The sequence below is a fragment of the Cibotium barometz genome, chromosome 57 (genome assembly GCF_041138505.1).
Source record: "Cibotium barometz isolate CiBa-2024 chromosome 57, ASM4113850v1, whole genome shotgun sequence".
Lineage (NCBI taxonomy): Eukaryota > Viridiplantae > Streptophyta > Polypodiopsida > Cyatheales > Cibotiaceae > Cibotium > Cibotium barometz.
In genome coordinates this window covers 15,540,984-15,607,500 of record NC_141102.1, presented here as the reverse complement: position 1 = coordinate 15,607,500, position 66,517 = coordinate 15,540,984, and the positions used below count along the sequence as shown (strand labels likewise).

Sequence of the window (66,517 nt, the reverse complement as noted above, 5' to 3'; positions counted from 1 at the left end):
ATTACCCTAGAGGAGTATGAGATTCTAAGATGCATGATTACCTATTAATTGCCAAGCCAACATCACTTGATGAACATTGTAAACTTGCCCATCGATTTGGAGGACGCCATGTTGGAAATGCCCCTCTGTATTATTCCTCTTCTATAATATCGGTTGCTTCTTTGCAGTCTTTGAGCTAGTGCATAGCAACTTAGATAATACTAGAAAATAGTATTAAAAATTGAGTTTCGATGAGCTTAGCATCGCAATTAGGCACATATAATCGGACGTCCTTCCTACCTTGTGGCCCATCTGGTACCCATTCCTTTCACCGATCACACCCATTGGTCTAAACCACGCCTTATCAAGGCACTCGGACATCGAATCCCATTCTTGCAGGTAACATCCATGCCCCATTCTAACACTTTGCATGCTCGCCTTCAATCCCGTTGTCTTGTCTTTTCTTCTTTGTTGAGTCTCATTCTTGCTCAGTCTAGCCCTCTTTCTATCCCGTTGTCTTGTCTTTTCTTCTTTGTTGAGTCTCATTCTTGCTTAGTCTAGCCCTCTTTCTATCCATGAATCACAATTTCAGCATTCGCACACTCACAAGGGGTATTAGTCTTCCATATATGCACATGGCATGTTGGATTCATAAAGATGCGATCAAAGAATCCTCCATCTTGCCCAATCAAATGACCATCCCCATGGAGTTGATGGATCCATGTACCCAATCAAAGATCTTCACATAGCTGTGATTCAATCAACCATGCTTTGCATCTCCCTCCAAGGCACAAAACTTGCCTACATCCATGCTCACCAAGTGGGGTAGAGATGCTTAAAAGGTCAAAGCAATGCCACATACCCAAGGATGGCATTGTCTGGTAATTCAAAACTTCACTCCCAAGCCACCATTGGTGAAAGTTCTGTAATGATTCGCTTATTTCTACCGACATCACTACGCTTCAAGAAAGCGGGCCAAAGAGCCACCAACACTTCAAAAACAAGGCTCAAGAACCACCTGGATCCATTCGGCCATCTTTGCGAAGCCACCCATAGGTTGTACCCAAAATTGCTTCCAGCACATGCTCAAGCATGCCTTCCTCATTCACTAGAGAAAGATCACTTGTGAGTATCAAACTCGCATCTTTGCATAGAAATTTGTAATCCATCTTTGCTATGTGTGCTCCCACTATCAACCAAAACATGTGCCACCCATTCCATTTATGCATGCCTTCAATCCTTAATATACTTGCATCTTTGCACAACCGAAATAGGCATCACTTGAGATATTGCATAAGGGAGGCATAAGCTAGCCATATTATCCTTGTAATGATGAACACACATAGGAAACTTCACTCTTCTTTGATCCACCTGTATCAAAAGGGAATCCACTACCATTCATTACATATTCAACTTCATTGTTGGCATCTTCAAAGCAATCATCATAATCTTCAAAGCAATCATCATAATCTTCCTCTTTTGTGTCTTCATGGTGGCAAGGTTTAGTGAGAATTATGCTTAAGGACATCTTCTTGGCTTTACAAACCTTCCACCAATGATCCTTGTTCCATTTTTCACCACATTTGAAACACAAGCCTTTATCCTTCAAGTCATTGATGTGGTCTTCACCAATAACCTTGCTCTTGTTAGATGCTTTGTCTCATCAACTTGCTTCCCATCAACACTTGAAGGTCTAAAAGAGAGTTGCCACCTCTTCCACAAACGGTTGGAAATCTAGGAAGACCAGTATGAGATGCAACATCATTTCAAGTCTTGCCCATAGTTGAAGTGCCAAAATCAGCCTTAAACCCATACCTTGCTATGCTTCCATATGCATACTTTTCCTCATAGATCTTTGTAGAAGCATGGCCTCCTTGATGGTTTTGGGTCTTTGAGTATCTAAATCAATCTTAATGTTGTTTTGGATCTTTGTAGAAGCATGGCCTCCTTGATGGTTTTGGGTCTTTGAGTATCTAAATCAATCTTAATGTTGTTTTGTAGCCCTTTGATGAACTTTCTCAATTTGTACTTCTCACTCAAGTATTCCACATGAAGTGAGAACTTCATGAACTTGTGCACATAATCCTTAACATTTCCCATTTGAGTCATCCCATTTCTCCACCATCCTTGATCTATTAACTAAGAGCTGAGACAAAGGTTCTCCTTATCTCCCCCCAAGTAGTGATTAAATAGCTATGAGCATTCAAGTGCCACCACCAATCATGGGCCTAATCTTCTAGATACAAAGTAGCAAACAACACCTTGGCCCTATCACTACTACGAGGGCTAAGCTCAAAGTAAAGCTCCATTTTATTAATCCATTCTTCGAACTCCTCAACCTTCCCCTTTGAACTTAGTAAATGTTATCGTTTCCTTCACTCCCTTAAACTCATCTTCATCACCACCTCGATGATGATCTTGCGGTCTATTTTCAAATGGTCTAACATGGTTGTCCCCAAACTGATTGAAGTGATGTGGTCTACCATGACTGGATTTCATCGCATTGGAATGATGACCCATCTCATTGAAGTGATGACCTCCCATCTCATTGAAGTGATGACCCATCTCATTGAAGTGATGACCTCCCATCTCATTGAAGTGAGGACCTCCCATCTCATTGAAGTGAGAACCACTCATTTGTGAAGGATTCCAATTTCCATCCACCCTTGGTTCTTCCAAAACTATGCCTTTGTCTTTGTCCAAACTCCTCCCTTGCATTGAGGAGACTCCATTCATAGGACCATGCATAGGCATTCCTGGCATACTTGTTCCACCTTGATGCATCAATGGACGGAGGCAAGTTATCCCTTCCAGAAATAGACCCATGACTTCTATCACCATGGTGCATACTAGCTTGAGGAGATGCGATGAATTTGCATGTGAAGATCCCACAAAAGATCCATAAGCTTGTGGCCCATTGGTTGAAAGGTGTTTGGTGCATATGGATGCAACATAGGCCCACCGTAAGCTTCTTTGCCTTTATCTGCATCTTGCCTCAAACTTGCGAGTCCATCATGCAACTCCTTGCTCATAGAATCAAACTTTCCACCTGAACTAAAATATTTGGTCCATTCTATCAAGCATGCTTTGTATGAAGTACATCATGTTGTTCATGTTCATGTCCCCTCCATCTTTAGGCATTTGTGAAAAATTTGTCTCTTGATGCATCCCTTCATTGACATTGCCATTTATTTCTTCTTGCATAGCTCCTTGGGCATATTGCCTTGCTTCTTGCATCTAATGTGCCCACTTCGTGGTCAAGGGCTTCCTTGTAGTTTCCTTTCGTGGCTTTTGGCTCACACGACAGTTGCAATTCACCAGGTAATCTCTTGTTGGATGGTGTTTCAAAAGAAGTTAGGGTGAGCCACAACATTTTTGGCGTTGTTGCCGGGAAGCCATCCCTTGGCTTTTTTCATCGTTTTGTCTCTAATCTACGCATTACCCATTGCCGATTGTTTTGATTAATGTTTTCCCATGAAAAAGATGTGGATTTAATGAAGATTTGTGTGTGGCTTTGTGTAAAATAGCTCTTTTTTTTGTTTTGTTTTGTAAAGAATTCTTTTTTGCTTATTTTTTAGCTTAATTTATTGTTTTGGTTGTTAATGTGGTTTTTAATGTTCTTAGGGCTTGGACATAGAGTGTATTAGGCTTAGTTTGCATCCATTGCATCAAACAATGCAATAGAATGCAATTTTTAGTGAATGTTAACTCTCTTTAGTGTTAAACATAGAACTAAAATCCTTAATTTTAGCTTAATTTGTGTGTTTTTGTTGGAATTATATGCAGTAGAGTGTTAGAAACCATTAGGAGTAGCTTAAACCTTCCAAAAATTTCTCAAAAGCATTAAAAAACTCTTGAAAATGACTAATTTCTCTTAATTGATTGGTTTTTATCATTAAGGCTGATTAATCCACTTTAAGAGATAAAAAAATAGAAAATGGGTTATTTAGAGTCCAAATTGATCCTATAAGTAGTTAAAATTTGTGTTTTTGAGTGTTTTGAGAGAATCTACATGCTTCAAAATACCTAATTACATCAATTTGACTCTTTTTTTTTGCTTAATTTTGTCTTAAAAGAAGAGACTAAAATTAAGAGTCTGATTAATCTTTAATTATATATTAATTTACACATTAGTTGATGCACATAGCTTAGAAATTCTTTGCTCTATCCAATGATGTGCTCAATTGTGTGAATTAATTAGTAATTAAGGGTTAATTAGAGCCCTTAATTAGTGTAAAAGAGGGAAAGATTAGTGAAAGGATTGAGCATTGAATGAGTAGATGCTCATGAGTTGTCAAATTGTCCATTTTGGGGGTGTCATAAAAAGGTTGACTATTTTTTTTATTCCCACTTGCCTTTTTGGGATAATGCCCATATCTCCTTAATTTAAAATTCAAAAAATATCCCCCCCAAACAAGGAAATTTGAATTTCCCCTAGCTTATAAAAAAAAAGTTTACACATGAACCATTTTCTACACTCACGCCGTAGGGGTTTGTGCCTAAATAATAATAATAATTTCAAAAAAAGGTTCACGCGTGAACCATTTTCTGTTCTCTCACGCCTTAGGGTCTTACGTCCCGCGTCCAAAAAAAATGGTTCACGCGTGAACCATTTTCTGTACTCTCATGCCTTAGGGTCTTACATCCTAGGGGTCCGCGTCCAAAAAAAAAGGTTCACAGGTGAACTATTTTCTGCACTTACGCCTTAAGGTCTAAGGCCCTAGGGACCCGTGCCCATTTTTTTTTAAAAATGGTTCATGCGTGAACCATTTTCTACACTCATTCCTTAAGGTCTCACGTCCTAGGGGTCCGTGCGTAAATAAAATAATAATAATAAATAAATAAATAATCGATTCACATCCTAAGCGATTCACTATGTGAACCCTTAAGTGTTTCGTGACGTGAAATGGTCCCCCCGCAAAAAAAAATCAATCAAATTTAATTTTTCCGTGAAGTCCAGTTCACAGCGTGAAACTCTAAGCATTTCACGGCGTGAAACACTATCTCACAGCGTGAAACAGTCCAAATAAAATTCAAATTTAATAAAATCCGTGAAGCGAGACACTTCAAGCCATGAACTGCACCCTGCTAGTTTACGATGTTAGGGGGTTTGTCAGCAAAAGAAAAACACCGTTGTTTGGAGGCTTGTATCTCCTAAACTATGAATTCGATGAAAGCACTCTAGTGCTCATCGAAAAGCCGACATCGAGCTCTTCAAATTTGGTCTTGATTGTTCGAAGTCAAAATCGATCGTATTGGCCTCCGACCAGCAGCCTCAAAATTCGACCAATTTTATTGAGGCAAAAAATGGTCCTTAAGGCACTAAAAACCGCCCAAAACAACGCGAAAACGATTGTGGACCATATACGGGCTACTTTTTGAGGGTATGAATGACAAAATCACGAACGACTCAGAGAGACAAAGTTGTAGTACTCCAAAAATACAACTCTCTCATACAGAGTTTTTCCAAATTCCTTTTGGCAAAAACAGGCTGCGAAATAGGGAAAAAATTCCCAGAAAAGAATTTCATCTTAAGACAGTGATGGAAAATAGGTTTTAGGACCTCCTCTTTCATTTGAGAAGTTACTATTATGCACTTTTTTCGAAAAAAATATGCCTGTTGTTTACGTGCGTGTAGCGTCTAAGCTAATTAGGACAAACAGACACTTGTTTGACCCAACGAAGAGTACGACAGGTTTCCTGAGGCTGTAATAATAACGGCTTGTGAGAAAATCTAAAAAGAAAAAAAAACATGTGTGCTTGCTCATTAAAGAGCAAGCACACATTTGACAACGTCAGACATGGCTTGCTCATTAAAGAGCAATTGACAATGTCAGACATGGCAACGATAGAGGGACTACGTGGATCGACACTCTCACTAAACCCAATGGCTGACAGCTTCGAGCCATTGAGATCCATGCCACAAATGCACCTTCCAATCCCAATTCGCCATGCGAACAATAAGAGTATCATTGGGTTTTGCACCCCCTCTCACTTCAATACCACCGGGCTTTGGTTCTTTACCTAACATTTCCACAAATCCTACCAACCCCTGAAAGTCCAGACCTTGGACATACTGACTAGTCTAAGAAAGGGGGTTGCCCAAGGACTCAGTGAGTCCTTACCCACAAGAGCACTCACATACGGCCTGAGTGACTCATACAAAACTACGACCGTACAGATCTCCAAAATTATGGGCAAATACGATGAAATAGCTGATCCTGTTCAATTCATTCAAATGTTTGAAAAGAGATGCGAAGCTTTTAGAAATCCCAACTGTCACTCCAAGGTACATGCGTTGAACCTATGCTTAGTGGAAAAGGCTAGTTGATGGTTCATCACATTGATGCCGGTGATCAAGACCAACTTTAGAACCTTGAAAACAGTCTTTATCCATGGCTTTTCAAGACAAGGTGATCGGTGGAGTGTAGCAAAAGAACTCTATTAAATTGATCATAAACCAAACGAAACAATTAGAGACTTTATCATTCAGATAAAGCTCTTGGACTCACGATGTGAGTCATAGGAAAAATTAAATGATTCTCAATTGAAGAGATGTTTCATGATTGGCTTAAATAATAATAGCTTACACGACTTGATCATTATATCCAATCCACAAACATTTAATCAATGTTATAAAGAAGCAATACGTTTAGATGATAACATGATGGAAGGTGATCATGTTACGAGATGTTCCTCATCTAAACCAAGTGAAGCAATGACTAAGAACGATCGATCTCGAAATTGTCATTTCTTGAATTCTATGCAGCCTTGCTTAAAAGCTTTCAATCAACATCTCTAAGAGAGGATGAAATCCTTCAAAGCCAAACATCTCTAAGAGAGGATGAAATCCTTCAAAGCCAAACATCCTTAATGCCTCTACGAGCAAAATGCCTTGTGTTTAGTGCAATCACTACGACCATCCCAATCCCCATTGTGCATACAAAGCACTTGTTTTTCTATACTGCATATATTGTAAATTCTTTGTTCATGATACTACAAAGTGTCCCAATTCATCTACAAATAACTTAAAACCTCCATCTTCTGTGTAGCAAATAGAAACAGTCCAAAGGATAGAAACTGCTCAAGAAGCAATTAATTGAACACTTCAGTGTTTCTATTGTCGTGGATCTCACAAAGTGGCAGACTGCACAGTTTGGAATACTTCCATGCCCATAGTCACTGACACTTTGCAACCCATGTGTGAACGATATGGCATTGATCGCATGTTCCAAGATTTTCCTAGACAAGTTGCTTCAATGCAACTTGTCTCACAAAATACAACTCTTAACATCTTAAGTGTACAAAACGGGCAATTGTCCATGGTACCCTTGAATGTGCTTACGCGATTGCAAGACAAGGTATGAGAAATGGTAAAAAAGAACGTAAAAGACAATACTTCAAAATGGGTAGAAGAACATGCCTTAAAGAAGAAACAACAAGAGAAAACAAAACCTTCTAATCCCAAGAAAAACAAGGGGCAACAAACTATCCAAACCAAAGTTAAAATAAAGGACATGGATAAAGAATCTATGGAGGACATAACCCCAAAAGAGCCAAAAGCTACACATGATGCAGAAGCATCCACCTCAAGGGCTACCACACAAACCACAAAACCCGTATGTGCAACATAGGATACAAACACCCAAAAGAAAAATTTATCTCATTACATGGGAAAACATAATGAAAACCTGACGATCCAAAGATGAAACAAGTTCTAGTACGTCACCACTTAGTGAGGATGAAACAAGTTTTGATTTGACACTCACTACAATGCATAGACCAATCGAGAAACTAGAACCCACCCAACCACCCCAAATTGAAAATCATGATCATATGACATGCGAAATGCAAAAAGCAAGCTCAGAAGAGCATGCTTAGCATGGTTGAGTGTCTTACATGATAACCAGTTGTGATTGAACCTAATAATGCCAATCCTAAAAAAAGCAACCAAAATGCAAAACCCAGAGGAGTACTGCTTCCCCTTTCAAGAGGAAGACATACTCTCTACATAGAGAAGAGACATTAGAGACAGATTACCCAAATTATGCGGTTGAGAAAGCACGTTATGTGAAGATTTTTGAAAACCCCAAACTCAACTTGTACATGTGTACATGAGTGATAATTGTATTGTGGTAAAGTCATGGGAGCACCCATTGACTCAGCGTGGGCGTCATGGATGAGTGGTTGTATGCGACAATCAAACTTTAGGCTTTGATGGAAGTGTATGTGCAAGGAAAATGATGAGATCTTGGAAGCACAGGCTTGTCCAGAGCGTGGTCTCTACTGGTAATGGTGTCAGTCATTCGGTTGCTCCGTATGTGTGCGTGTCCCAAAAAAAATAAAATGGGCAGTTGTAGGTTGTATTCGAAAGTGTGCAAGACATGTGGGCAATTAATTATTGGGGATGCCAATTTAGTGTGTGCATGAGATGGTTCTGGAAGGGGAAACATATGGAAGGTGATGGATGTGTACGTGGCAGGAGAGAGGTGGTGCAGGAGAGGGGAAATTCGATGAAAAGAGAAGATGCCGAATTGGGCCTTGGGTGGCGGATTCTTCTAGAACAACGGGGTCATCTGCAGGAGAGGAGTTGCTCCAGGGAATGAGCGTGAGCGACTGTGGGCTGGAACGAAGGGCGCCTGTCTCTCCAGAGGGGGGAAATACTGTGAGCTGGGAATATAGAGGGAAGAGCCGTCTCGTAAAGAGGTGGCGGCGACTACAGCGAAGTGAATGAGAGAGAGGGAGTCGTCAAGGGAAAGCGCAGTGAAGCCGTAAAGAGGAAGAGGATGCCGACTGCTGTAAGCAAAGAGAGAAGGCTTCCACTGCAGCAAAAAGCAAAGAGAAGACGTTGGCATTGACTGCAGCAATGAAGCAGTGAAGGAGAGAGAGTGTTGACAGTAGAGAAGGCTAGTGGTGGTGTCGCGAGTGCAGCGAAAGAGAGAGAAAGCACATCGACTCCAGGAAGAAGGGTGGTGGTGTCCACTACAGAGAAGAAGAGAGTATGTGGACTGCAGGCAAATAGCAAACAGCAGAGGAAAGAGGTGGCGGTGATTAAAGACGTGAAACAGGAAGGTCCACTATGGGCTGGCGACTCGTTGGGAAACCGCCTTTGGTAGCAATAGGGAGTTTTGGAGGTGTTGTTGTGTTTGACGCAGCTGCTGACAGAGATGCAGCAGATGTTCATAGCAGAGGAACATCTTGGAAGTAATGTGGGAAAAGGGCAAATAGAGTGCTGATGTTGATGATAGCCCGCCAGGTGGTGATGTGCAGCCAACAGGTGATACAGAGGGCTACACACATGGATAGAGTGTAGATGATGCGAGCTGAGGCATGGGCTTCTTCTCATGGTAGGGTCGAATGCAAGATGGTGACAAGTAGGTGATGCTTGATGGTGCCGACCACCACAGAGATGCAGCAGAGAGCAAGTTTCTTGTTGAAGGAGAAGCCAGGAAGAGAAGTGGCCTATTTTATTGTGATTCGGAGCTGGAGTGGGCTGATTGTGAATGGGTGCTAGATGAAGATGGTTCTGAGGATATAATGGATATCCAACTTTGTAGAGACGAAGACTTGTTCTGAAATAAAGCTTTGTTTATGCTCTTGGGTCTGGTGTTCTGGGTGTGTTTGTGTCAGTGTGTGGAAGTGTGACACTCTATAAAGGCATATACAGCTATACCGCTTCCATGTCATCACTTTTTGGTGCCTCCATAGAGGAAGAAATTTCCTTCGATTTGTGAAAGAAGATAGGGGTTTGTGTGAAGATAGGGGTTTGTGTGAAGAAAGATTGGGGATATGGCTCAAGATTTTCCAGAGTATTGGGGATTGCCACACATAGGAGAGTGCAATCAGGTTTCTGGAAAAGATGGAATTTACAGCTTTGATGAAAGATAGGGCAACCCCGGAGATCCTCTCTCAGATTTTGACTTATTGCTTACAGGGTGATGCAAAAGCATGGCTACAGATGTTTGTGACTACACACAGGAATACTCATCAACAGGATCCTGAGTACCTGTAGCTAGAGCTGCATTTTTGGCACAGTTTGTCCATGCGAGGAGTCCGAATGAAGTATGGAAGGAGTTGTGCAAAATTCAGCAAGAGGATGGTTAGGATGTGGATCAGTATCTGATAGAGTTTGGTAGACTGTGGAGTCTATGGTGTGAGGCTTTGATTCCTGAAGTACCCCCGCAGATGATTAAGGGAGACCTGTTTGTGGCTGGGGTCTGGAGCCAACCCTCCATCTGAAGGTGGAGCTGAAGAATCTGGATAGCTTTGAGGAGGCTGTCAGAGTTGCTCGAGAGAAGGAGTGGAAGGTGGAGCTGAAGAATCTGGATAGCTTTGAGGAGGCTGTCAGAGTTGCTCGAGAGAAGGAGTGGAAGGTGAAGCGTTTGAGGCAGTTGGGAATACAAGAAAAACCGAAGAAGTTTGTGAAGATGCCAGAGACTGAGAGTATGCATCCTGAAAGAGAAGCTGCTGTTGTTCCTAAACAGGAGGATTCATTGAAGAAAGAGGTTCATGAAGTAGTGGAGCTCATGAAGTCTTTAAGTCTGAATTGGATAGAGTCTGCAGGAAGAGGAAGAGGCATAGGTGTTATGGGAAGGAAGACTGATGCATCACCTGGTTCTGAAGGAAGTTCAACAGATATTGGAAGAGGGAGAGAGTATTCAAGTGATGTGCAATGCCGAAATTGTGGTGAGTGGGGTCATATCAGTCTCCGCAATGTGAGAAACCAGCCAACGCTAATGGTGGTATGTATAAACTGTCTATGGGAATGAATGATAGGGTGATTGACTCTAGTATGCAGATGAAGGATGAAATTCAGCCCAATGTTCATGAAGTCCATAAGGTCACATTTGTAGAGCAAGATATGGGACAGATTAACCTGTTGGAAATGGAGAAGGGTGAGGTTTTTGGAATCAGCCCTGAAGAGTTTTCAGAAGATGAGGAGGAGGAGGATGGAATTATTGATGATGTTGTGGATTGTGAGAGTGATGCTAATGCTGAGGAACCTGATGTGTTTGAGTATGGATATGACTTGGATGATCTCTTTGATTTAGAAATGAGTAATGACTTGCATGTGCCTATACTTCAGCCAGTAAGGGTAGAATGTGATGGTCAAAATGTTACTAATGAAGATACTATGGATGTACATATTGATGATCCGGGTGATGAGTTGGATATTGCAGCTTGTGAGAATTTGGATGATGAGCTGAACTGTATTCTTGATAATGCATTGGATGATCTGTTGGAATTGGCTTCCATGGAGAAGATAACAAATACTTGCATACCAGTTGTGCAAGAAGGGAGTGATGGTGTGACTGATGATGAGTTAGGTACTATTTTGGATCATCAACTTCCATCTCATGGTCATCCAATTTGCAACCCACATCATTGGTTTCCAACTCTTCCTTTAGACAATCTGCCAAACTAAGACTATAGCCAAACCACTCATCCATATGTTGAGCATCAACATGAGGTGTATCCACCATAAACCCATCTCCCTTCAGCCCATCAACACCAAACATAGCAACTTCATGCACTGTAGACTCATCATTGCCACTTCCCTGTAGTTTCTCTAGCTTCAAGACCATTGGTGATCCTTCAAGATTCTCCACATCTTGCATAGGCATCTCTACCAAGTCTAAGCTTCCTAAATTGCCAGGCAAAGCATCTTGGTTCCCTTGACCAACAACAATAGCCTCACATGCATTCTCACTCTACTGACAACAACTAACTCATTCCCTTGGGCATGACAAGGAACACACACCTTATGATCAGCAACCGCACATGCAAAATCTATCACGTCATCATCCAAAATAGTACCTAACTCATCACACCATCACTCCCTTCCTGCACAATTGGTATGCAAGTATTTGTTATCTTCTCCAAGGAAGCCAATTCCAACAGATCATCCAATGCATTATCAAGAATACAGTTCAGCTTATCATCCAAATTCTCACAAGCTGCAATATCCAACTCATCACCCGGATCATCAATATGTACATCCATAGTATCTTCATTAGTAACATTTTGACCATCACATTCTACCCTTACTGGCTGAAGTACAAGCACATGCAAGTCATTACTCATTTCTGAATCAAAGAGATCATCCAAGTCATATCCATACTGAAACACATCAGGTTCCTCAGCATTAGCATCACTCTCACAATCCACAGCATCATCAATAATTCCATCCTCCTCCTCCTCATCTTCTGAAAACTCTTCAGGGCTGATTCCAAAAACCTCACCCTTCTCCATTTCCAACAGGTTAATCTGTCCCATATCCTGCTCTACAAATGTGACTTTATGGACTTCATGAACATTGGGCTGAATTGCATCCTTCATCTGCATACTAGAGTCAATCACCCTATCATTCATTCCCATAGACAGTTTATACATACCACCATTAGCTTTGGCTTGTTTCTCACATTGCGGACTGATATGACTCCACTCACCACAATTCTGGCATTGCACATCACTCGAATACTCTCTCCCTCTTCCAATATCTGTTGAACTTCCTTCAGAACCAGATGATGCATCAGTCTTCCTTCCCATAACACCTATGCCTCTTCCTCTTCCTGCAGACTCTATCCAATTCAGACTTAAAAACTTCATGAGCTCCACTGCTTCATGAACCTCTTTCTTCAATGAATCCTCTTGTTTAGGAACAACAGAAGCTTCTCTTTCAGGATGCATACTCTCAGTCTCTGGCATCTTTACAAACTTCTTCGGCTTTTCCTGTATTCCCAACTGCCTCAAACGCTTCACCTTCCACTCCTTCTCTCGAGCAACTCTGACAGCCTCCTCAAAGTTATCCAGATTCTTTAGTGTTACCATATTATAGTAGTGATGTGTGTGAACACACTTAGGACCGCCGGGGCACTTTTTCCCTCACTAGGAGGTTTTTTCCCCCGTGCATTGTATATACGCCCATTATCTTCTAGGGTCTGTTATCTTTCATTTTTGGCACTCATAATACACTACTGTGTTGTGCTCAAGCTTCCTCATCTTCTTGAAGTTGTGTGTGCATTCCTGCAACCCTAATTCCAACAATTGGTATCAGAGCAGGCTTCCTCCTCCCGGGCAGCATCACCGGCACCTGCCGCTTCATCTCCTCCGATTGCAACGAGGTTTCACGAGCGTCTGCAGGTTAGTATATGCCGTGGGAGAGCGCGTAGGGCTTGTTTGTTTCAGAATTTTGATCTGAAGTCATTTCGCCCTCCGTTTTTGCATTCCAAGTACTGCGCAGGCAAAATCGTCCTACTGTGCAGATTTTCTGTCAAGTTTAAAATCTGCAGGACAGGTGCCCATTCGTCTGTTTTGGGCTGTGCTACATAGCACAGGTCGATTTTATACAGGTTTACCTCTTACAGACAGCATTTACATCTAGTAGTACAGTCATTGGCCATGGCTGACAACAATGATGTATTCCGCATGTTGGCTGCTGAGGATAAGTTGGATGGCACCAACTATCCATTGTGGGCATATATGATGCGACATGTATTGGTAGCAAAGGGGTTATGGAACATTGTGCAGGGTATTGATGCACGTCCTATTGTGGCTGGGAATGCTGCAAACACATCAGAAACAGGTACTGTTGATGATGGTGCAGGCACAAGTGCTGTAGCAGCTGTTCGAGAACCACCACTTTCAGCAGAGCAGATTCGTTGGGATGGTAGAGATGCGCAGGCTCATGCCTTGATTGCACTGTCTGTCAAACGTACCATTATCCCACATATTCGCTCCTGCAGGACTTCTAAGGATGCTTGGGATGTACTTGCCACATTGTATCAGGCAAGAAATGAGGCTCGTGTTGCTTACCTCCGAAAACAATTGGAGAGTGAGCATATGAACGAAGGTGATTCTATGGATAGCTTTTTGACAAAGATCAAGGATTTCAAAGAGCAGCTCATTTCTGCAGATAAAATCCTGTCAGACAGTTCACTTGTGCAGACTGTTTTAAATAGTCTACCAGATTCTTATCAGGGTTTTGCTTCCACTCTTCGCTTGATGATGAAAGGCAATCCCAATGCCTTATCATTTGAGGAGTTAGTTTCTGTTTTGCTGCAAGAAGACCAGTCAAGGCAAAACAGGAATATTATGCGTGTCGCAGATCAAGCTTTCGTTGCTAGTCAGAGAAGCGGGAAAGGTAAAGCTGGCTTTTCTTCTAGTAAGCAGAAATCTGCAAATGCTGCGCAACCAAAGAAGGAAGACAAAGATGAGAAGAAGGGTGACAAACAGAAGACATTTTGCAAGTACTGTAAGGGAAATGATCATGTCATCAAAGCGTGTCCTAAGCTGGCTGCGAAAGAGGCTAAGAAGAAAGAGGCTGGTATGGCTGTTGCAGATGCCTCTCCTTCTAACAATGAATCTGCTAATGTTGTGCTAGATACAGAATGGGCATTCAATGCGCAGTGCAGTTATGACCCATCTTTGCATGACACATGTATGTCTGCAGTAGATTCAGATGTATGGTACTTTGACAGTGGTGCCACTAAGCATATCACCTCGCAGCGCAGTTTATTCACTTTCCTTGAGTCTGCTCCCACAGGGAATACTGTCACTTGTGCCAATAACTCCTCTTATCCCGTTGAAGGAGTTGGACAGATTGTGCTGAATGTTGCAAATGGCAACACCTTTACACTTTTTGATGCATTGTATGTGCCAAGGATCAAAAAGAATCTGCTGTCAGTCTCCGCATTTGCCAAAACAGGTTTGGTTGTAAAATTTGTGGATGACAGATGTACTGTTCATGATCTCTCTTGTGGTGACATCATTGTAGCATCTGGTTCACTATGTCGAGGGCTGTATAAGCTCAATATGGATGGCAAATGTGTAGAGGATTCAGCATGTGCTATTATGGATACGCAGGCTATTTCAAATGCAAAACTGTGGCATGCACGTTTTGGTCATCTGAATTTTGCAAGTTTGCTGCGCCTGCAGAAATCTGAAATGGTGTCTTCTTTGCCTAAGCTTGAGGCACCTGTCAAGCATGTTTGTGAGGGCTGCATATTGGGTAAAATGCAGCGTGCTTCCTTTCCCAAAGATGGATCAGTGAGAGCTGAACGCAGATTGCAGCTTGTTCACAGTGATGTTTGTGGTCCCATGCAAACTCCATCATTTGGAAACTACCTTTACTTCGTGACTTTCATTGATGATTTTACCAGGCATGCATGGGTATATCCTTTGAAGGCAAAGTCCGAAGTGTTTTTGTGCTTCAAACAGTTTTTGGTTATGGCTGAAAATGTGTCAGAAAGTAAGATGGGCACCCTCCGTTCAGATCGAGGGGGGGAGTATATGTCTTCAGAATTTAATGCATTTCTGGCTGAGCGTGGGATAAAACACCAATGTACAGTGCCGTATACACCACAGCAAAATGGTGTGGCTGAGAGAAAAAACAGGTCTCTCATGGAAATGGCAAGATGTATGGTTAAGAGTCAAAGTCTACCACATAGTTTTTGGCTTGAGGCTGTCATGTGTGCCACTTATGTACTAAACAGGTGTCCCACCAAAGCATTACAGGTTGTCACTCCATATGAGGCTTGGCATAGCCGCAAGCCATCTGTTGGCCATTTACGTGTTTTTGGTTGCCTGGCATATGCATTAGTGCCTGTGCAACATCGCAGAAAATTGGATGACAAAGCTGTCAAATGTATTTTTGTTGGATATAGTGCTGAGAGCAAAGGCTATCGTTTGTATCATCCACAGACAAAGCGCATTTTGGTTAGCCGTGATGTTGTATTTGTGGAAGATGCAGTTCAGCCCTTGGTTTCATGTACTAAGGAGACAGATATCAGCTCACGTGATGTCTATGATACATTGTTGCCTCTTTTCAGTGGTGCACAGTCAAGTGCAATACCTCATGAGGCAGTTTTTCAGCCTATGCAGGTTTTAAATGATGGCACAGATCAGCCTATATCTGATGCAGATGTGCATGATGCACTTGAGGATGAGAGACAAGAGATTGAGGGCTCTAGGAATATGCCTAGATGGCTGGTGCAGACTTTGCGTGACAGCAAGTTGGATGCCCCTTTGTCTAGTCGCACTCGTTCTGGCTCTCATGGTGCCTCTTATGCGTCAGATTGTTATGCATTGGCTGTTTCTAGTATGTGCGATGAAAGTGAGCCTGTTTCATTTGATGAGGCACAAAGTTCAGAAAATTGGATGGCTGCTATGCAAGCAGAATACGATGCTATTATGAAGAATGGTACATGGTCTTTATGTGACTTGCCCCCTGGCAAGAAGGCCATTGGCACTAAGTGGGTATACAAATTGAAGCGTAAGCCTGATGGCACAGTGGATCGCCATAAGGCTAGGCTTGTTGCAAAAGGTTATGCTCAAGAGAAGGGCATTGATTTTGATGAGACTTTTGCTCCCACATGTCGTATGACCACTGTTCGTAGCATCTGTGCATTAGCAGCTCATAATGGTTGGAATGTACATCAGCTGGACATAAAGACTGCGTTCTTAAATGGAGATTTGCATGAGGAGGTGTATGTATCGCAGCCTCGTGGTTTTGTTCAAAGAGGGCAGGAAAACAAAGTGTGCAGGTTAAAAAAGGCTTTATATGGTTTAAAGCAAGCTCCACGAGCTTGGTATGAAAAAATACATGCATATTTGACTGCACATGGGTTTCAAAATAGTCCAACAGAAAGCACTTTGTATGTTAAACGTGTGGATGGTGTACATCTAATCATTGCTCTCTATGTCGATGACATGCTGCTCACAGGACCAAATGAGAGTCATATTGCTGATTTTAAGGCTGATTTGAATGCCTCTTTTGAGATGTCAGATTTGGGGCATTTGCATCATTATTTGGGGATACAATTTAAGCAGTGTGATGGAGGTATTGCTTTGTGTCAGACAAAGTATATTGAAACATTGTTGCGGAGATTTGGCCTTGAAGACTGCAAGCCTATTGCTACTCCAATGGAGACAGGTTTGAAGTTGAGTCTTCATGATGCTGGAGATCACTTTGATGTCACACTCTATCAAACAGCTATTGGTTGCCTCATTTATGTATGCATTACGAGGCCAGACATTCAGTTTGCAGTCTCACAGGTGAGCAGATTTATGCATAGCCCAGGCATTAAGCATTGGCAAGCAGTGAAGCGTATCTTTCGCTATTTGAGTGGTACTCGGCATCTTGGGTTGTTTTATCCCAAGGGGGGATCATTGCCGCCAGATTTACATGTTTTTTCAGATTCTGACTGGGCTGGTTGTTATGACACACGCGTGTCCACGAGTGGTTTTTGCTTCATGCTTGGAAGCTCATGCATATCATGGTTGAGCAAGAAGCAGCCTACTGTGGCCACTTCTAGTTGTGAAGCTGAGTACAGGGCAGCTTTCACAGCTACGGTTGAGTGTGTGTGGCTCAGACGCCTTATGGCTGATTTGGGTGTTGGGCAGCCATCTGCCACCACCATCTTCACTGACAGTCAGAGCACATTGGCAGTTGCGCGGAACCCAGTGTTCCATGCTCGTACGAAGCACATTGAGGTGCACTACCATTATGTCAGGGAGAGACTCTCTGCAGGAGAGATCAGTTTGGCTTATGTGCCAACACAGGATAACCTTGCAGACCTTTTCACAAAGGCTCTGCCTCGTGAGAAGTTCGAAGCCTTTCGCAAAGCTTTGGGCTTACTCCCTTTTGTGGATTCGTCCACATAGCTAGACACTTCCCTATACATGAGTGCTAGCTCTTGTTCACCGCATCACTCCAGGGGGGATTTGTTACCATATTATAGTAGTGATGTGTGTGAACACACTTAGGACCGCCGGGGCACTTTTTCCCTCACTAGGAGGTTTTTTCCCCCGTGCATTGTATATACGCCCATTATCTTCTAGGGTCTGTTATCTTTCATTTTTGGCACTCATAATACACTACTGTGTTGTGCTCAAGCTTCCTCATCTTCTTGAAGTTGTGTGTGCATTCCTGCAACCCTAATTCCAACATTTAGCTCCACCATAGACGGAGGGTTGGCTCCAGACCAGCCACAAACAGGTCTCCCTTAATCATCTACGGGGGTACTTCAGGAATCAAAGCCTCACACCATAGACTCCAGAGTCTACCAAACTCTATCAGATACTGATCCACATCCTGACCATCCTTCTGCTGAATTTTGCACAACTCCTTCCATACTTCATTCGGACTCCTTGCATGGACAAACTGTGCCAAAAATGCAGCTCTAGCTACACGGTACTCAGGATCCTGTTGATGAGCATTCCTGTGTGTAGTCACAAATATCTGTAGCCATGCTTTTGCATCACCCTGTAATAAGCAATAAGTCAAAATCTGAGAGAGGATCTCCGGGGTTGCCCTGTCTTTCATCAAAGCTATAAATTCCATCTTTTCCAGAAACCTGATTACACTCTCCTGTGGCAATCCCCAATACTCTGGAAAATCTTGAGCCATATCCCCAATCTTTCTTCACACAAACCCCTGTCTTCTTTCACAAACCGAAGGAAATTTCTTCCTCTATGGAGGCACCAAAAAGTGATGACATGGTGATGCTCAACATATGGATGAGTGGTTTGGCTATAGTCTTAGTTTGGCAGATCGTCCAGAGGAAGAGTTGGAAACCAATGATGTGGGTTGCAAATTGGATGACCATGAGATGGAAGTTGATGATCAGATGTTTGTTAATTCAGTATATGATTATGAGTGGGATTCAGATGTGTTAGAGAGGAGTAGAGGTGAGGAATGGTTGTTTCCATCACAAGACTATGTGAGCTAGTATGGAGGAGGAAATGCAATAGTATATATTGATGATGCCATATATAAAGAACCTAGGGGGTTGCTAAAAATGGAAGATCATGACACAGTGCATCAATGGTTATTTGACAGAGGAAAATGCTTGAAGGATTGAAAGGTATATGCACCGAGGTTTCTGTTTGATCCAGGAGGATAAGTAGTCTCTGTTTGTACAGTTGCTAGACATGAACGGCTCAGCAGAAACAGGAGGTTGCTAAATATTTGTGAAGATTTTTGAAAACCTCAAACTCAACTTGTACATGTGTACATGAGTGATGTTTGTATTGTGGTAAAGTCATGGGAGCACCCATTGACTCAGCATGGGCATCATGGATGAGTGGTTGTATGCGACAATCAAACTTTAGGCTTTGATGGAAGTGTATGTGCAAGGAAAATGATGAGATCTTGGAAGCACAGGCTTGTTCGGAGCGTGGTCTCTGCTGATAATGGTGTCAGTCATTCGGTTGCTCCGTATGTGTGTGTGTCCCAAAAAAAATAAAATGGGCACTTGTAGGTTGTATTCAAAGGTGTGCAAGTACATGTGGGCAATTAATTGTTGGGGATGCCAATTTAGTGTGTGCATGAGATGGTTCTGGAAGGGGAAGAATATGGAAGGTGATGGATGTGTACGTGGCAGAAGAGAGGTGGCATAGGGGAAATTCGATGAAAAGAGAAGATGCCAAATTGGGCCTTGGGTGGCGGATTCTTCCAGAACAACGGGGTCATCTGCAGGAGAGGAGTCGCTCCAAGGAATGAGCCTTACAAAATTAAAGCCTCTCAAAACCTCATTTGGAGGAATGCTCTTCTCTCATGGTAAGAGCCAAAAAGAGGACAAAAGTGAATGTGAATATGAAACAAAAACGGGATCTAAAGCTAAAACACAAACTGAAACATCCATGGTTCCTCTTGAAGATTCTATCATGGTATGGTTAGATTTCCCTATAGGCAATGATGTTAAGTGCAAATGCGCATTGATTAGCCCTCGAGCTAGTTCTCATAACATCATGACAATAGACACTTGGATGTCATTGGGAAACCTAAACTCATCCCTACAGACAATGGTCTTGCAAGAGGAGCCAATGGACAAAACATTGAAGTTCTCGGTTACTTTAGCTATGCTACTCAAACAATCAGTGGAGATGTGGAATTTAGATTCCATGTCGTTCTTGGTGGAACTTGGATATGTGACTTGTTGTAGTCAATTGATGAATCCATGCAAATAGTCACCTTGAACACTCTTGCAGGCATTGTACAATTGCTATACGGGAGGAAGAGACCTTGGAGGAGCTGGAACTTCCAACATATCTTACTGAAAAGATCCCATAGGATTCTGGGATTGGATTGGAACTTTCTAATAAAATCACCCACAGCTCAAGCACATCTTTATGCAACATGAGAACACAATCTCATGACCCTTGAGCTATGGGATTTGTTAGGTCAACCAAACCCTCACGGCTCATCCTGAAAGAATTCCCTTTACACAAGACTTGAACATGCCATGTTTGGGGTACTTTGAATATAAAATGTATATTGAAAATAACCCCCTTACTTGCAAGTTTTTTGTGGTTGAGTATGTGTTGGAAGTAGATTTAATCTTGGGGCGTAAATGGACTATTGCTTACCCAAGCACCATTGTGCATTTCCAATGATAGCGTCATCATAACAGTCAATGGCACAAAGTTGACAATACCATACTGCAAGGAAGAGGATCCAACCCTAATGGATTTCTATGATTCTGAATGCAAAAAATTTACAAGCCTCTTCCATGAAAGCTCCTCTACACAATGACCTACCATCTATGTCAATGATGACTGACTCCGATAAAGCATCTACTCCTTCAACCCTATCCTCACCAATGAAGTTCGATGCCAAAACCTCGCAATCAATAGCTGTTCTTGAAGAAGTCCCCCCTGCGTAACCATCTATCTCTAAAATGGAACTTAAACAAAAAGCCCCGGAGCCTATGCCCCTTCATCGACAAACCTCACCAAATAAGATAACTACATGCTCGAAAGCCTCATCATCGACAGCCACTCCACAAGATACTCTAGCCTTATCATCGTCAAAAATATCCATGAGTCTCAAACCTGTAGCCTCAGCACCAAACTAATGTGAAGGAGGACTCACAACCTTCCACTTCAACTAAAAAGAAAAATCCACCAAGATAAAAAAAATCAAGGTATCTTAATGGTATCAAAATGTGGGTGGAGAAGTAGCTACTTGTTGCTCAAGGCTGCTACGAAGGTGCCAACCAAATTTGGGTGCCTCGACAGTCAAAGCCTCTTCCTCAATGCAGCACTCAGAGGTCAAGGAAAGAGAAAAGTACTCCATAACACCATCCACAAAATCCTATGTAAATTCCTCAGTGAACTCTAACATCTCAGTAAGTGTGGGTACCCAAAAGATTACTGCTAGCACAAGGGTACTACCAAAGTAATACCAACACTTGGATTTCCAAGCGCATCACAAAGTCCCCAAAGCTTGCACAAAGAAGGAAGCCTTAACACCAAAAGCATCGACCACCAATTTATAATATTCATCAAAGATGGGTGCCTGTGCACGTGCTTTAACAACAAAGATATTATGAAGGTAATACCATCATATGGTTGTCAAAATTGAACAACGTGAAGAAAGCCTCACCACCGACTTCAACCCCAATAGCTTCACCCAAAGTTTGACAAGAATGGAGGCCCAAGCAACACCAAGCAAGTCACTCAACCACTCTTGTGCATTCAGCACCTACACAAAAACTTGTGTGTTCAAGCAACCCCAATGGTAACCAACTAGTAGTCTTACCTATTGCCTTGACAACGTTTGAGCCAAAAAATCAAGAATCAATTCCCACGTCTGACTTATCATCGCATCAAAGACAAAATCACAATGCTCTTTTCACCCCTCTAGATATGAAGTGTAAGTGTAGAAGCTATGAGGAAGACATAAGAACCTATCCTCTCAAAAAGGAGAGTAGCCACAAGAACCTATTGCTCGCAAGGTGGTAACAAAAAAAAAACACACAACAACAAGGGAGTCACACATATGGCCTACCTAAAAGTGGTAGAATAACACAAACAACTCCCAAGGATCTTAAATAGCAATTCCATTTTTGTTAAGCTTATAGCTTACTATTCTTTTGGCTAAGTTAATGTTGCAGTTGCTCCATGAGTACATATCCATACTCATGCACTGGAGGGCATTTGCACCAAAGCTTCATCTCATCAATAACTTTTCAAGTACATCTTTGGATGGGGGGACCATGGTGGTCAAAGTCCTGGTCAATGGTACAACAACTCATCGCCTTGAACTTTCGTTTAAATTACAAACCTCTCCAAACGACGCTACCATCTTCACAAATCAATGATCTCCAATCCTTAGTGAAGATATCTATATTAGCCTTGCAAGTCAACATAATTCTTTCAATCCTCTCCAACAAGTGGCTACATCAACACACAACGTAGTGTTCAATAAGAGTCTATATGACTTACTTCGTGTACTTCATGTATATCTACTTCATAAGAGCACTTAAGTATACATAAAAACATAAAAAGCACATGGGAAGAAGCATGCAAGAACAAGTGCTACTCAAAGGGACATCATCAAAGGCCAATTTCTTTAAATGATGAATGTCGCTTCAATGAATCAAATGAGGAACTGAGAAACACTATCTCGTTTTGATGATTATGTCTACGTTCCTCCGGATCCTTCCCTCTCTTCTCTCTTATTATTAACATCTCTTAGCATCCCCACTAACACAAATTGCATGTAACCTTGCTTATGATTGCCAAAGAAAAATACTCACACAAATATAAAAATGTAATCATTTGTAAAATCCCACCCCGTTAGGAATTCCCAATAAACCACTAACCTTTTCATTCACTAACTAGCTTTTTTAATTCCTTCTGGAGGAACAAAGACCATTGAAGGTCATTTAACATCAAAGCCATCTACAAGCTTGTCAATTCTCCCCACACAAAAGTCTTCAACGTGATCACTGAGGATGCGATCGCCATCAACAAGGGGAGAATGTTAACCCATTCCTAGGGTTAACAAGAGCTGCTGTCATTATCTTACATCAAGGAGTCAAGGTAGATACACCAAAAGGTCATACATTCAAGATATGAAGCAATGGTGTCCAAAGCTACAACTTGGACGGGCACCCGTAATGGTCTGATGCAATACTTAAAGTTGGTTCCTGCTTCAAGAGCGTGTGGTAGCATGTAGGATGAAGTCCCAAGTGATGTACTTCATGGATATATTATGATAGTAGTCATTGTAATAGCATTAAGCCTCTTACGAGCCTAAAGTGCCTAGCCAACCATAGTTTAAGTGAGTGTGAACACTTATGGCCATGTATATAAGTGAATTTCTCTCATAATACAATATACTCTCTCATTGTGCAATTAAGTCTTACTCTTTCTAATCCTCTTTCTAATCTCTCCCCCTAATGCATGCTAGTGAGTGTGTGTGAGTGAAGTGAGGTGAGAGGAGGGACGAGTACCTGTAGTGCAATGCAACGGTGTGACAACACTCATGGGAGACATGGTAGAATTGCTTCTCAAGGAGTTGTAGAGCTTGGAGACCTTAAGGGTTACAAGCTCGGCCATTGGAAAGATCCTCACGAGACGACAGTTGTTGCAGTTCACCAAGTAATCTCTTGTTCAAGGGGGATTAGGGTGAGCCATAACAGTGAGACTCGATGGTTGGAGATGCAAACGATGTTAGAATGGAGCACTTGAGGGTCCCAAACGTAGACCTTGGAGAGTAGAATAATGCTATGTAAACCACTTGAAATCAGCTCCAACCCTTTTGGACTAAATTAGGGTTTTATGCTACAACAACAAAAATTATCAAAATTATCTCCACTTGCTATCCACTCCTTCCCCTTACATTGGCAATGCCTTGGAACCATTCAAAAGCATTCACCACACCAATTTGTATCCTTGAGCATCTAGGATTAACCCCAAGTGTCATGTGCTTTTTGCAAAAAAATTGGTAGCGTCTCCTTTGTTTTTGCAATGAAATCTCAATGTAGACTCACATGAATTTTGATTTTTCCTTTGTTTTTTCAACAAAATCTCAATGTAGACTCGAATAAATTTTGATTGCATTGCTACTATACCCACTCTATACCTAAACTCTGCCATATCAAAATACACCAATTTTCAACACTTGGAGGTCTATGAACCACGTTGAAGCTTGCCGATCTCCTGATCAAGCTCTTTCTACCCTTTCTCACCATGTACCTAATCCTCTTCCTTACTGATTTACCATGGCACTCACGGCAAGGAAGATTCAAGAAAACCCTCCTTTTGGCCTCTCCGCCTATATGCCAAGGTACCCTCTCAACATACTAGATTCTACAAGCCCTCGGGGGGCTCACTATATGTAAACCCTCTGTATCACGTGAGTTCAAGGCCTACTTTAAAAACCCCTTATTTGTGAATTTTTCATGAATAAAACACACCCTTTTTGTATTCAATCTGGGAATACCCCCTTTAAATGGTACCCTTTTGTATGTAAAAAATCATTAAAAGAAGGATTTTAAACTATTGAACCCATGTGCTACGCTTATATATTTATGAGTGACCCCCTGAGTACAAGCCTTTTTAAATTGAAATTTTATAATTATGAGCTTTGAGAGTTCACTTACAAAATAGGCATGCCAACACAATCCATATCAATACAATATTTTAATGCCAATGAAATGAGGCTTGCAAGGTGAACTCCAAAAGGGTTGACTTCCAATGTACAACTTCAATCACTTTCCCTTCACAATGTTCAATACATGTGCCTCTTCACAAAAACATATGACATGTCTTATGTCATTTGAAGCAAACATGATGAATGTCATTAATCTTCATTCATATGAATCCATAGCATGCTTCATACATGTGATATGACATATCATAGCATAGTAATGGCTATGAATGGCATCTAAAAATTCCCAATGACATGGCAATGCATGTATAGATCTCAATGACATAGGTTGAACCATAGAAACCCTCAATTGCACAACAATGCTGAAAATGGATCAAAATCCCCAAAGCTTGCAAAAAGAGAATGGCTATAATTAAAAATGTACACAATTCTTGGTTTGATGGCTTATTAGTGAAATTAACCCTTGATTAATAAATGAAAAGGCTTAATCCTTCATGAGAATCCCTAAACTCCCATTCTTGATGCAAGAAAGGCAATTCATGCCCAAGATTGAGGATATTAGTCTATGAAGAAATTATTCAAGAGAAATATGGTGATTAAGAGCTCCATCATGTATGATTCTTGCTTAAGCCCCTTCAAGAAAAAACCCTAATGAAAATGATGCAGCTTGATTTCTCCCTTTTGAGTAAGGACTAATGCTGATCTCCACACTTAAGTATTGTATGCCTTGAATCATGGAAATAAGACATAGAAAGGCAAAGTATGTCAAATGGAGTAGCCAGGGTTTGCAAAAACGGCTGAAATACAAGAGGTGCACATGCGAACAAGTCATGGAGAGAGAAAATACCGTAATCGCCAATCCCATGAAAGAGAGTGCAGCATATGATATCAAGAGCATACAATACAAAAATCATGGATTATGGTGGCTTGGGTTAGCAAGAAGGTACCATATGCAGTCAGCGTTGTTTGTGAAGTAAGTAGCCGTGGAGGGAAAATGCAATCAATGGCATCATTTCCAACCGTTGATGGGTCTAAAGCATTGCCCGTCACCTCCATCAATGCTTTCCGAGCTTGAATGGTGTTGTTCCTTTCTACAAATCAACCCTAAATTCAATAATGCGAAGAGAGAAGATGGGGAAGAAAATGTACAGGTCCACACCACACAAACCCTGGCCATTGCACACTCACTTTGGCCAAAACTTGTTCGCCTATCAAAAATTGGTTCAAACGGCTCAAATTTGGGAACAAATCATGTCTTAATGCCATGGCCAACCTTCAAGATCACTGTGAGGTGAAAACAAGAAAAAAAGACCATGCCTCTATAGCCCTTCACCTCCCAACTTTGGAAACACTAACACCAATGGGGGCACCACCAGCCACTGGAACACTTCTCACTGTTCACCACACCACCCACTCCAGAAAGACAGCACAAAATAGGGGCACCATAGACCAAGATAAACACCCAGCAATTAAATTCCCAATTAACACATCATACAAGCTTCTCCTGACACAGAAGCCTTACTCACACAACCATACAAACACTCAGGCCTAGATTTACTGCCAAGGGAATTCGACCACGGCCTCACAACCTCTGGAATTACAACCTTGCGTCTGACGACCAAGCCTCTTCGACCACGTGACCCATCAACACTTCTCTGCACTGCGCTCTCTCTCCTGACGATAATCATACACAAAATGATCACCAGTAGCGTCCGTGGCTGTGCCAACCACACCAGAAAGAACCCGGCCACTCTCTCTCTTCAAAGGGTGCCCCACCAGCAACCCTCAACTCTCTCTGCAGCCCATCACTTCGGTGTGTGTCGCCACCAGCAGCAGCAACTACTCCGACACCTCTCTCTCTCTCTCTCTGTCTGTGCTGATCCTCTGCCAGCCTCATAACCTCACTTCCTCTGCCACCACAGGCAGCTTCTCTGCAGTGCTACCGGCCCCACTAGCCAAGCAGCAACACCTCTGTCTCCTAACCTCTGTCTCTTGTCTCCTAACCTCTGTCTCTGAATAGCTTCCACGTCAAGCTTGTCTCACATCCAGCCCCTGCTCTTCGCTTGTCCACACCTCTGTCTCCTAGGCAACCTCCTCACAGTCGCCAGCCTTCTACCATACTCGCAGCCACAGCCACGCCTGTTGTTAGCCACTCTTGGCTACAACGCTTCACCAAAGTCGCACAGCTTCACGGCGGCTCCCCTCTGCCTTCTGCTCTGTGCTTTCTTTGAAGAAGCCTCCCCTTCTACAAGGTGGCTACCCACCCAAAAGGCGGTCTCTTCTCTCTTCAGCAAAACCTTCAGCTGCAGCCAACCCATCTAGGCGGGCTCTTCGCTCAGTCACCTGCGGCTGCGCCTAGCCACACAAAAACAAAAGGCCCCGTCCGATCTTGCGCTCCCTGCTCTCTCCCACAAGGCGGCTGCGCCAACCACTCTCGCCTATTTTTTGTCAATCCTCCCTCTCCTGAGGCGGCCACACACATAGAGTCCACCAGCCCTCTCTATTTGGTATCGCCAGCCACCCATAGCTGTCGTGGGCGACCACCAAAACCAAAAGAACCTCTCTCTGTCGCCTGCTGCCCACAGCCCTCTACTGATTGCAAACAGCTCAACGGCGGCTCCCCTCTATAGCGCTAGCCCCTCTCTCTCCTAAGAGAAGCATCCATTTAACAAGGCGGCAACCTTCACACTTTTTTCTCTTTGCCAACCTTCTAGCATCTCCCTCGTTGTGCTGGCGAAGGCGTTGGCTGCAGCACAAGCCTCCATGTAGACCCTTCATTGCTGGTCACTTTGATTGATATTTATTATTTTATTTTCCTCTAAAGCCTTAATAATGGTCACAATACTAAAAAGGCCCCTTGCTTCCTCATGCTTCAGGTGAACAATAGCTTGTAATCAGCAGCATCATAACTTACCAAAACCCGACCATTGCCCATGCTCTGCCAACCTCATCACATACTTGCTAAAAATGGAGCGCCATCTCAGCATCCAGAATCAGCCCATATTGACCAACCATCATCACATTCGGGGTTCCCGTAACACTTTCACATGCAGGCATCACCAAGAGCTCGTAAAAAAACATAAAACCACCCACTCTGTACATTTGCCAGGGCATTCAGGGCAAAGTTTATTCGCAAACCATGCATCCCATATGTACACAAGCCCAAAACACTTCTCAGATTTTTGCCTGACAATCACCATTGTCCTGATTTTTATTCATCAAATTGAGTGATTTCTCCATGTTTGTACCAAATTCTTCAAGAAAATCTTGGAAAAATCAAGAAACTCAAGAAAGATCAAGAAAATCAAGAAATCCAAGAATTTCTCAGATTGTCTTGAAATCGAGATGAAGATGGATCAAAACTAAGCTTTGATACCAATGAAATAAAGAAATATTTAAATTAACCTTGAATTAGCCTAGATTAACCTTGGATTAGCTTAGATTAGGGAGATTAGCCTAGGTTTAGGTAGAAGGAAGAGTAATTTCTCATATTAAAGCGATTAACCCCAATATTGGCTTTACCTTGGTATATATACATGACCACCCCTTTCACACTATCATTAATATTGTCCATGGGCGAGGTCTATTAGCATTGGGCCCATTATTTATATGAGACCACACTTTGTTATAGTTGAGTTGGAGAAGTCTTCGTGTTGGAGAAGTGTACACATGGTCACACATTCATATCTTGGACCATGCGCACCTTTCACCTTGGCAACAGCGGTACCACCAACTTGGGTGCACGAGGACATGGTCATCACCACTATTAGGAAGGAGGGTATGTTAACCACTTCATTGGTTTAACATGGTTTCACTGACCTACCGTAAGGCACTTTGCTATCTTACCTCTGTGTAAATGGGCACTCAATTTTTGTAAGACGGTGCTGAAACATATAAAGCAGCAAATGGAAAGGACTTAATAGGTACATAGTTGCTAAAGACTAGAGGCCGAACCATTTTTGAGTTTGGCCAAAAACTAGTCATTTGTGTATAAGTCTTTTTTTGAAAATAAGCAATAATGAGCTTTCCTTATTTCCTCTTCTTTCTTTCTTGCATGCTATTGTATTATTATTTGATTTTGTTTGAATAGGTGTTATTATAGGTTTCCCTCTTCCATGAGCTTCTTCTATCCCCATATTTTGTGATAGAGAACCATCAGTGTAAAGTATGGAGTTCAAGTTTAATGTGAAAGATTTTCCAAAAATGTTGAAATCTTACGAAAGTGCTACGCGCTTTCACAACATTTATTCTTTCCTCCATCATCTTGGCATTGATAGATCTCCCTTCACTCCTTTGGGAAGGAGCATTCCTGTGTGATGATGGAGTGAGGACTATTGAAATGAGTGATGCTAGATTGCCAAGTCACCTTAAAGTTATCCCACATGAGCAAAAAGCAAATCCAACATGTACTCACCTCCTATAAAAGGGGGCCATTTCAAGCAATGCAAACATATCACTTGCACTTATCTCAAGTTTCTCTATGTGTCTAAGTTAATCTATCTTGGCGTCTAATAAACTTAAGTGAAATTTAATTAGCACACACTCATGAGCATGAGTTCACTTAGGTATCATCCACCTTAGATTAGTCATGTTGATTGTATTGCCCATTAGAGTAGGATTAGCATCTCGTTAGAAAGTTGATTGTCATTAGGAGAGCTCGATCCCCTTTTTTTTAACATGGTATTAGAGCTTGTGTATAGCTCTCAAGGTTAGTTTAGCTTATTAGCACTTGATTTGTAATATTAGGAAGGTAATTAGGAAATTTATTAGCATTTAGCATTTAGGATTATTTTCTTCTCACAACTCAGTCCTGCCCAATCTAAAATCTTAAGTTTTGAGACTTTAACATTTTAGGTGTAAAAGAGGCTTAGTGAAGCCCTAGTTCACATCTAATGTGTATATTTGAGTCTTTACAAATAGTCTTTAAGTGCTACTGTGTTTTGGGCTTCATCAACAACCGTGATAGCTTCATCGGTTAGATCGTCTCGTCAACAAGGCCTTCATCCAAACTCACAACCAAATCATCCTCAATAAAAAAATTGAAACCATTGTCAATATGAGCAAGAAAAATTCTCTCAAGTGTGAAAAAGATTGTAAAAGCGACCAAATGAGCACACTAGAGTGTGTGAAAAGGAGGAGTATAACCTTTGTAAAAATGCTGCAACCAAATGAGTATGCAAGCATAAGTGGCAACAAATATAAAGGCTACAAGAAAAGATACAACGAAGAAGGAAGAGAAGCGGCAAAACCCTTGCATCAAACATTCACCTAACTACCCATTTCTTAAACAAAAATTTGTTGCAAAAAATCCCACTTCCTACAAAAGGCGCTTGTAACTAGCCTCTGGGACTGATGACATACCCAAGTTGGAAATTCATCCCTCACCTAGAGCTAAAGTAGCATTAAGGGGAGGAAGTGCCAAAGTAGCACATGGGCCAAAGTTTCTTATAGCACGTAGAGGAATGTAGAAAGTAAAAAGTCACAATCATTTTGTAACCAACATCCAACCACCTTGAGTAGCCCAAAGATCTACGGGTTGTTGACAAAGTGGTGCCAAAGTGCACAAAAGGGAGTGAGTAAATAGAGGAAGAATGGAAGCCTAAAAATTATACCTAATCTAGCATCAAGCGGGCGTGTTGAAATGAGTGATTCTAGAGTGCTAAGTTACCTAGTCAAAGTTATCCCACATGAGCAAGCAAAGCCAACACATACTCACCTCATACAAAAGGGGGCCATTTCAAGCAATGCAAACATATCACTTGATATTATCTCAAGTTTCTATATGTGTTCAATATATAAAAGGGGGCTATTTCAAGCAAACATATCACTTGCACTTATCAAGTTTCTATATGTGTCCAAGTTAATCTATCTTACAGTCTAATTAACTTGGGTGAAATTTAATTAGCACACACTCATCATCATGAGTTCACCTAGGTATCATCCACATTAGATTGGTCATGTTGATTATGTTGTCATTAGGAGAGATCGATCCCTATTTCTTAAAACAAGGACATAATGGACGAGTTGAGATATCTCTTCACCCCTTTGGTAACAAGGAGCATTTCGATGTGAAAACGTGGGATGACATAATGGACGAGTGCACCCACAATGGAAAGTTATGTTTGTGGCTCGAAGGCAAGACCCAACGACACATGCTTCATGAGCAATGCTAAGATAAGATGTTGACTTGAACAATAATACTTTTATTGCTTATGCTTCTTAGTATTGTTTACAACATGTCTTGGGTATTATTTTGTACAAAGGATTTTCAAATTTGGAACACTAGTCATAAAAGAAAGGGAGTTATTTGAAATTGAGAAAGAGAGAGGTGCATGATGGCTCCTTTGACAAGGTCAGAGACATGACATTAGATTGGAATAAATGTTTAAATAGTGAAAATTTTATACTACATAAAATAAAGTGTCATTAAAAACCCTCGTGTTCCCCTCACAAACCATGACAAAAGCATCATGAAAGCATAGTAAAGGTCTTGTAAAAGCATCACTTTACAATACTATTATAACTTTTTTTTTTGGGGCAAAATGGAGAAAGCTACAACTGTTCACCCAAAATATTTACGTCCCAAATGCTTAAGCTCACCTAAACTAAGGTAGAAATAAGAAGGTAAAGAAGAAGAAGATTTTCTCATGACATGTCATAGAAGAAGAATAAGAGTTCCCTCGCATAGATAATAAGTAATTTAAAAACAAAAATCCCATACTAGTATACAACAAAGAAAAGTAAGATCTCACCCTATTATTATAGTAAAGTTGGAGTTGGATTTCAGAATGCTACACAAAACAAAACAAAACCAAAAACACAATAATAGAATATTAATAAAAAAAGGAGAGAGAGAGAGAGAGAGAGAGAGAGAGAGAGAGAGAGAGAGAGAGAGAGAGAGGTTTTAAGATTCTAAATGCATCATTTGGCACTAATTGACCTCAATGATCTCAAGTAATCTCAATCAAAACTAGCATAGTTAAATCAAGATAATGATATCAATTAAGATCATTTTATATCAAGGTTGAGATCAGGTGATTCCCACCAATCTTGATGCTAGGTCTTACCCTTTGATTTTGGGATGGCCATGACTTCGCAAGGTGACGGCAATTCAAATTTGGGAGATAGGTAAATTGGATAAATTAATTAGTGTTTATTAGAATCAATTGGTCATAATGAGGATGCTTGAGCATGACATGGTGTACATACTATTGGTGAATATAATACTGTACTATGAGATTGTCCAATTGCTATATAAAAACTAGTTTTAAAGTGTTTGTTTTGTCAAGTTGGTAAAGATGAGCACATATAGGTACACTATTAAACGAAATAAAAGTTTATGTGGATATCAAATGAATAAATAGTACTCCCCATAGTACAAATAGTAAAGTTCATTTTTTGTACTATATGGAAAGTACTTTTAGGTACACCATAGCATGCTTAGGTCCTAGAGTCACACTATTGAGATCAATTAAATTTAATCAAAGTAAATAGATATTAATTGGACTTGATTTATCTTAATACTCAATTTTGAATGAATCATGACCTCAATTAGAATCAACTGGAATCGTTGAAGATCAATTAAAGTCAAATAAGGTATTTTTCTAGCTATTATAGTGATGCTTTGGTTAGGCTTTAGCAAGTTTATTTAAAGAGGAGGGGATTCATTTAAAATTATGTAAGATTTTTAATGTACATTTTTATAGAAATGTACTTACATATAGGGTTTTTTAAATAGTTTTTTTAAATGTAAATTTGTATAGAAAAAGGGTTCATTACTCAAAATTCACAGATAAGGGATCTTGAAAATACCCCTTGAACATACATGATATATAGGTTTTCTTGAAGTGTACCCCTTGAATACCCCTTTATTCTACTATATTGGTTATCATGTAGTGATGGCAAAAGATGGGTGGCTTGTAGTGAAGGGAGAGGGGAAAGAAGCCACTTATCACTTTTCTTTTTGAGGAAAGAGGGTCGTTTCTTTAATCTCACCCTTGTGTGGGGGAGAGAGAGAGGGAGTGTGTGTGTGTGTGAGAGAGAGAGTTTTGAACTCATGCTCGCAATATGAGCAAGAATGCTCTATCGCTAGGCTAACTCCCTCGCCCTCGGTTGTTATCCCCCTCCCCCGGGCTCTTATCGCATATGACATTATCCTTTGTATACTTTGTGAAAATTTTTGCACACACAGAGCCCAAGAGGTGAGGCTATTGCTTGGGGTGGCCACCTAGATTTCCTACAACTTTGACTTGTTGACCTTGACTTTCAAAGGGGGCGAGAGGAGCACTAGGTCAAACTTGAAAAGGCTGAGAACGTGTAAGCTGATGATTCAAGCAAAGAGTCGAGTCTTAGACGGAAGAAAGCCCTCGCCTTCCCCCTGCCCTCTAAGAACGTGTAAGCTGATGATTCAAGCAAAGAGTCGAGTCTTGGACGGAAGAAAGCCCTCGCCTTCCTCCTGCCCTCTTTGAGCATTTCTGCTGCTGATAATCCTGCTCTTCTCACCCTAAATGCTGTTCGAGGTTCTCGCCATCTCTGCAACAAACCTGCCCAACGTGCGCAAGCTGCCCAAAGGCCGAACACGCGCCTTGGTCAAGCTCGAAGGCCCCCTCTCAGAGCCTTACGAAACCCATGAAGACACCACCGGCACCCTCCATCCCACTTGGGAAACCCCCTTCACCGTCTCTTTGCGCAGCAACGCAACGCTCAAGCTCACTGTGTACACCAAACGAACCGGACGCAGAAACAAACCCATCGGAACCGCCACCGCCTCTTTATCCGACTTTGCAGGCCCTGACGGAGCTGCGAAGGAGTATACCCTAGATTGCGGTGCAGTTCATGGACGTGAAGCGCAAGCCAAATTGAGTATAACTGCTCGCTTTATCGTATGTGGCGGCGGCGGCGGCGGCGGGCAGCGCCGTCGAGCAACAGCTGCTGCAGCGCCTGGAGCCGGCCCTCCGGCACCGCCCCTCGCCTCTCCTGCTGGTGAGAGGCTTACACGAACTGCAGCGACGGTGGCGGCTGACCCAGGCGCGGGAGGAAACGATGAGGATGAGCAGGTATTTCACGACTCTCAGGCTCATCGAGCAGCAGCGCCAGGAAAATGAAGAGGATGAAGAAGGCTTTGTTGACTTCAAGAATGACGATAGTGATGATGAGTACCCCTTGTAATTCTCTAGCATTTTGGGTGATGATGAGTACCCCTTGTAATTCTCTAGCATTTTGGGTGCGTTATTTAATCAATTTCAGTGGGTGTTATTCTTTAATCGATTCAAATTTAATTGAGTGTTATCTAATCGATTTAAATTGATTTTAATTTAATGAAGTGACAAATTACTTTTATTTGAGCATACCCAATGTTGTTTAAATCAGCTACTTTTAAAAAAAAAAATCCATTTTTGGTGTTGCATTTTGCTTTGTAATAAGAAGTGGTGGGTAGCAAGACACCATTTGAAAATTAATGATAATTTACAACTTGTTTTTGTTATCTTACTTTGTGAGGAGAGCATGATGTTGATTCTATGTTTTTCGTTTCGATCAAACTTCTTTTTTGACTTTGTTATTTAATACAATTTGCAAGTGTTTTTCCCTATTTAGGTTAGAACCCCACCTCCCTCTCTCCCTCTCCCTCTCTCTCTCTCTCTCTATCTATATATATATATATATATATATATATATATATATATATATATATATATATATCTATCTATCTATCTATCTATCTCTATATATATATATATATATATATATATATATATATATATATATATCTATCTATCTATCTATCTATCTATATCTATATATATATATATATATATATATATATATATATATATATATATATATATATATATATATATATATATATATATGTACATACGTATGTATGTATGTATGTATGCATGTATATATATATTATGTGTGTGTCTATACACACACACACACACACATATATATATTGTGTGTGTGTGTATACATATATTGCTTGATGGAGCTTCATGAAATAAAAAGGGATTTGGTACTAATATTAAAAATTAAAAAAGAGATGTTTTAACATCACATCTACCTTTCTTTTCTTAGTACTTATTTATACATACATGTGTGTGTGTGTGTGTGTGTTATACACACACACACATACACACACACATATCTATATATACATAGATAGATAGATATGTGTGTTGTGTATTGTGTGTGTGTGTGTGTGTGTATAACACACACATGAATATATATATATATATATATATATATATATATATATATATATATGTATGTATGTATGTATATATATATTCATGTGTGTGTGTGTGTATAATTTATATACGTATGTATGTATAAGTACTAAGAAAAGAAAGGTAGATGTGATGTTATAATTTCCTCTTTAAAAAATCTCTTTTTTAATTTTTGATTTAGTAGCCCGTGGACTTAAAAGTCTCATTGGTCAATAATAAAGCCGATAATAAATTGTCATTGACAAAGGGCATCACCAAGGCCTTAGTCCTATTGAGATATCGAGCACTAGTTGAGCTCGATATCTGCCATAACACTAGTTGAGCTCGATAGCACTAGTTTGGTTATTGCAGTGCAGCAGTGCATTTTGGGAGTGCAAACAGTGGGTGTATGCACATGTACTTTGGTCAGATATGGTGACCTACAGGTTGTACTGAAGTACCGCTATACAGTAGTCATAGAAGATATTGGTATGATACAGGTTCCATACAGAAACTGTCTGTTGCAGTTTTTTTTAATTGTTGTAAAAGAAAACATGTCTGGTGAGACAGAATCAATCAGATTGCCTGAGAAGCTGGACAAGAACAACTTCCATGCCTGGAAGTTCATAAAATGACCAATTTCCTTATCGGTAAAGGATTTTGAGGAGCCTCTTGACTTGTCTGAAGAGAATGCCGCTCCGACAGACATAAAGGCATTCAAGGATTAGAACCAGGATGCAAGGAAAGTCATGTATTGGCTTTCCACCACCATTAGTGTCACAGACACGATGATAGGACACATACAGGATGTCAACACTCCAGTAGTTGCATTGCAGAATCTGTTTGCAGATGTTCCAGATCAACACAAAGGCAAAGAAATTGCAATTAAACTGTGGAAAAAAAAAGCATGTCTATCAATGAGTATGCTTTAAAGATCAAGGGCATTGTTGAATCCCTTGGGTCTATTAATGTATCGGTGGAAAATGATGACTTGGTAAGTGTCTATTTGAATGGGCTTAGGAAAGAGTACAAGCCATTCAAGACCTCCATTGCAGTTAGGGAGAATATTCCCAACTTTCGGGACTTGGTGTCTATGTTGATCATAGAAGAAAAGGCTTTAGTAAAAGGACTCTTCTTCACAAAGCAAGAACACATCAGAACATGCCTTCTACTCCAATTCAGGTAGAGGCAGAGGTAAAGGTCGTGGTCGTGGCCAAGGGGGTGGCTAACAAGGAAATTAGAATTCTGGACAATAGTCCAATGATTCACAGCAACAATCATACACAGGTAGAAGAGGATAGTCTAGAGGCACAGGGAGCCAAAGAGGCTAGTTTAGAGGTTGAGGTGGTTGGCAAAGAAATCAGAATGAAAATAGCATAGAGTGCTATTACTGTGACAAACTAGGGTACATGGCAAAGGACTGCAATAAAAGGTAGAATGACATTAAAAGTGGAAAGTTACAGGAAGGCAACTATGCATAATCTAGTAAACAGGAGGTGATGATAGAAGTGAGCAGCTAGCTGTTTGTGATGCAGCACATGCTCAATTCCATATTATGAGATGTGTCAAGATCTCAAGATACATGGTATGTGGATTCTTGCACCTCTAACCACATGACTGGTCATGCTGAGTGGTTTAGAGACATGCAGAAAATGGAAATACCAGGTTATGTAGAAACAAGTGATGATACTGCACATCCCATTGCGCATGTTGGTAAAGTGCCATTGTTTATGCAAGATGGCAAAATGAAGTACAGATGTACTTTATGTTCCAAATATTACAAAGAACCTGGTTTCTGTTAGACAGATGGTTGAGCAAGGTCTGCAAGTGAGATTTAATCCTCAAGGATGTTTTGTGGAAGACTTCAAAAATCAGTATCGCTTGGTTGCAAAGGGTAACAGAAATGGCATAATGTTTACTTTGAATGTGAACATGCGTGAAGTAAAGGTAGCCATGTTTGTGCATGGAACAGGTGTCATTGTTGCACATATTGACACAAAGTTTAGGGTTGATGATATGCACAAAGTATGTGAAGCATGCCAGCTTGGTAAACATGCCACATGCTTTCCCACATAAAAAGCATGTTAGTGCAAGGCCATTATATGTCGTACATTCAGATGTATGGGGACTGACCAAGACTGCAACAACTGCAGGTTGCAGGTATTATGCTACATTCATTGATGACCACACTAGGAAAGTGTGGGTTTACTTCATGGAGGAGAAAAGTGAAGTGTTTGTCACTTTTAGAGATTTAAAGCCTTGGTCAAGAAGGGAAAAGGCATGCAAATAAAATGCCTGAGATCTATGGTGGGGGAGAATATTTCTCCAATGAGTTCAGCAATTTCCTGAGGAAGTAGTGAACCAAGAGACAATTTATATATAGGTACCCTCCGCAACAACAGAATTGTATTGCGGAAAGAAAAAATAGGCACATTACAGAAGTGGCACATGCCTTGATGGCTAAAAAGAATATGCCACATTATTTTTGGGCAGAAGAAGTAACAACTGCTGTGTACATTATGAACATGACACCCACTACAGCTGTTCATGGTATGATGCCTGAACAGAAGTTTACAGGCATAAGACTGGATGTGTCTCACTTGAAAGTGTTTAGGTGTATTGCATATGTGCATAAGTGCATGTTCCTGATGAAGTGAGAATAAAATTGGATCCAAAGGAAGAGAAATGCTTCTTTATTGGTTACACTATGGAGTAGAAAGGTTATAGATGTTATAACCCTACCACTCGTGAGATGCGAGTAAGCAGAGATGTTGTTTGACAAAATGAGTAGTTATTGGTATGCACCAGCAGTGAAGGAAACAGAAGATGCAGATGTAAGAAGTGCTAATGTTGCACCACATGTAGAGCAACAATCGCAAGTGCTTAGTGAACCTGGAGAGTCCTCTAGCAGTGGGGATCCAATGTTAGTCCATGGTCAGACACGTTGAGGACAGATGTAGGTACACGTATTATGCAAAGGGAATAAAAAGGTAGATCAACCCTTTGTGTCTGATCTGGTAGCAAGTCACTCATATGTGGATGGTGACTCTAGCGGCTCTGAACAGAGCCTTAATAAGGAGCTTGGCATCCCATCTGTGTTACTCTTGGTATAAGGAGAACAAGGGCTATTTTAAGGACACTTGGCAGTGATCCATGTGTATGTAGGTCTATGAGGGTTAGGTACCCTGTTGACAGGCTGAGATATGATGGATATACAGGGCCATCATTATGTTTACATGGTTAAAGAAATATAAGAATTGGAGCCCACTTGTTTTGAGCAGGCACTTGGAAATAAGAAATGGGAAGATGTCATGAATGAGGAGATGGCAGCATTGGATACAAATACAACATGGGTGTTAGTGCCTTTGCCTAAGGAAAAGAAGGCAATTAGATGTAAGTGGGTGTATAAAGTCAAGCATAATGCTGATGGTTCAGTGAGCAGGTATAAGGCAAGATTGGTGGCCAAAGGCTATGCATAGACTTATGGCATTGACTATGAAGAGACATTCAGTCCAGTTGCAAGAACGGCAACCGTGAAAGCTGTCATTGCTATGGCTACAGCACTCGGGGGGTCCACTATATGGAAGCCCCTCCTACGACGTGCGTTCAAGCGGTATTTAAAAATCCCCTTATCTGTGAATTTTGAGCTAATAAAACTACCCCTTTTTCTTTATAAACTTACGGTTTTTTTTTCCAAAGTACAATTAAAATACCCCACTTGTAATTGTATTTCGGTAAATTTACCCAATATTTTGGATTAAAAAAACCCCACCTAATGATCGCACGTGGTAGACTTACATATTTTGAGGTGCACCCCCCGAAGGGTTGGTATGTACATCAGATGGATGTAAAGAATGCCTTCTTACATGGTGATTTGCACAAGAAGAATTTTACATGATGCAACCACCAAGTAACGAGAGTGATGCACACCCAGATTTTGTGTGCAGGTTACGCAAAGCCTTGTATAGCTTAAAGTAGGCACCTAGAGTATGGTTAAACAAGATCGGGGAGTATCTTGTTACCATTGGATTTCAGATATCCAATGCAAATTTTTTACTTTATGTAAAAAAGACAGATAGAGAGATCATGCTATTAGTCATCTACTTGATTATCACTAGTGATAGTGATGTTGACATACATGATGTCAAGAGGCTTTTGAAGCAAAAATTTGAGATGAAGGATTTGGGTGAGCTGCGGTATTTCTTGGGCATAGAGGTGGTGAGATCACCTCGCGGCATTTTGTTATTGCATTATGGCTTGGACATATTGTCCAAGTATGGTATGACAGGCGCTGTAAGCCTATTTCAATGCCATTAGAGCAGAACGTAAAGCTTTCCACCACAGCAGATACAAGTGGGATTTTGGAGGACCGGACTACATGGCGCTTAGTGGGTAGCTTGATCTACATGACCATTACTAGGCTAGACTTGAGTTATGCTGTTAAAGTTGTTGAAAGATCCATATCCCCACCGCACAACGAATTTTGGGGTGCTAGCAATGGAAATAGAACATCTTGTGTGGGGCAGGGTCCCTCACTCGGGGCCTCGCCCACGTATATCCAGACAAGAGTCTAGTTCCCAAGCTCCCTAGCCGGATATTCATGCAAACTTAAAACTAGTCACACCACTTATACACCCATTATGAAATTGCCTTTTTTTCACAGATTTAGCTGTCTTTAAAACAATCTTTTAATGAAACTATAGTATCACGATCATAATCCTCTAAAATATACGGTTGAATCCTAATTTTTAATTTTTCCTTCATCGATGTACCTATAGCGTCATTGGCAACAGAACACTCACCACCTGTCCTCTTAGGGGCCTTTTCGATAGTTCTTAGCTTATAGTACCCGGTAATATATTCACTTATAAAAATTAAGATGGAATCTGCGTTGAAGATCAGCAAGATCAACCAACAGATCCATATAAAAGAGCCATGGACTCATCCGTTGAGGACCAGCAAGGACAATCAACTAGATCTATGTCCAAATTCAGAAAAGAACTCTTACTCCTTGATCCAATATCTTCCTCGATGCACGTGTGGGTATCTTTTTGGGCGGTGACCCAGAGCCCGAGCACTGTATGGTCAGAACCCTCTAGGATCCTTCACAGGTCACCTAGCGCTTCACTCATAGGCCGTTTCCTTGGTCCCTCATCCACACTGTACGGAAGCTCACCATTTAAATCGAACCGAGGCTGGTCAAGACCTCGGTCGACCTTGCTACGTAAGACATCCTCCATTGAATCTCCGTCACATCAGCTATTGTAACTTTATCAGTTAGGTCTCCACGACCTCATTCACAAGATAGTCAAAATGCTTTCCCAGCATTCTTCACATAAAACAGTCATTTAAAAACAGGTCATAAATACAGTTTCTATAACGAACTCTCATCTTTCCACATTGTTCCACATCAATCCACATTATTTAATCCACATCTATTTCATATGTATTCCCATTCTCATCCAATCACATCATTTTCATCTCATCACATCATTTTCATCTCATATGTATTCCCATTCTCATCCAATCACATCATTTTCATCTCATATGTATTCCCATTCTTATCCAATCACATCATTTTCATCTCATCACATCTTTCCTCATTTATCCTTATCAGATCTCATCCACTCGCATCTACCCATATCCACATCTCATCACATCACATTCATTCATGTTGCCACATATATATATAGGCAGTGATGTGTGTGAACACACTTAGGACCGCCGGAGCACTTTTTCCCTCTTTAGGAGGTTTTTTCCCCCGGCTTGTATATACGCCCATCCTTCTAGGGCTATCTAATCTTTTGTACATTGACACAATCGAATACACTTTGTGTTGTGTGCATTCTTACTTCTTCTTCTCCAAGCTTTGTGTGCTTTCCTGTAACCCTAATTCCAACAATTGGTATCAGAGTAGGCATCGGCTCCCAGGGCTACGACGCCATCACCCTCCGACTCACGTTCTCCGATTGAGGTGAGTTTTCACGAGAGCTTGCAGGTCCCTATACTCCGCAAATAAGCCTGTAGGGTTTTGCATTCTCAGAATTTGCATTTGAGGTCGTTTCGGGCTCCGTTTTTGCATTTCAAGTTTTGCACAGGTGTTCGTCATTTTCTGCAAAAATTTCGACAGTTCAGTTTTCTGCAAAACAGGCATACGTGTTCTATTGTGGACCGTGCTACATAGCACGAGTTGTTTTTTGTTCATTCTTTGCTTCATTACAGGCAGCTTTTGCATCAGTTTCAGTCAGTGACCATGGCTGATAATAGCAATGATGTATTTCGCATGTTGTCCTGCTGCTGAAGACAAATGGAGACAGCAACTACCCACTTTGGGCATACATGATGCAGCATGTTTTAGTTGCAAAAGGAGTGTGGAACATTGTGCAGGGTATGGATATACGTCCAGGTTCTGTGGATGTAGGATCTGTTGAGGATGTTGCAGGTTCTTGCAGCTCTACTGTTTTACCCACTGTTGAACAAGCTCGTTTGGGATGGTAAAGATGCGCAAGCTCATGCCTTGATTGCACTTTCTGTCAAACGTAACATCACCCCACATATTCGTTCAGCTAAAACAACAAAATAGGCTTGGGATATTCTAGCTGGTTTGTATGCAGGTCGTAACGAGGCAAAAATCGCTTACCTGCGTAAAGAGCTAGAATTGAAGATTATGCAGGAAGATGATGACATGAATGTTTTTCTTGCTGAGATTAAAGATCTCAAAGAACAGTTGATTTTTGCAGGTGAGATTATTCCTGATCATTCTCTTGTGCAGACTCTTCTTGATGCTTTACCTGGACATATCAGACTTTTGGTTCCACGTGGAGACTTCTTAATGAGGACAGACCTGATACTATCAAGTATGATACTCTAGTCAACAAGCTCTTGCAAGAAGCGCAGTCCAGGAAAAACAGGGCCAGGCAGCGTGCAGTTGATCAAGCATTTATTGCTGCCCAGCAGCAGAGAAGAAGTGGTAAGGCAGCCCCTTCCATTGTTTCTTCTCCTATTAGTAGGTCTGCAACTTCTTCTCCTTCCACAGGTAGCAACAATAAGTCTGAGAAGGCTCTTGATAAAGGCAAGAAAAAGACTAGGTGCAACTATTGTAAGGCAAATGATCATGTCATTAAGAATTGCCCTAAGCTAAAGGCTAAAGAGGCAAAGAAGAAAGAGTCAAATGCAGCCACAATAGCAGATGCTTCTACAAATGCAGATTCTGCAAATGTTATGCAGGATACAGAATGGGCGTTTAGCGTGTATTGCCAGTATGACCCATCTGTACACATGATGCATGTTTGGCAGTTTCTGTTGACTCTAATGTATGGTATTTTGACAGTGGTGCTACAAAGCACATTACCTCGCATCATGATATGTTCACTTCTCTTGAGGCTGTCCCTAATGGGAATACTGTCACATGTGCCAATAATGCTTCTTACCCAGTGATGAAGGGCATTGGTAAAATTATGTTTACTGCTGCAAATGGCAGCGCTTTCACACTTTCAGATGCTTTGTATGTGCCAGGGATAAAGAAGAATCTATTGTCTGTCTCTGCGCTTGCTAGACTTGGATTTGTAGTCAAATTTGTGGATGACAGATGTACTGTTCATGATTTGACTTCTGGTGATATGATTATTGCATCTGGCACCTTGTTTCGTGGGCTGTATAGGCTCAATTCTTATGACAAGTGTGTGGAAGATTCAACAAATGCAGTTTCTGATGAAAAGGCAGTTTCAGATGCAAAACTATGGCATGCTCGTTTTGGTCATCTGAACTTTGCTAGTTTGCTGCGTTTGCAGAAATTTGATATAGTTGCTTCATTGCCCCCTCTTGAGGCACCATTGAAATATGTTTGTGAAGGCTGTATTTTGGGCAAAATGCAGCGTTCTGCGTTTCCAAAGGATGGTTCTGTGGTGCGGGCCACTCGCAAATTGCAACTTGTACATAGTGATGTATGTGGGCCTATGCAAACTCCGTCATTTGCTGAACACTTGTACTTCGTGACTTTCATTGATGATTACTCAAGGCATGCATGGGTATATCCACTGAAGGCAAAGTCCAAAGTGTTTTTGTGATTCAAACAATTTTTTCTTATGGTTAAAAATGTATCCAATTGTACTGTGGGCACCCTCCGTTCTGATCGAGGGGGGAGTACATGTCTAAAGAGTTTGATGCATTTCTAGCTAGTCGTGGGATAAAACACCAATGTACAGTGCCGTATACCCCTCAGCAAAATGGTGTTGCTGAGAGAAAAAACAGGTCACTTATGGAGATGGCACGATGTATGGTCAAGAGCCAAGCTTTGCCACATGCGTTTTGGCTTGAGGCTGTTATGTGTGCTGCATATGTACTCAACAGGTGTCCCACTAAGGCCTTGCAGTCTATTACTCCATACAAAGCTTGGCATGGCAGGAAGCCTTCTATTGGTCACTTATGTGTCTTTGGTTGCTTGGCCTATGCTTTAGTGCCTGTGCAACAACGCAGAAAATTGAATGATAAGGCTGTCAAATGCATTTTTGTTGGTTACAGTGCTGAGAGCAAGGATTACAGATTGTATCATCCGTAGTCAAAGCGTATCTTGATTAGTCGAGATGTTGTTTTTGTGGAAGATGCTGTGTAGCCTTTGTTATTATGTACCAAAGAGACAGGTGTGAGCTCACGGGATGTATTCGATACGTTGTTGCCACTCTTTACAGGTGGGAATTCAAATGTAAGTCCTAATGAGGTAAATATTCAGCCTATACAAATTTCAAATGACATCATAGATCAGCCTATTTCTGATGCAGATTTACAGGATGTAATTCATGAGGATAGGACTGAAAATGAGCAGGCTAGAGGTATGCCAAAATGGCTGGTGCAAACCTTGCGTGATAGTAAGATTGATGCACCTATGACTAGTCGTACTCGTTCTTATGCATCAGATTGTTATGCTTTGGCTGTGTCTAGTATGTGTGAAGAGGAAGAACCTCTTTCATTTGATGAGGCACAAAAATCAAAAAATTGGTTGGCTGCAATGCAAAGTGAATATGATGCTATAATCAAGAATGGTACATGGTCTTTGTGTGATTTGCCTATTGGTAAAAAGGCCATTAGATGTAAGTGGGTTTTTAAGTTGAAACGAAAGCCAGATGGCAGTGTTGATCGCTATAAGGCTAGACTTGTTGCAAAGGATTATGCTCAAGAAAAGGGCATTGATTTTGATTAGACCTTTGCTCCCACTTGTCGTGTGACTACCATTCGTAGCATTTGTGCATTGGCAGCTCATAATGGTTGGAATGTACATCAGCTGGACATAAAGACTGCGTTCTTGAATGGAGATTTGCATGAGGAGGTGTATGTATCGCAGCCTCGTGGTTTTGTTCAAAGAGGGCAGGAAAACAAAGTGTGTAGGTTGAAAAAGGCTTTATATGGTTTAAAGCAAGCTCCACGAGCTTGGTATGAAAAAATACATGCATATTTGACTGCACATGGGTTTCAGAATAGTCCAACAGAAAGCACTTTGTATGTTAAATGTGTGGATGGTGTACATCTAATCATTGCTCTCTATGTCGATGACATGCTACTGACATGCTACTCACAGGACCAAATGAGAGTCATATTGCTGATTTTAAGGCTTACTTGAATGCCTCTTTTGAGATGTCAAATTTGGGGCATTTGTATCATTATTTGGGGATACAATTTAAGCAGTGTGATGGAGGTATTGCTTTGTGTCAGACAAAGTATATTGAGACATTGTTGCGGAGATTTGGCCTTGAAGACTACAAGCCTATTGCTACTCCAATGGAGATAGGTTTGAAGTTGAGTCTTCATGATGCTGGAGATCACTTTGATGTCACACTCTATCAGCTGTTGGTTGCCTCATTTATGTATGCATTACGAGGTCGGACATTCAGTTTGCAGTCTCACAGGTGAGCAGGTTTATGCATAGCCTAGGGTCTCAGCATTGGAAGGCAGTTAAATGCATCTTTCGCTACTTGAGTGGCACCATACATCTTGGGTTGTTTTATCCCAAGGGGGGATCGTTGCTGCTAGATTTACATGCTTTTTCGGACTCAGATTGGGCTGGTTGCTATGACACAAGAGTGTCCACAAGTGGTTTTTGTTTCATGCTCGCGGCGGTAGCTCATGCATATCTTAGTTGAGCAAGAAGCAACCTACTGTGGCCACTTCTAGTTGTGAAGCTGAGTACAAGGCAGCTTTCACAGCTACGGTTGAGTGTGTGTGGCTCAGACGGCTTATGGTGGCTGACTTGGGTGTCGGACAGGAGTCTGCCACCTCTATCTTCACTGACAGTCAAAGTGCATTGGCAGTTGCGAGAAACCCAGTTTTTCATGCTCGCACAAAACACATTGAGGTGCATTATCACTATGTCAGGAGAGACTCTCAGCAGGAGAGATCAGCTTGGCCTATGTGCCACACAGGACAACCTCGCCGATCTTTTCACAAAGGCGCTTCCTCGTGAGAAGTTCGAAGCTTTCCGCAAAGCTTTGGGCTTGCTCCCCTTTATGGACTGATCTACTTCGGGCATGGCACTCCCCTATACATGAGTGCCAGCTCTCGTTCACACCATCACTCCCAGGGGGGATTTGTTGCCATATATATATAGGCAGTGATGTGTGTGAACACACTTAGGACCGCCGGGGCACTTTTTCCCTCTTCAGGAGGTTTTTTTCCCCGGCTTGTATATACGCCCATCCTGCTAAGGCTATCTAATCTTTTGTACATTGACACAATCTAATACACTTTGTGTTGTGTGCATTCTTGCTTCTTCTTCTCCAAGCTTTGTGTGCTTTCCTGTAACCCTAATTCCAACAATTCACATCTCATCCATTCATATCTACCCCGATCCACATCACATCACATCCCATCCATTTCACCTCACATCTCATTCATTCACTTCCCGATTCACATCCCCTCCCATCTCATCCATTCACATCACATCTCATTAATTCACATCTATCATGTTTTCCATCACATCACATCACATTCATTCACATCACATATCATCCATTCATATTTATCCCAATTTACATCACATCCATTTCACATCATATCTCATTCATTCACATCTCGATTCACATCACATCACATCTCATCCATTCACATCCCGATTCACATCACATCTCATTCACTCACATCTATCCATTTCACATCACATCACCTCCATCCATTCACATCCATCACATCACATTCATTCATATCCATCACATTCATTCTCATCACCATCCCATCACATACATTCTATCCACATAACATCACATCACATCTATCCACATCATATCTCATTCATACACATCTCATCTCATTCATCCACATCCATCCAATCGTTCACATGTACGACTACCCACATCTATCCATACATTCATATCTATCACTTCATATCCACATATATTCATGTCACATCACATCTCTTTATATCACATCACATTCTTTCACATACACATCCACATCCATTCTTTCACATACATATCCACATCCATTCTTCACATACATATTCACATCCATTTTCATCATATACACATCCACATCCATTTTCATCACATACACATTCACATCCATTTTCATCACATACACATCCACATCCATTCTTCACATACACATTCACATCCATTTTCATCACATACACATCCACATCCATTTTCATCACATACACATCCACATCCATTCTTCACATACACATTCACATCCATTTTCATCACATATCATCCATTCACATCCCATATCATTCATTTACATCCCAATTCACATGACATCACATCTCATTCATTCATTCACATCTATCTAATTCACATTACATCTCATCCATTCATTCGAAGGGTTCAAACTTAGATTCAGATTTGGCGAGAGTTTTGAGTGTATTTTTCTAAAATGGTCACACCTTCTTTCCTCGAAACTGACGAAAGAGTTTGGTCTTGGTCATAGTCTGATTCAAGATTCGAGTCAGATAAGATTTTTCCTGAACTATCTTTCTCGAAAAGGTTTGATAATTTAGTTACTATTTTACAGAATTTCTTTCTTTGAATATTCACTTAACTGATTTCTAAATTAGTTACGAATTCCAATGAGGAATAAATTAATCATTTATCTGAATATTTCGATCTCGATAGATTTCTTGAATTTTCTTTTTACAATCCGTGTGAATATAAAACGATAGAAATTTCTCTCTGTGCACATGTATTACTGATCTTGGGTGTATGTACATGTACTCTAGTCACATCTGGTGATATACAAGTTGATATACATGTACTGATCTTGGGTGTATGTACATGTACTCTAGTCACATCTGGTGATATACAAGTTGATATACATGTACTGATCTTGGGTGTATGTACATGTACTCTAGTCACATCTGGTGATATACAAGTTGTGTTGAAGTACCGCCTGGCAGGCAGCAGAAGAAGATACTACTGTGTTACAAGTTGCATATATAAATTATATGTTTATAGCTTTTTGGTTGTTTTGCAAGCAAACATGTGTGACGGACTCAATGGTTGACAGCTTCGAGCCATTGAGATCCATGACACACATGCACCTTCCAATACCAATTCGCCATGCCAACAATAAGAGTGTCATTGGGTTTTGCACCCCCTGTCACTTCAATACCACCGAGCTTTGGTCCTTTACCTAACATTTCCACAAATCCTACCAACCCCTGAAAGTTCAGACCTTGGACATACTGACTAGTCTAAGAAAGGGGGTTGCCCAAGGACTTAGTGAGTCCTTACCCACAAGAGCACTGAGTGACTTATACAAAACTACGACCGTACAGATCTCCAAAATTATGGGCAAATACGACGAAACAACTAATCCTGTTGAATTCATTCAAATGTTTGAACAGAGATGCGAAGCCTTTGGAAATCCCAACTGCCACTCCAAGGTACATGCGTTGAACCTATGCTTAGTGGGAAAGGCTAGTCGATGGTTCATCACATTGATGCCGGTGATCAAGACCAACTTTGAAACCTTGAATACAGTCTTTATCCATGGCTTTTCAAGACATGGTGATCGGTGGAGTGCAGCAAAAGAACTCTATTTAATTGATCGTAAACCAAACGAAACCATTAGAGACTTTATCCTTCTCAGATAAAGCTCTTGGACTCATGATGTGAGTCACGGGAAAAATTAAATGATTCTCAATTGAAGAGATGTTTCATGATGGACCTAAATAATAACACCTTACATGACTTGATCATTGTATCCAATCCAGAAACATTTAATCAATGTTATAAAGAAGCAATACGTTTAGATGATAACATGATGGAAGATGATCATGTTACGAGATGTTCCTCATCTAAACCAAGTGAAGCAATGGCGAAGAACGCTCGATCTCGGAATTCTCATTCCCCAAATTCTATGCAGCCTTGCTTAGAAGCTTTCAATTGACATCTCTAAGAGAGGATGAAATCCTTCAAAGCCAAACATCCTTAATGCCTCTACAAGTGAGGAGCAAAATGCCTTGTGTTTAGTGCAATCACTACGGCCATCCCAATCCCCATTGTGCATACAAGGCACTTGTTTTTCTGTACTGCATATATTGTAAATCCTTTGTTCATGATACTACAAAGTGTCCCAATTCATCTACAAATAACTCAAAACCTCCATCTTCTGTGTAGCAAACAGAAACAGTCCAGAGAATAGAAACTGCTCAAGAAGCAGTTAATTGAACACTTCAATGTTTCTATTATCGTGCATCTCACAAAGTGGCAGACTGCACAGTTTGGAATACTTCCATGCCCATAGTCACTGACACTTTGCAACCCATGTGTGAACGATATGGCATTGATCACATGTTCTAAGATTTTCCCAGATGAGTTGTTTTAATGCAGCTTGTCTCACAAAATACAACTCTTAACATCTTAAGTGTACAAAACGGGCAATTGTCCATGGTACCCTTGAATGTGCTTACGTGATTGCAAGCGAAGGCATGAGAAATGGTAAAAAAGAATGCAAAAGATAATAATTCAAAATGGGTAAAAGAAGATGCCTTAAAGCAGAAACAACAAGAGAAAACAAAACCTTCTAAACCCAAGAAAAACAAGGGGCGACAAACTATCCAAACCAAGGTTAAAATAAAGGACATGGATAAAGAGCCTGTGGGAGGACATAACCCCAAAAGAGCCAAAAGCTACACATGATGTAGAAGCATCCACCTCAAGGGCTACCACACAAACCACAAAACCCGTATGTGCAACACAGGATACAGATGCCCAAAAGAAAAATTTATCTCATCGCATGGGAAAACATAATGAAAACCCGACGATCCAAAGATGAAACAAGCTCTAGTACATCACTCAGTGAGGATGAAACAAGTTCTGATTTAACACTCACTACAATGCATAGACTAATCAAGAAACTAGAACCCACCCAATCACCCCAAATTGAAAATCATGATCATATGACATATGCGAAACGCAAAAAGCAAGCTCAAAAGAGCATGCTTAGCATGGTTGAGTGTCTTACATGATCATCACTTGTGATTGAACCTAATAATGCCAATCCTAAAAAAACGAAACAAAATACAAAACCCAGAGGAGTACCACTTCCCCTTTCAAGAGGAAGACATACTCTCTACAGAAAAGAGACATTAGAGACAGATTACCCAAATTATGCAGTTGAGAAAGCACGTGAGGAATTCGATAATTCCCTTACAAAATTAAAGCCTCTCCAAACCTCATTTGGAGGAATGCTCTTCTCTCATGGTGAAGCCAAAAAAACTAAGAGCCAAAAAGAGGACAAAAGTGAATGTGAATATGAAACAGGAACGGGATCTAAAGCTAAAACACAAACTGAAACATCCATGGTTCCTCTTGAAGATTCTATCATGGTATGGTTAGATTTCCCTACAGGCAATGATGTTAAGTGTAAATGCGCATTGATTAGCCCTCGAGCTAGTCATAATATCATGAGACAATAGACACTAGATGTCATTTTGGGACAACATAAACTCATCCCTACAGACAATGGTCTTGCAAGAGGAGCCAATGGACAAAACATTGAAGTTCTCGGTTACTTTAGCTATGCTACTCAAACAATTAGTGGAGATGTGGAATTTAGATTCCATGTTACCACCAGATCCCCTTAAGTATGATGTCATCGTTGGTGGAACTTGGATATGTGACTTGTTGTATTCAATTAATGAATCCATGTAAATAGTCACCTTGAACACTCTTGCAGGCATTGTACAATTGCTATACGGGAGGAAGAGACCTTGGAGGAGCTGGAACTTCCAACATATCTTACTGAAAAGACCCCTAGGATTCTGGTTGGATTGGAACTTTCTAATAAAATCACCACAGCTCAAGCACATCTTTATCCAACATGAGAACGCAATCTCATGACCCTCGAGTTATGGGATTTGTTAGGTAAACCTACACTCACGGCTCATCCTAAAAGAATTCCCTTACACAAGACTTGAACATGCCATGTTTGGGGTACTTTGAACATAAAATGTATATTGAAAATATCCTCCTTACTTGTTGCAAGTTTTTTGTGGTTGAGTATGTGTTGGAAGTAGATTTAATCTTGGGGCGTAAATGGACTATTGCTACCCAAGCACCATTGTGCGTTTCCAACGATAGCGTCATCATAACAGTTAATGGTACAAAGTTTACAATACCATACTGCAAGGAAGAGGATCTAACCCTAATGGATTTCTTTGATTCTGAATGCAAAAATTTACAAGCCTCTTCCACGAAAGCTCCTCTACACAATGACCTACCATCTATGTCAATGAACTGACTCTGATAAAGCATCTACTCCTTTAACCCTATCCTCATCAACGAAGTTCGATGCCAAAACCTCGCAATCAACAGCTGTTCTTGGAGAAGTCCCCCTCGCGCAACCATCTATCTCTAAAATGGAACTTAAACAAATAGCCCTGGAGCCTATGCCCCTTCATCGACAAACCTCACCAAATAAGATAACTACATGCTCGAAAGCCTCTTCATCGACAGCCACTCCTCAAGAGACTCTAGCCTTATCATCATCAAAAATACCCATGAGTCTCAAATCTGTAGCCTCAGCACCAACTAATGTGAAGGAGGACTCACAACCTTCCACTTTAACCAAAAAGAAAAATCCACCAAGATAAAAAAAATCATGGTATCTTAATGGTATCAAAATGTGGGTGGAGAATTAGCTACTTGTTGCTCAAGGCTGTTACGAAGGTGCCAACCAAATTTGGGTGTCTCGACAGTCAAAGCCTCTTCCTCAATGCGGCACTTAGAGGTCAAGGAAAAAGAAAAGTACTCCACAACACCGTCCACAAAATCCTATGTAAGTTCCTTAGCGAACTCTAACATCTCAGCAAGTGTGGGTACCCAAAAGATTACTGCTAGCACAAGGGTACTACTAAAGTAATACCAACGCTTGGATTTCCAAGCGCATCACAAAGTCCCCAAAGCTTGCACAAAGAAGGAAGCCTCAACACCAAAAGCATCGGCCACCAATTTACAATGTTTATCAAAGATAGGTGCTTGTGCACGTGCTTTATCAACAAAGATATTATGAAGGTAATACCATCATATGGTTGCCAAAATCGAACAACGTGAAGAAAGCCTCACGATCGATTTCAACCCCAATAGCTTCACCTAAAGTTTGACAAGAATGGAGGCCCAGGCAACACCAAGCAAGTCACTAAACCACTCTTGTGCATTCAGCACCTACACAAGAACTTGTGTGTTCAAGCAACCCCAATGGTAACCAACCAGTAGTCTTACCTATTGCCTCGACAACATTTGAGCCAAAAAATCAAGAATCAATTCCCACGTCTGACTTATGATGGCATCAAAGACAAAATCACAATGCTCTTTTCACCCCTCTAGATATGAAGTGTAAGTGTAGAAGCTATGAGGAATACATAAGAACCTATTCTCTCAAAAAGGAGAGTAGCCACAAGAACCTATTCTCTCAAAAAGGAGAGTAGCCACAAGAACCTATTCTCTCAAAAAGGAGAGTAGCCACAAGAACCTGTTTGCTGGCAACAACAACAAGGTGGTAACAAAAAAAAAACACACAACATAAGAACCTATTCTCTCAAAAAGGAGAGTAGCCACAAGAACCTATTCTCTCAAAAAGGAGAGTAGCCACAAGAACCTTGTTGCTCGCAACAAGGTGGTAACAAAAAAAAAACACACAACAACAAGGGAGTCGCACATATGGCCTACCTAAAAGTGGTAGAATAACACAAACAACTCCCAAGGATCTTAAATAGCAATTCCATTTTTGTTTAGCTTATAGCTTACTATTCTTTTGGCTAAGTTAATGTTGCAGTTGCTCCATGAGTACATATCCATACTCATGCACTGGAGGGCATTTGCACCAAAGCTTCATCATCAATAACTTTTCAAGTACATCTTTGGATGGGGGGACCATGGTGGGCAAAATCCTGGTCAATGTGGTACAACCCATCGCCTTGAATTTTCGTTTAAATTACAAACCTCTCCAAATGGCGCTACCATATTCACAAATCAATGATCTCCAGATATCTATATTAGCCTTGCAAGTCAACGTAGTTCTTTCAATTCTCTCCAACAAGTGGCTACATCAACACAGAGTAGTTCAATAAGAGTCTATATGACTTACTTCGTGTACTTCATGTATATCTTCTTTAAGAGAGCACTTAAATATACATAAAAACATAAAAATCACATGGGAAGAAGCATGCAAGAACAAGTGCTACTCAAAGGGACATCATCGAAGGCCAATTTCTTTAAATGATGAATGTCGCTTCAATGAATCAAATACTCATTTTGATGATTATTTCTACGTTCTTCCGAATCCTTCCCTCTCTTCTCTCCTATTATTAACATCTCTTAGCATCCCCACTACCACAAATCACATGTAACCTTGCTTATGATTGCAAAAAAAAAAAATGCTCACACAAATATAAAAATGCAATCATTCGCAAAAACCGCACCCCGTTAGGAATTCCCAATAAACCACTAACCTTTTCATTCATTAACTAGATTTTCTAATTCCTTCTGGAGGAACAAAGACCATTGAAGGTCATTCAACATCAAAGCCATCTACAAGCTTGTCAATTCTCCCCACACAAAAGTCATCAACGTGATCACCGAGGACGCGATCGCCATCATCAACAAAGGGAGAATGTTAACCCATTCCTAGGGTTAACAAGAGCTGCTGTCATTATCGTACATCAAGGAGTCAAGGCAAAAGGTCATACATTCAAGATATGAAGCAATGGTGTCCAAAGCTACAACTTGGACGGGCACCCGTAATGGTACGATGCCATACTTAAAGGTGATTCCCGCTTCAAGAGCGTGTGGTAGCATGTAGGATGAAGTCCCAAGTGATGTACTTCATGGATATATTATGATAGTAGTCATTGTAATAGCATTAAGCCTCTTATAAGCCTAAAGTACCTAGCCAACCATAGTTTAAGTGAGTGTGAACACTTATGGCCATGTATATAAGTGAATTTCTCTCATGATACAACATACTCTCTCATTGTGCAATTGAGTATTGCTCTTTCTAATCCTCTTGCTAATCTCTCCTCCTAATGCATGCTAGCGAGTGTGTGTGAGTGAAGTGAGGTGAGAGGAGGGACGAGTACCCATAGTGCAATGCGACGGTGTGACAACACTCGTGGGAGGCACAGTGGAATTGCTTCTCAACAAGGAGTTGTAGAGCTTGGAGACCTCAAGGGTTACAAGCTCAGCCATTGGAAAGATCCTCACCACGACAGTTGCAGTTCACCAAGTAATCTCTTGTTGGATGTGTTTCAAGGGTGATTAGGGTGAGCCATAACAGTGAGACTCGGTGGTTGGAGATGCAAACGATGTTAGAATGGAGCACTTGAGGGCCCCAAACGTAGACATTGGAGAGTAGAATAATGCTATGTAAACCACTTGAAATCAGCTCCAACCCTTCTAGACTGGATTAGGGTCTTATGCTACAACAAAAATTATCAAAATTGTCTCCACTTGCTATCCACTCCTTCCCCTTACATTGGCAATGCCTTGGAGGGTGGTTGTAAGATGAGGTTATCTAGTTTCATGTAGTGGGCGCCCTTGGCTTTAGCTGGAAAACAGGCATTTTTTCAAGAAGAATAGCCAATCTCTCATAGTTAGCCAAGGAGTTTCACTTCAAGGTCTTCTAACGAAACATCATATGCAAAGTTGGGCACCTAAAACTATAATCTGATCGAATATCCAATAATTACAAATCCTCTTTTCTTTGGGAACCAAGTTTGTATACAGGCCTTGTCCTAGGTTTAGACAGGTACAGTGAATGTGAGTAAATTGCCTATAACTTTTACATTATTACTCATATGATGTTCCCACTTTGCATATCACAAATACAAATAACATAGAGCTTAACTTGATTTATCGAGTAATTTTTGATGTGTTCTACTATTTTCTATATTATTTAAAAGGTATTAGAATTGTTAAAAAACATACTATTTTATCTTCCCACCACATCTACCATTTAAAATGCTCAAATTGTATGGATCTAGTGATGATTAGATTGGGAAAGATTAGTATAATGTGGGTATAAGGTAAAATTACAAATCTAACGGTTGGATTTTTGTAGATTTACTTTGGAAAATTTATTATGACTGTCAGAGGTCCATTAAATCAATAGTAATTTAATTCTAGAAAATTAAATATTGAATCTTTCAATCTAAAAACTCAAGGGATCAATACTCTTGTTGCCATGAATTTATTAAAAAAAATTTGTCTTGAATTGAGTATGGGAAGGTCCATTTTCAATCCTCCCAAGTGAAAATTCCCATATTGTGTCCACTCTCCCCTTTTCAAGTCTAAAACCAATCCTAGTTAGGTTTGGAAATCTAGGCTTGGTAAACTTCACAGCTTAGGTTTCATTCCATGTGTGAGGCTTGGGTAGGCACAAATCTTATATATGCATGCCACTTTATGTCCACATGAGCATCGAGAGGATCCACATAAGGAGCTTGCCACCTCAGCTTGCCACCTCCACCCTCCATGTCAACATGGTCAACCTAGTTGACTCCCCACCTCATCATCCTAGTCATCATTAATGCCACATCATCTTGCCACCTTTGCATGCCACCTCGCACATGGTGACATGGCATGCCACATCATGGAATTGCCACAGCAACCATAATAGTGCCACATGTCAAGAGAATGCCACGTGTCATACACGCTTGTGACACGTGGCATCTCCTTCCCACCTCCCCTCTTTTTTCAAAAACATATTTTTGGAAAAGTTAATTTAGTAATTTAGAGAAATAGAATATAGAAATTTAAATAATAAAATATATGTAACTTATTAAATAAAAGAATTTAAAATCACTAATTTTAAAGGATTATATTTTGGGATTAGATCAATAAAAATATTATTAAAGATCATATTATTAATTTAAAAAAAAATAAATTTTTTAATTTGCTCTGATTGTGACCAAACTTTGCAAGCATGTGGGGGGGACGCACCCCCACATGCTTGCAAAGTTTGGTCCCCATTGGAGCATGCTGGGTACGATGGTATGGGGAAGGCCCAGATTTTCCATGGCCTCTTAAGCACCAAGAGACTTGAAAAATCCGGACTGGGCGCTAATTACCAATCCAAACATGCTCTGATGGTGACCAAACTTTGCAAGCATGTGGGGGGGACCCACCCCCACATGCTTGCAAAGTTTGGTCCCCATCGGAGCATGTTTGGGTACAATGGTATGGGGAAGGCCCGGATTTTCCATGGCCTCTTAAGCACCAAGAGACTTCATCGGAGCATGTTTGGGTACGATGGTATGGGGAAGGCCCGGATTTTCCATGGCCTCTTAAGCACCAAGAGACTTGAAAAACCCACACTGGGCGCTAATTACCAATCCAAACATGCTCTGATTGTGACCAAACTTTGCAAGCATGTGGGGGTGGGTGCCCCCCCATGCTTGCAAAGTTTGGTCCCCATCAGAGCATGTTTGGGTACGATGGCATGGAGATTTTCAACAAACAATATGATAGCCAAAGTGTTAAAAAATATAATAAAATCAAGAACATCAACTAAAATGTAATGATACTCAATAATGAAAAAGCTCATAATGATATAAACATCAAATAAGTACATCAGAATGAAAATGAGCTACCCCAGCTAGTCTGAGGTTAGTCACTGCCCAAAAATCTAAGTACAATGTAAGTGAGCTAACCCAGCTAGTCTGAGTTTAGTCACTATCAACGGCAACCCAATCAAAATCGTCATCTCTAACTGCCGGTCGACGTGCGCGTCGAGGCTGCTGTGCACGTCGAGGAGGCTGTGCCGGCTGCGGGGGTCGTCGAATGTCTGCGGGGAGGTTTGCCTCAAAGGCAGGATCGTGAGCTGGTGCCGGTGTACTCGGGAGCTCACGAGTCCCAAAAGCTGCTATGGCCCTCTCTCTCTCTCTACGTCGTGCTAATGCAAGATGCCTCTGTTTGTAAACCCAAAATCTATAATCTGCAATGGTATGTGTCTGCCACTCTGCTCGTGTAAGCTCCTCTGCTATAAGGACACGCTGCTCATGAGAAGCAGCACTGCTGCTAGCACCATCACCCGAGCAGCACCACCCACGCGCTCATATGCTGTGATCTGGCTCTCATGTAGGACTCTCTGGTAAGCATCAAACTCATGTGAGCTCCACTCTATCTCAGGAGGCACCTCAGGCTCCTGGGCTCTATCGTCGAAGGCGTCGAGTCCCAAGTCAATAGCTGATGTAAAATCAATAGGCCTGCCAGTCCTAGCATCTACTCGAACGAGGCCTGGGTGAAGATCATCGATGCCCAAAACCCTGTACGTCGCTAGGTCAACGCGTGCACGGCAGGAGGGGCATGCTGAGAACCGGACTAGCTCCTGGGTGATGCAAGACAAGTGGAAAATATGTCCACATCCCAGGGCATATCCACCTGTACTATCAATGTACTCGATACATAAAGCGCAGCACGCATCACATAGGAAGGGTGGTGCATCCTGCGGGAGAGGTCGTCGAAAAACCTCTGTGATGACAGGCCGTGGATATAAAGGTAGGTAAGGCACTGTCACGTCCGAGGATCTACGAAACTCTCGAACATGTAGCATCAACTGCTTTGCCCTATGATGCTGGGCAATCTGCTCCATAATCTGATGATGCTGTGCCTCAGCTCTAGAGCTCTCTACCTCGGTCCGAGTCTACGCAAAAAAGTAAAGCATTAAAATAATTGATTAGTCTCTCATTAGGTATTACTTAAAGAAATTTATAACTTAGGACCTTAATTATAACTCTTTTACGTGCAAGAGAAACCTACCTGCTGGATGTCGGACTCTCTCAGATGCTGTGCCTCTGCAGTAGCTGCCTCTGCCATCTGTAATGCAGCTCTGAGGCGGTCAATCTCCGCTCTCGCCTCTACCAACTACTGAGTGAGTCTCTCAGTGGTAGGTGTGGGAACCTACGTGACACAATCAACCATGCTACTCATGTAAAAATATAGAAAAGTATATATAAACATGTAGATAAATGACCAAAAAAACTTAAGACGTAATATATATGTAAATACCTCAACATCTGTCGTCGGTATAGATCGTGAAAACAGGCGCACCACATGCTGGATGCTCTCCGTGGTACTCCGTACGTCAATGCCGACCTGGGTGCCAAGAGCCTCTACTGTCGACAATGGCACAAATGAAGGATCTGTGGTAGGTGCTACACGAAGGGCTGGTGGAGGCCGCCTACCCTGGTCCTGGAGACGGCCTCGGCCAGCACCACCACCCGGACGATGGCTGGTGTAATCCACCTCCTCCCCTAAGACAAACTCCGCATATAACTGCTTTGCGAAGTATATGGGAATCTGGCGGTTGTTCGGCATCCTCCCATATGCGGCAACATATCGACTATAGATATGTGCCGCCATACAAGGATGCGAACACCGCGAAATAGTAAGGGGCTTGCCCGCCCCAGGCCTCATCCCACGACTATCGAGGAAAAGATCTAGGTAGGCTCCATCCCTAATAGGAGCAAGATCACAGACCTGACGATATGTCAGGACATGTGACACAAGAGCAGTGCGATGGTGGGCTATCCACTAATCTACATAAACAATATCGTGAAGGCTACGAAGGGACGCAAGCATCGCCTCCAAGTCTGCCACGATATGTAATGTAGACGGTGTGTCTCTAGCACTCCTACAGATAGCCGCTAACTCGCGGTCTATCTCCGCGATGAGGTCCGCAATAGATGAGCGGCCCTCCTCGTCGTGGCCCTCCTCGTGTGACTCCATGCTAAAACCTAAGCCAAACACAAAGGTCCAATGTGAAGGGTCTAATGTGAAGGGTCTAATGCTTAGTGCTAAGTGAAGCTATAAAACAATGCTAATGGGCTCACTAATGCTAATCCAAATCAAGAGAGCAAGGAGAGTGAAAACGACTTGTGACAATGAGGCAAAAAAAAAAGTTTTCCGGTTTTATAACCTCGATCGAGGTTCGGTAACATCATGCAATTTAGGGTTTGCAAGATTAACGCTCTGGATATTAGGGTTAGTGCAACATACGGCCAAGATACACACTTAATTTTAGGGTTGGGGAAGGATCGACGGCTGAGATTTGATATTACTATCTCGTTCGAGGTACATGGACAGCCACGATTTAAAGTCATTACCACGACAAGGTATGTCGACGGTCAAGATTCATTATATACCTCGATCGAGATCGCATCTTCCAACGTACGTGAATGGACGGTATAGATTGCGTTTACGTATCTCGATCGAGATAATTGGACGCTGGATATTGCATCTACGTATCTCGATCGAGATATTTGGACGGTGCAGATTGTATCTCTGTATCTCGATCGAGATATTTGGACGGTTGAGATTTGATCTCAGTATCTCGATCGAGATATGGGGATGGTGGAGATTGTATCCCATTACCTCGAACAATGAATGGTCGCGATTTGATGTTAATTTCTTGTTCGAGATACGTGGACGATGGAGATGTGCTAGTCAAATATGCCTAGGGGGATACAGCGTGGCCCTGATGTGGATCCGAGTGGCATAGATATCTCGATCGAGATAATGTGGTGGCGGTGACATGTATTGGTGACATGGATGATGCCTGGAACCCCGGACCTGCTAGCGTGGCATTAGTTGGCATCTCGATCGAGATATGTTGATTTAGGCTTGGGAGGCACGTGTCGTGTTTTAATTCGCGGCACTATCACGATCGAGGTACTCCGCCCGAGATGCATGGATGTCCCAATTTTAGAGAGAGTGAACGAAAGTGAGTACCCTCATCTTGCAACCACCCTGGAACCATTCAAAAGCATGCACCACACCAATTTGTATCCTTGAGCATCCAGGATTAACCCAAGTGTCATGTGCTTTTTGCAAAAAAATTGGTAGCATCCCCTTTGTTTTTGCAATGAAATCTCAATGTAGACTCACATGAATTTTGCTTTTTCCTTTGTTTTTGCAACAAAATCTCAATGTAGACTCGAATAAATTTTGATTTCAATGCTACTATGCCCACTCTATACCTAAACTCTGCCATATCAAAATACACCAATTATCAACACTTTTGGAGGTCTATGAACCACGTTGAAGCTTGTTGATCTCCTGACCAAGCTCTTCCTACCCTTTCTCGCCATGTACCTAATCCTCTTCCTTACCGATTTACCACGGCACTCACGGCAAGGAAGATTCAAGAAAACCCTCCTCTTGGCCTCTCCGCCTATATGCCAAGGTACCCTCTCAATATACTAGATTCTACAAGCCCTCGGGGGGCTCACTATATGTAAACCCTATGTATCACGTGCGTTCAAGGCCTACTTTAAAAACCCCTTATTTGTGAAATTTTCATGAATAAAACACACCCTTTTTCTATTCAATATGTGAATACCCCCTTTAAATGGTACCCTTTTGTATGTAAAAAATGCATTAAAAAAAGGATTTTTAACTGTTGAACCTATGTGCTACGCTTATATATTTATGAGTGACCCCCTGAGTACAAGCCTTTTTGAATTGAAATTTTATAATTATGAGCTTTCAATTGAGAGTCCACTTACAACATAGGCACTTATAATTGCATGCCAACACAATCCATATCAATACAAGATTTTAATGCCGATGATGAGGCTTGCAAGGTGAACTCCAAAAGGGTTGACTTCCAATGTACAACTTCAATCACTTTCCCTTCACACAATGTTCAATACATGTGCCTCTTCACAAAAACATATGACATGTATTATGTCATTTGAAGCAAACATGATGATTGTCATGTATTATGTCGCAAACATGATGAATGTCATTAATCTTCATTCATATGAATCCATAGCATGCTTCATACACGTGATATAACATATCATAGCATAGTAATGGCTATGAATGGCATCTAAAAATTCCCAATGACATGGCAATGCATGTATAGATCTCAATGACATAGGTTGAACCATAGAAACCCGCAATTGCACAACAATGCTGAAAATGGATCAAAATCCCCAAAGCTTGCAAAAAGAGAATGGCTACAATGAAAAATGCACACAATTCTTGGTTTGATGGCTTATTAGAGAAATTAACCCTTGATTAATAAATGAAAAGGCTTAATCCTTCATGAGAATCCCTAAACTCCCATTCTTGATGCAAGAAAGGTAATTCATGCCCAAGATTGAGGATATGTCTATGAAGAAATTATTCAAGAGAAATATGGTGATTAAGAGCTCCATCATGTATGATTTTTGCATAAGCCCCTTCAAGAAAAAACCCTAATGTGATTTTTGCATAAGCCCCTTCAAGAAAAAACCCTAATGAAAATGGTGCAGCTTGATTTCTCCCTTTTGAGCAAGGACTAATGCTAATCTCCACACTTAGGTATTGTATGCCTTGAATCATGGAAATAAGACATAGAAAGGAAAAGTATGGCAAATGGAGTGGCTAGGGTTTGCAAAAACGGCTGAAATACAGGAGGTGCACATGTGAACAAGTCGTGGAGAGAGAAAATGCCGCAATTGCCAATCCCATGAAAGAGAGTGCATCATATGATATCAAGAGCATACAATACAAAAATCATGGATTATGGTGGCTTGGGTTAGCAAGAAGGTACCATATGCAGTCAGCGTTGTTTGTGAACTAGCCGTGGAGGGAAAATGTAGTCAATGGCATCATTTCCAACCGTTGATGGGTCCAAAGCATTGCCCGTCACCTCCATCAATGCTTTCCAAGCTTGAATGGTGTTGTTCCTTTCTACAAATCAACCCTAAAATTCAAAAATGCAAAGAGAGAAGATGGGGAAGAAAATGTACAGGTCCACACCACAAACCCTGGCCATTGCACACTCACTTTGGCCAAAACTTGTCCGCCTGTCAAAAATTGGTCCAAACGGCTCAAATTTGGGAACAAATCATGTCTTAATGCCATGGCCAACCTTCAAAATCACCATTGTCTTGATTTTTATCATCAAATTGAATGATTTCTCCATGTTTGTACCAAATTATTCAAGAAAATCTTGGAAAAATCAAGAAACTCAAGAAAGATCAAGAAAATCAAGAAATCCAAGAATTTCTCAAATTGTCTTGAAACCAAGATGAAGATGGATCAAAACTAAGCTTTGATACCAATGAAAGAAAGAAATATTTAGATTAACCTTGAATTAGCCTAGATTAACCTTGGATTAGCTTAGATTAGGGAGATTAGCCTAGGTTTAGGTAGAAGGAAGAGTAATTTCTCATATTAAAGTGATTAACCCCAATATTGGCTTTACCTTGGTATATATACATGACCGCCCCTTTCACACTATCATTAATATTGTCCATGGGCATGGTTTATTAGCATTGGGCCCATTATTTATATGAGACCACACTTTGTTATAGTTGAGCGCTGGAGAAGTCTTTGTGTTGGAGAATTGTACACGGTCACACATTCATATCTTGGACCATGCGCACCTTTCACCTTGGCAGCAGCGGTACCACCAACTTGGGTGCACGAGGACATGGTCATCACCACTATTAGGAAGGAGGGTATGTTAACCACTTCATTGGTTTAACATGGTTTCACTGACCTACCGTAAGGCACTTTGCTATCTTACCTCTGTGTAAATGGGCACTCAATTTTTGTAAGACAGTGCTGAAACATATAAAACAGCCTTGTCAAAATGGAAAGGACTTAACAGGTACATAGTTGCTAAAGACTAGAGGCCGAACCATTTTTAAGTTTGGCCAAAAACTAGTCATTTGTGTATAAGTCTTTTTTTGAAAATAAGCAATAGTGAGCTTTCCTTCTTTCCTCTTCTTTCTTGCTTGCATGCTATTGTAATATTATTTGATTTTGTTTGAATAGGTGTTATTATAGGTTTCCCTCTTCCATGAGCTTCTTCTATCCCCACATTTTGTGATAGAGAACCATCAGTGTGAAGTATGGAGTTCAAGTTTAATGTGAAAGATTTTTCAAAAATGTTGAAATCTTATGAAAGCTACGCGCTTCCGCAACATATATTCTTTCCTCCGTCATCTTGGCATTGATAGATCTCCCTTCACTCCTTTGGGAAGGAGCATTCCTGTGTGTAATGATGGAGTGAGGACTATTGAAATGAGTGATGCTAGATTGCCAAGACACCTTCAAGTTATTCCACATGAGCAAAAAGCAAAGCCAACATGTACTCACCTCATATAAAAGGGGGCCATTTCAAGCAATGCAAACATATCACTTGCACTTATCTCAAGTTTCTCTATGTGTCTAAGTTAATCTATCTTGGCATCTAATAAACTTAAGTGAAATTTAATTAGCACACACTCATGAGCATGAGTTCACTTAGGTATCATCCACCTTAGATTAGTCATGTTGATTGTATTGTCATTAAAGTAGGATTAGCATATCGTTAGGAAGTTGATTGTCATTAGGAGGGCTCGATCCATTTTTCTTAACATGGTATTAGAGCTTGTGTATAGCTCTCAAGGTTAGTTTAGCTTATTAGCACTTGATTTGTAATATTAGGAGGTAATTAGGAAATTTATTAGCATTTAGGATTATTTTCTTCTCACAACTCAGTCCTGCCCAGCCTAAAATCTAAAGTTTTGAGACTTTAACATTTTAGGTGTAAAAGAGGCTTAGTGAAGCCCTAGTTCACATCTAATGTGTATATTTGAGTCTTTACAAATAGTCTGTAAGTGCTACTGTGTTTTGGGCTTCATCAACAACCATGATAGCTTCATCGACTGGATCGTCATCAACAAGGCCTTCATCCAAACTCGCAACCAAATCATCCTCGATAAAAATATTGCAACCATTGTCAATATGAGCAAGAAAAATTCTCTCAAGTGTGAAAAAGATTGTAAAAGCAGCCAAATGAGCATGCTAGAGTGTGTGAAAAAGGAGGAGTATAACCTTTGTAAAAATGCTGCAATCAAATGAGTATGCAAGCATAAGTGGCAACAAATATAAAGGCTACAAGAAAAGATACAGCGAAGAAGGAAGAGAAGCGGCAAAACCCTTGCATCAAACATTCACCTAACTACCCATTTCTTAAACAAAAATTTGTTGCAAAAAATCCCACTTCCTACAAAAAGTGCTTGTAACTAGCCTCTGGGACGACTGATGACATACCCAAGTTGGAAATTCATCCCTCACCTAGAGCTAAAGTAGCATTAAGGGGAGGAAGTGCCAAAGTAGCACAAGGACCAAAGTTTCTCATAGCACGTAGAGGAATGTAGAAAGTAAAAAGTCAAAATCATTTTGTAACCAACATCCAACCACCCTGAGTAGTCCAAAGATCTACAGGTTGTTGACAAAGTGGTGCCAAAGTGCACAAAATGGAGTGAGTAAATAGAGGAAGAATGGAAGCCTAAAATTATACCTAATCTAGCATCAAGGGGGGGTGTTGAAATGAGTGATTCTAGAGTGCTAAGTTACCTAGTCAAAGTTATCCCCCACATAAGCAAGTAAAGCCAACACATACTCACCTCATACAAAAGGGGGCCATTTCAAGCAATGCAAACATATCACTTGTGATTATCTCAAGTTTCTATATGTGTTCAATATATAAAAGGGGGCTATTTCAAGCTAACATATCACTTGCACTTATCAAGTTTCTATATGTGTCCAAGTTAATCTATCTTGGAATCTAATTAACTTGGGTGAAATTTAATTAGCACACACTCATCATCATGAGTTCACCTAGGTATCATCCACATTAGATTGGTCATGTTGATTATGTTATCATTAGAGTAGGATTAGCATCGCATTAGGAAGTTGATTGTCATTTTAGGAGAGATCGATCCCTGTTTCTTAACAAGGACATAATGGACAAGTTGAGATATCTCTTCACCCCTTTGGCAAGGAGCATTCCGATGTGACAATGCGGGATGACACGATGGACGAGTGCACCCACAATGGAAATTTATGTTTGTGGCTCGAAGGCAAGGCCCAACAACGACACATGCTTCAGCAATGCTAAGAAAAGATGTTGACTTGAACAATAATACTTTTATTGCTTGTGCTTCTTAGTAGTGTTTACAACATGTCTTGGGTATTATTTTGTACAAAGGATTTTTAAATACCTCATTCGAGGAAACAAGTTTTGATGTTTTGATACCTTAAAATTTACCTTTATGGATGTATAAAATTTAAATAAATTATTTAATTGCACATGAGGTTAAAAGTCTTGTGCATAACTATGCATATTCTTTATCTAATTATAAGAAAAACCTTTTAGAACACTAGTCATAAAAGAAAGGGAGTTATTTGAAATTGAGAAAGAGAGAGGCACATGATGGCTCCTTTGACAAGGTCAGAGACATGACATTGGATTGGAATAAATTTTATATTACATAAAATAAAGTGTCATTAAAAACCCTCGTTTTCCCCTCACAAACCATTACAAAAGCCTCATGAAAGCATAGTAAAGGTCTTGTAAAAGCATCACTTTACAATACTATTATAACTTTTTTTTTGGGCAAAATGGAGAAAGATACAATTGTTCACCCAAAATATTTACGTCCCAAATGCTTAAGCTCACCTAAACTAAGGCAAAAATCAAAAGATAAAGAAGAAGAAGATTTTCTCATGACATGTCATAGAAGAAGAATAAGAGTTCCCTTGCATAGATAATAAGTAATTTAAAAACAAAAATCCCATACTAGTATACAACAAAGAAAAGTAATACTCCAAATAGATCTCACCCTATTATTATAGTAAAGTTGGAGTTGGATTTCAGAATGCTACACAAAACAAAACAAAACCAAAAACACAATAATAGAATATTAATAAGAGAGAGAGAGAGAGAGAGAGAGAGAGAGAGAGAGAGAGAGAGAGAGAGAGAGAGAGAGAGAGAGAGAGAGTTCTATTATAAGAGAGAAAGAGCTAAAAACTTGTAAAATAAGAGCAAAAATAAACGCTCTTATTCTTTTATAAGAGAGAAAGAGCTAAAAACTTGTAAAATAAGAGAAAAAACAAGCACTCTTATTTTTTAGAACATTTGCCAAGCAATTCATAATGCATGAGGGATAGAAAGAGAGACTTCTATTATAAGAGAGAAAGAGCTAAAAACTTGTAAAATAAGAGTAGAGACAAAAACTCTTATTTTTTTAGAACATTTGCTAGGCAATTCATAATAAATGAGGGATAGGGAGTGAGTGAAAGAGAATATAATTGGGGAGAGGACGTGTGAAGGAACAAAGGAAAAAGAAGAGAGTGGATTACATTTTTTTGCCTCTCCACTTTTTTAAATTCAAAATTATTGATTGCTAGGAATTTCTTGTGATAACGTTAATCGTGAGAGTGATAGGGAAAAAATGGTTTTTCGATGCATTTATCAGGGAAACAATGAGAGTAACAAGAAGGAAAATACCGACACTTTTTGCCTCTTTTTTCTCAAGAAAGTAGAAATAGCATAACTTTTACATTTGGAGCCCAAAAGTACTCATGTAACCACTCAAATCAAAGGTAAATAACATTTTGAGAAGATTGAGATGGTTAAATTACATGTATTTCAACAAAAAGTATGTACATATATATATATATATATATGTATGTATGTATGTATGTACATACGTATGTATGTATGTATGTATGCATGTATATATATATTATGTGTGTGTCTATACACACACACATATATATATTGTGTGTGTGTGTGTGTGTACATATATATATGTATATATATATATATATACATATATTGCTTGATGGAGCTTCATGAAATAAAAAGGGATTTGGTACTAATATCAAAAAGTAAAAAAGAGATGTTTTGAAGAGGAAATTATAACATCACATCTACCTTTCTTTTCTTAGTACTTATACATACATGAATATATATATACATATATATGTATATATATATATATTCATGTGTGTGTGTGTGTGTGTCTGCGTGTGTGTGTGTGTATAATTTATATACGTATGTATGTATAAGTACTAAGAAAAGAAAGGTAGATATGATGTTATAATTTTCTCTTTAAAAAATCTCTTTTTTTATTTTTGATTTAGTGGCCCATGGACTTAAAGGTCTCATTGGTCAATAATAAAGCCGATAATAAATTATCATTGACAAAGGGCATCACCAAGGCCTTATAGTCCTGTTGAGATATCGAGCACTAGTTGAGCTCGATATCTGCCATAACACTAGTTGAGCTCGATAGCACTAGTTGAGCTCGATATCTGCCATAACACTAGTTGAGCTCGATAGCACTAGTTTGGTTATTGCAGTGCAGCAGTGCATTTTGGGAGACTCATCAGTGCAAACAGTGTTCGCACATGTTTTGTTGACATTGGGTATATGGACATGTACTTTGGTTAGATATGGTGACCTACAGGTTGTACTGAAGTACTGCTATATAGTAGTCATAGAAGATATTGCTATGATGCAGGTTCCATACAGAAATTGTCTATTGCAATTTTTTTTATTGTTGTAAGAAAACATGTCTGGTGACAGAATGAATCAGATTACCAGTGGACAAGAACAACTTCCATGCCTGGAAGTTCATAATGACCAATTTCCTTATCAGTAAAGGATT

General features: G+C 40.7%; 2 protein-coding genes across 2 annotated transcripts; both read left to right on the top strand.

The window, feature by feature from the left end:
• The first annotated feature begins 13,012 nt into the window (after window positions 1–13,012).
• LOC147606478 (uncharacterized) lies at window positions 13,013–26,704 on the top strand. Its single transcript, XM_086792216.1, has 3 exons — window positions 13,013–13,122; window positions 13,213–13,831; window positions 26,403–26,704. The coding sequence occupies exons 2-3, from the start codon at window positions 13,381–13,383 to the stop codon at window positions 26,702–26,704; spliced, it is 753 nt and encodes a 250-aa protein (XP_086648342.1). The 5' UTR covers window positions 13,013–13,122; window positions 13,213–13,380.
• A 5,932-nt stretch (window positions 26,705–32,636) lies between these two features.
• On the top strand, window positions 32,637–33,645 carry LOC147606477 (uncharacterized). Its single transcript, XM_086791755.1, has 2 exons — window positions 32,637–33,339; window positions 33,372–33,645. The coding sequence occupies exons 1-2, from the start codon at window positions 32,890–32,892 to the stop codon at window positions 33,402–33,404; spliced, it is 483 nt and encodes a 160-aa protein (XP_086647881.1). The 5' UTR covers window positions 32,637–32,889; the 3' UTR covers window positions 33,405–33,645.
• Window positions 33,646–66,517: the final 32,872 nt, after the last annotated feature.

What these genes read in the sequence shown, in the direction of transcription:
- LOC147606478 (XM_086792216.1), top strand. Translation starts at nt 13,381, where the DNA reads ATGGCTGACAACAATGATGTATTCCGCATGTTGGCTGCTGAGGATAAG. An exon ending in GAGTGAGCATATGAACGAAG is followed by an intron (nt 13,832 to 26,402) that starts GTGATTCTATGG and finishes GTCTCTGAATAG; the next exon opens with CTTCCACGTCAAGCTTGTCT.
- LOC147606477 (XM_086791755.1), top strand. Translation starts at nt 32,890, where the DNA reads ATGCTGTTCGAGGTTCTCGCCATCTCTGCAACAAACCTGCCCAACGTG. An exon ending in CGCCTGGAGCCGGCCCTCCG is followed by an intron (nt 33,340 to 33,371) that starts GCACCGCCCCTC and finishes TGCTGGTGAGAG; the next exon opens with GCTTACACGAACTGCAGCGA.